Source organism: Cynocephalus volans, chromosome 2 (genome assembly GCF_027409185.1).
Source record: "Cynocephalus volans isolate mCynVol1 chromosome 2, mCynVol1.pri, whole genome shotgun sequence".
NCBI lineage: Eukaryota > Metazoa > Chordata > Mammalia > Dermoptera > Cynocephalidae > Cynocephalus > Cynocephalus volans.
In genome coordinates, this window is record NC_084461.1 from 220,489,814 (window position 1) to 220,561,902 (window position 72,089).

The 72,089-nt window shown below is 40.9% G+C and overlaps 1 protein-coding gene across 1 annotated transcript; it reads right to left on the bottom strand.

Annotated features, from left to right (window-relative positions):
• Window positions 1–31,495: 31,495 nt before the first annotated feature.
• On the bottom strand, window positions 31,496–38,359 carry SEC61G (SEC61 translocon subunit gamma). The gene is made up of 4 exons (XM_063087221.1): window positions 38,260–38,359; window positions 36,581–36,680; window positions 35,181–35,283; window positions 31,496–31,667 (listed from the first exon to the last, which is right to left on the bottom strand). Exons 2-4 carry the CDS (start codon window positions 36,672–36,674, stop codon window positions 31,658–31,660), a joined length of 207 nt encoding a protein of 68 aa, XP_062943291.1. The 5' UTR covers window positions 36,675–36,680; window positions 38,260–38,359; the 3' UTR covers window positions 31,496–31,657.
• Between the last annotated feature and the right edge of the window lie 33,730 nt (window positions 38,360–72,089).

Sequence of the window (72,089 nt, forward strand, 5' to 3'; positions counted from 1 at the left end):
ATAGACACTAATACCATAATAGCAGGGGACCGGAATACCCCACTCTCAATATTGGACAGGTCATCTAGGCAAAGAATCAGCAGAGAAACACAAGATCTAAACAGTACGCCAGACCTATTGGACTTGGCAGATATCTACAGAACATTACATCCAACAACCTCAGAATATTCATTCTTCTCATCAGCACATGGATCATTCTCCAGGATAGATCACATGTTAGGTCACAAATCAAGTATCAACAAATTCAGAAAAATTGGAATTATCCCATGTATTTTTTCAGATCACAATGGATTAAAATTAGAAATCAATAACAAATGAAATTCTGGAAACTATACAAACACATGGAAATTAAACAGCATTCTACTGAATGACATATGGGTCCAGGTAGAAAACAAACAGGAAATCAAAAAATTTCTTGAAACTAATGAAAACAATGACACATCGTACCAAAACCTGTAGGATACTGCAAAAGCAGTACTAAGGGGGAAATTTATCACATTAAATGCTTACTTCAGAAGAAGGGAAAGATGGCAAGTCAACAACCTAATACTTCACCTTAAAGAACTAGAAAAACAAGAACAATCCAAACCCATTAAGATCAGAGCAGAACTTAATGAAATTGAAACCCAAAAAATAATAGAAAAGATCAATGAATGAAAGGGTTGGTTTTTGAAAAGATAAACAAAATTGACAAAGCATTAGCATGGCTAACTAAAAAAAGAAGAGAGAAGACCCAAACTACAAAAATTAGAAATGAAAAAGGTGATATTACAACTGATACCTCTGAAATACAAGGAATCATTAGAGACTACTATAAACAACTATATGCCAACAAATTTGAAAATCTAGAGGAAATGGATAAATTTCTGGACACACACAAACTACCCAAACTGAGCCAAGAAGATGTAGAAAATCTGAACAGACCAATAACGATAAAAGTGATTGAAGCTGTTATCAGAAGGTTCCCAACAAAGAAAAGCCCAGGACCAGAAGGATTCACAGCAGAATTCTACCAAACATTCAAAGAGGAGTTGACACCAATTCTCTACAAACTATTCCAAAAGATTGAAACAGAGGCAATTCTCCCCCATTCATTCTATGAAGCAAACATCACCCTGATACCAAAACCAGGTAAAGATATAACCAAAAAAGAAAACTACAAGCCAATATCCTTGATGAATGTAGACACAAAAATCCTCAATAAAAAACTAGCTAACAGAATACAGCAACACATACACAAAATTATACACCATGATCAAGTGGGATTCATCCCAGGGATGCAAGGTTGGTTCAACATATGCAAATCAATAAATGTGATACACCATATCAATAAAATCAAACACAAGGACCATATGATCATCTCTATAGAAGCTAAAAAAGTATTTGATAAAATTCAACACTCGTTCATGATAAAGACTCTCTACAAGTTAGGTATAGATGGAAAGTATCTCAACATAATTAAAGCCATATATGATAAACCCACTGCCAATATCATCCTGAATGGGGAAAAGCTAAAAGCTTTTCCTTTAAGAACAGGAACTAGACAAGGATGCCCACTCTCACCACTCCTATTCAACATAGTCTTGGAAGTACTAGCCAGAGCAATCAGAGAAGAGAAGGAAATAAAGGGCATCCAGATTGGAAAAGAGGAAATCAAACTGTCCCTGTTTGCAGATGACATGATGCTATATATCGAACAGCCTAAAGCCTCTACAGAAAAACTCTTGGAGTTGATAAATGATTTCAGCAAAGTTGCAGGATACAAAGTTAACACACAAAAATCAGTAGCATTTCTATTCTCCAATAGTGAACATGCATAAAGAGAAATCAAGAAAGCTTGCCCATTTACAATAGACATCAAAAAAATAAAATACTTAGGAATAGAGTTAACCAAGGATGTGAAAAATCTCTATAATGAGAACTTCAAACCACTGCTGAGAGAAATTAAAGAGAACACAAGAAGATGGAAAGATATCCCATGTCTTGGATTGGAAGATAGAACATTGTGAAAATGTCCATACTACCCAAAGTGATATACAAATTCAATGCAATCCCCATCGAAATTCCAATGACATTTTTCTCAGAAATGGAAAAAACTATCCAGACATTTATATGGAATAACAAAAGACCAGGCATAACCAAAGCAATTCTGAGCAAAAAAAATAAAGCCAGAGGCATATCACTACCTGACTTTAAACTATACTACAAAGCTATAAATAACCAAAACAGCTTGGTGCCGGCATAAAAACAGACACACTGATCAATGGAATAGAATAGAGAATCCAGAAATCAACCCACACACCTATAGCCATCTGATCTTTGACAAAGGCACCAAGCCTATACACTGGGGAAGAGACTGACTCTTCAGCAAATGGTGCTGGGATAACTAGATATCCATATGCAGGAGAATGAAACTAGACCCAAACCTCTCACCATATACTAAAATCAACTCAAAACGAATTAAAGAATTAAATATACACCCTGAAACAATAAAACTTCTTAATTAAAACATAGGAGAAACACTTTAGGAAGTAAGACTGGGCACAGACTTCATGAATACAATCCCAAAAGCACAGGCAACCAAAGGAAAAATAAATAAATTTAATATCCAGAATATTCAAGGAACTGAAACAACTTTACAACAAAAAACAAGTAATCCAATTAAAAAATGGGAAAAAGAGCTAAACAGGCATTTCTCAAATGAAGACATACGAATGAATGACAGACACATGAAAAAACGCTCAACATCACTCAGCATTCGGGAAATGCAAATCAAAACAACACTGAGATACCATCTTGCCCCAGTTAGTATGGCTAATATCCAAAAGACTGTGAATGATAAATGCTGGCGAGGTTGCAGAGAAAAAGGAACTCTCATGCATTGTTGGTGGGACTGCAAAATGGTGCAGCCTCTATGGAAAATGGTTTGGAGGTTCCTCAAACAATTGCAGATAGATCTACCATATGACCCAGCTATCCCACTGCTGGGAATATACCCAGAGGAATGGAAATCATCAAGTCGAAGGTATACCTGTTCTCTAGTGTTCATTGCAGCACTCTTTACAATAGCCAAGAGTTGGAACCAGCCCAAATGTCCATCATCAGATGAGTGGATATGGAAACTGTGGTATATCTACACAATGGAATACTATTCTGCTATAAAAAAGAATGAAATACTGCCATTTGCAACAATATGGATGGACCTAGAGATAATTATATTAAGTGAAACGAGTCAGGCACAGAAAGAGAAATATCACATGTTCTCACTTATTTGTGGGAGCTAAAAATAAATAAATAAATACACAAATAAACTGGGGGGGGGAAGAAGACACAACAATTACAATTCCTTGAAATTGATATGACAAGCAAACCGGGAGGACATTGTCAGGAGGGAGGGGGGAGAGGGAGGAAGGAGGGAGGAAGGAGGGAGGTTTCGGTAATGGGCCACGATAATCAACCATATTGTATATTGACAAAATAAAATTAAATTAAAATAAAAGAATAGAAACATAGACAAAGGCTACAATCATGGAATATGCAAAATAAGAAATATAAGTGCAAATAATAAATGAAAATGAGTTCAGTCAATGAAAAGCAAATGATAGCAACCAAGATATATCATTTTTATCTATCAAAAAGTCATACTTTTTTTAAAGAATCATAATATACGGCAATAGACATTTCTTATACACTGCTCATATATGATAATTATGGACTTAAATTTAGGGAAGACAATTTGGAAAAATATATTAGCAGGCAAAAGTCTTAGATGTATGTCTATCTATGCATTTATGTGAAATAATAGCTAATTAGTAAAATAAATTACAGTGCATTCCTAAGATACAGTCAATAAAAATGGAGTCGAATTAAAATATATACAGCCTGATCAAGTAAATGCATATATACTCTATTCTAATTTTAAAATAAATATAGGTATATGTGTAGGAAAAGAAAAATATTGAAAGTATTCACACCAAGCTGAACTGTGTTTATCCCTCTCTAGTGGAATTCTGAGAGATTTGTTTTTCCTTTTTTTTTTTTTTTTTTTTTTGGTATGTTATTCATTTTCCATGAGCACTTGTATTATTTTAATAAAGAAAAAATGATGTGAAATAGAGGTTCATGAAAGTATTCTAACTTAATAAAAATTAAATTGGCAAGAAGTGGTAAAACAAAATTCCAACATAAATGTTTTTCCCCCTAAATTCCATGTTTCTATTACTTTGCCATATAACCTGCTAGTTAAAAAAATATTAGATTAAAACAGTGGAGCCAGAATATGGGCGGCCCTTGAGAGCACACAGGATGGCCTCTCTGGGAGGACGGATTAGAGAAATGACCTTTTCCCCCCCGCTGTTGAGACCCCCAAGGCTAGGCCCACTCAGGGGTCCTCTGCCAGCTCTCTACCACACCACCGTCAGTGGCTCCCCAGAGCATGAAATACCTTCCAGGTCATTCACTTGGTATTGTATTTAAGATTTCCAATCTCTTCAAGTTTCCTGTTCCCTCAGAAAACAGTAGCAACAAATATAAGCCAGAACTTGGTTGGCTGAGTGACCTGGCCCCATGTAAGACACTCCTGAGTTCTAGGGAGGAAGTCCTTTATTATACGAAATACTAATTATATGCCTCCAGCTGCATCGAGGGAAGCAAATCATGCTGAACAAGCAGGAGAGCAGACATTTATCAACCAAGGCAAAGAAGATGGATTATCACCTAATAAGCAATAGCAGACAGTTAATAAGACATGAACATCAATGTATTTCCCACAACAATGCCAGAGCAATTCAGGTTAAGAGAAAAAAATCTACAAACATGAGCGGTTTTTTTCTAAAGATGTGTGCAGCTCCATTCCAAGTGAGAAAAACTCACAGGAGAGATTCCATGAAGTAACCATGAACGTGGGGTTTAAGCACCATGTGCTTAACAAAACATAAAAGGAACCCAAGATATTGTATCTTAAATTAGGACTACACTTGATGTTCATTTTAGCAAAATCTTTCCAATGTTAGGTTGGTTATGCAGTATTCCATTACCAAGGTCATGATCCAATCATTTCAATCTATACCTCTGTCACTTTTAACGATACTGCCAGCATTAGTGAAAGCTGATTTTTAAATATGTTTAAGGACTTGGGTCCCTTTAGGAAAAGGTCCACCTTTCAGTGGCTGCCTGAGAGATTTCCACTGACCCTCTCGTGTGCCTTTCCTCCTTCGATTCCTGGACAGTGTTTTCTGTGGTCTGATGTTCAGGAGGGTGCCCTTGCTCACCCCACTATGCTCTGTGAGTAGTATAGGAAGTCCGCCTAAGGTAGCATCAGACAAAGGCTGACTATGTGGTCACCTCCAAATTTTTATCACTTATTCTCTCTGTGTTCAAAGATGATTAGAAAGAAAACACACACACACACACACACAATGAAGGTCACACGGGGATAGTACACAGCACCAAAAAGGTCCCACGGGGATGGTACACAGGCACACTGCACTGAGAATTCAGAAAAGCTACCTCTTAAAAAAACAGACAGGATGCTGGAAAAGTTCTGCATCTTGCTCTGGGTGGTGTTTACATGGGTGAATGTATATGTGACAATTAATCACACTTCAGAAGTGTGCCCTTCATTTATGTTATACATCTATTTTTAAAAAGGGGGAGGAGTATTAGAGAAAAAAAGATTCAATAGCTGAGATTGAGAAACTATAACCAACAATCCCCTATGTGTCAAAACAGAATTTAACGAAGGATGTGAGGCTGCCCCCTCCCCCCCCCCGCACCCAACCACCATTACCACTCATGAAGACGGAAGACGAGATGGGGGATTCAGAGGGCACACCACTCAGATCCAAATTGGAAATGCAGGTGAGAATCAGAAACAATTATCAAAGAAAAAGGAAAACCGCTGCTGATGTGCTAATCCTCTGTACTAAGATTATCAGCCCTTGGCAACTATGCTGTGTCAGTTATGTGTAAATAAGCAACTATGCTGTGTCAGTTATGTGTAAATAAAACACTCCTAACTCCTAATGACTTAAAACACCACCATTTATTTCCTAACAGCCCTAGTGTCAGTGATTTGGGTGGGGGAGGGGACTCATCTGGGACCCGGCTCACTCGTGCTTTGTCGTCAGTTGTGGGTCAGCTGGGGATCAGCTGGGCTGGCTGGTCCCAGATGGCCTCGCTCTCATGTGCCACCCAGCTAAGATGTCTGGAATGTCTGAGACAGCTGGGCTTCTCTCTCCACGTGGTCTCCCATCCTCAAGGAGCTAGCCTGAGCTTGCATGTCAGGGGCAGTGTTCCAAGTATTCCAATGCTGTCGTGCGAGTGCACAGCCTCTGGAGGTCCAGGCTCAGAAGAGACAAAGCATCACTGTCTCCATATCCTCTTGCTCAAAGCAAGTCCCAGAACAGCCCAGTTTAAGGAGAGGGAAAACAGAATCTGCCTTTGCCTGGGAGGGGCAGCAAAGTCACAAGCCGTGCACATAGGGTGAGAGGAATTGCAGCGCTCATCTCTGCAAACACGCTTTCCAGTTCTTCATTGACTTAGAACATTACTCATTCGTTGAATGAATTCATATGCCAGTACATACACCCTGTGTTTGTGGTTTCCTACTTAGCAGTATGCTGACAAACTCCTATTCCAAACCAAATAAACATTCAACTACATATTCTTTCAACAATTTTAATTAGTTTAGTTCAGGGTTCAGCAGACTTTTTTCATAAAAAGCCAGATAGTAATCATTTTAGGTTTTGTGAGCCATAGGGTGTCTGTGACAATACTGCCTGGGAGCGCAGCCATAGACAATACATAAACGAATGGGTTTGGCCATGTACCATAAAACTTTATTAACAAAACCAGGTAAAAGTCTGGATTTGAACCTTGGGTCATAAGAAGCTGCCTTAAGGTCTCATGTTTGTGTATTGTGGTGGGAAAAAATACAAACTCTTTCAAACAATTACCGCAAAATAATTATTAAATAAATAATCCTTTTTTTACTGCTTTGTTATGCTGTATTTATCATCTAGTGATTAGGATTGGTTTCCATGCGATCCATTTGCTTTCACAATCCTTTTACTTATGCACTTTAATATGTTTAATTATATTTGCTTTTAACGTGTGTTTTTTGCCCCAAAGTTCAAACATACCCTCATTGTTCTTGTTTTGCAAAATGTCTCTGCTTATCTTTCCAATGCAGTCTTGTAGGTGAACTTTAGGGTAATTTCTAAGTATCAAAATAAACTTAATTTTTTATTGGTATTTTTACCAGAATTGCCTTAAAATTTTATATTATTAGGGAGAAAATAATACATCTTTACAATATTAGGTCTTCTCATCCAAGATCATAGCATTTCTTGTTATTTAATCCTTATTTAATCTTCAGATGTCCAGTTTCATAGCTTTCTTCTAATTGGCCCACATATTTATTACCTTCTTACAAGATATTTGTGTCAGAGACTACTTATGCTCCTAATATCCGTGTTTTCTCTTCCTCCTGAGCACAGGAGAAGACGCTGCATTTCCAGCTTCCCTTGATGTAAGGTGGAACCGCAAGGCTGAATTTGGTCAGTAGGATGTGGATGAACGCCGTCTACAAACTTCCTGTCTTCAGTTGTCTCCTGGATGGATGCCAAGATCCCATGTAAAACTCAAGGCCTGGGAAAATGGCAAAGCTACAGGATGGAAGAAATTTATACCTCCACAAACCATTATGAGAAAGACTGCCTGCCAAAAACTCATTTGCATTATAATGTGAAAGATAAACCTTTCCTTGTTCACCAACTGAGATTGTTTGTTTTTGTTATATTAATTAGTCTTCTCTGATTTATACAGTATTCTATATTTATGTCCCTATTGTAACTGAGTTTTTATTTTGCTTTATATTTCCTAATTAACTATCCTGTATCTAGGGAAACTATTGATCTTGTTGTTTACTTCTTGAGAGATAATTTAATCTTGTAAATTTACTAATTTCTATTATTAGTGTTGTTTTTCACCTATTTCTCTTGTGATTGCAAGCTGAATATGAGCCAAATAATTTACTTATCTGTTCCTTTTGGAATAACTATAATTCTTATTTCTATTTCTTAATTTATCAAATTCCAGAAATTCTACAATAATTATAAAAGAATGGAGAGTACAAAAAAATTCCTAGACTTGATCTTGACTTAACTGAAAATATTATGGTACTTCCTACTTTTAAATATGCTGTTGTTAAAAAGATATATAATTTTTACTATGATAATTTTGTGCTGATAATTTTTTTCAAGAATGGGTATTGAATTTGAGAAAATTATGTACATTGTTTTCCATTGACCTATTTTTAATAAAACACATGTATTGATTTTTTAACATTAGAGCATTATTCTACTCTCTACTTGCTCACAGTAATTTCATTCTTGGAATACAATGTTGTCATAAGTTTATGGCTTAAGAAATTTGTGCATCTATTTTAAAGACATTTATGCAAATTTGTGGATTCAGTTTTAGGTTGCATATGATAAGTTACACTGTGAGTATTCGTTTTAGTTTTGTTGGACTTTGGAGTTTTCCATCTGTAACCTAGTTTGGAGTCAATATTGTTCCCTTCTGTGGCCCAGGCATAGTGAATAGTTGAACTAATATCACTGCTGATACTTGTATGAGGCAGCATGAGTAAAGGTTAACAAAGTCTTCTCCTTTCTGCATGGGAACTGGACCTTCAGTGAAGTTTCTATATCTGATTCCCTGGAGACATCACAAAGATAAAAGGTCAACTAGTTCCTAGGCAACACTGCTTATGGTGAAAATTAACTCCTAAATTGTAAAAATGCATCTTGACTATAAATGCATAAAAAACCACGTTTGGGCTTCCCTGAGCATAATGACTCCTATAACTGGGCATCTCTCTTGCAGATACCCTAGAAGCTATGCTGTGCAAATATTACAAAGGCTTTGGGCTACTGTGCTTCATGGGGCTTTCAAAACGGGAACTCCCCCATCTCAGCCAATAAATATCTCCACTCTTTGCTCCTGAGATGTTACCTGGGACCAAAACTAGTTTTACCAGACTTTCTGGACTATTGTAAGGAATACCACAAGTGAGAAATCACCTATTATTGCACCACTTATGTGCTGTGTTTCTTGTCCTGTATCTTTCCAGGTGATTATGTTGCCACGAGTGGTCTGTGTTAACCTGCGAATCTGAATGTTCCACTGAGTCTAAGGAGAAGACCTTTGGTGGATGTTGAAGCACTATCATGCGCACGATGCTCTTCTTCACCAGGATTTTAACGTAGCTCGCCATTGGAACTCATGCAGACCACACTGATGATTCGGTTTTGTAAGTCAGCACTGAGTGCTGCAGAACACGGTACTTGCTGCTTCCTTCCCCACGGTCAGTACGCAGTAGAGGCTGACTTTCATGCTGATCCGTGTTCCACACCAACTCACATTTCTACGTCCTGTCGTGGGGCTTCTACTGCTGCCTGGAGTGCTCATTCCAGCTGTTGCAAGAAATGTCCATCACTCCACGCTGACAGGAAACTAACCAAAGTTATCGTAAAGTCTTTATTTGGTACGTTCAATGTCTAAATGATTTGTTCTATTTCTATGACATTACTCTTGCTTATCAGTCATTTGGTTTTTTCTCCAGCCAAGTCTGGTTGATTTTGTGTGAATGTGCGAGTTTCCAATTTAAATAACTATGTTTTTGTATTTCTAAAAATTCTATTGGCTATTCCTAAAATCTGTCTATTTTATGTTGTCTTTTTCTTTCACTGTAATGCCTAGTCCTTCTTTTACATTTATAATTATTTAAAAATAATTAGTACTTTTAAATAAAATAGTTAATATTACTTGGTTGACACTTTTAGGTGGTCTTTATCTGAAGTTCTTTAAGTACTATACTTTGGCTAGTTTTGTTTATTAACTCTCCCTTAAAATGGTTCATTTCTTTCTGTGGTATATTAATTATGATATACTAAGTTATGCCATGGAACAAATGACCTCCAAATTTAAATGTTTTAATATCTCACATCTATTGGGCTGCAGGTCCAAATTACTCTCTATGGCAGTGTCCTCCACACGAAGGCTCAGAGCTGGATCTTAATTATGAACATATGCATCCACAACCTGTCACCATGGCAGAACAAGAGAAATATATAGAATAGCACATAAACTCTTAAATGCTTCCACCCAGAAGTCACGTGTCACTTCCAAGCATATTTCATTGTCGAAAGCAAGTCATGTGGCTTTCACACATTTGAGTCACACATTTGAGAGGATAGAGAAATGAATTATCACTTAGAGCCTAAGAGCGGAAAACCCAGAAACGTAGACAAGTAGCTTTAGGATCTGCCACCTATGGTGTCTCATTTTTTATTGTGAGCTCAACTTTGTTGGGAACTGTTTTTACTCTGGGCACTCTATGTGCCCTACATATTTAAGATGTCCTTACAAAGAAGATTTGTGTTAATTTCTGCCTTACACCCCAAGGACTTTACAAATATGATCAGTTCTTCTGTTCATTTTTCAGTTTTCATTCATCTACCTCACAAATTATTGTCTCTATGCCCAGGGGCTGCCTAGGTTTGGAATTTCAGTCTTTCACTGATGTTTTTTTTTAACACAAATAAACTTCCTTATTGATAACCTGGAAATTTTAGATTCATCACACGAAAGATGGAGCAATCCCAGTTTCCACTCTCTACCTTGCCTATCCTAGGTGCATATCCAAACCCCAGCCTCTAGCCTTTAAAGCATATATCTTGTCTGACATCTTCATGAGCCATGGCAGTATTACTTAGCATACTTAACATGCTTTATGTAAGTATCCTCCTTACTTATGTCACTTGAAATTTCCTGGCTATGCATTCAAAAATTTAATCAAAATTTATTGTGCATTTTATATTTTGTCTCTGTTATTTTATCTGCCATGTTGCCAGAAATGCAAATGCTATGTACTTGTTTGATTATTAATCATTTCTATGACATTGTAACCAGCACAAAAATAGGAACTATGTCAATTTACTGACTCTGTCTCTGTCATGTATTCTGGGGCTCAGTAAATGTTTTATAATTGATGAATAAATATTTCTACCCTAGGGTAGTAGATAGTGTCTAATGAAAGCAGCCATCAATTCTTTCTGTACAAGAATGCCTGTCTTCCCACCAAGAAATGGAATCTACTTCCCCTCCTTTGCACCTGGGCTGGTCACATGACTCACCTTGTCCAATAGAAATACTGGAAGTGACATTCTGGCATTTCCCATCCTCTGCCCTAAAAGAATGGCAATTTCCTCTTTCTTCTCTTGGTGCTTGGCCATTTCGACATAAGGAAGTCCAGACTACAGTACTAAATGATGGAGACACATGGAGAGAAGCCCTGCAGCATGAGAGGTCACCTTTGGTACTCCAGCCCTCACCAAGCTTTCAGCTGAAGGCATATGCATGGTGACCTCAACCATGACATCGGGAGAACCACCCAGCTGAGCCCCAGCCAACCCCTGAAATGATGAGAAATACACATTGTGCTGCTTGGGCCACCAAGTTTGGAGATGGTTTATTACATAACAATAAATAATTGTGACATTTAGCTAACAACCAGTAACTGAATGTGACATTGAAGGAGACAATGGAGAAGACCTGGACACAATCTTAAAATTAAATCACAATTTTAAGGGAAAAATTCTAGGAAGTAGAGTGACTATCTTTACAAGTCTTTACATGACTAAAAATTTATTATTTGAGCAATTTTGAATATTTTAAAAATAGATTCTGAAACTCAGATGCATTGGTATTTGGAGACTGGTCTCTCCTTGGGTAAAAAGTGTACAGTTAACCATTCTGACTCTGTCAACTAGTTGCTGAATTTGAGGTTAGTTTTCTCACATGTGCACCACATCTCGGTTTTATAAAGTGAAATTTCTTAGTAGAAAAAAATGCACTTCCAGTCAAGATGGCAGAATAGAAAGTCCCCAGCATCACTCTCTCCCACAGATCAACCAATTTACAACTACTAAAAAGCAACAACAGCCAAGCTGAGTCCACTACAGCTCAGGGGAAGAGGAGGAGAGACCTACAGAGTTCATGAAGGCAGGAGAAACCACGATGAGGGAAAGAAAGGATCACTTCCACCATTTTGAGCCCCAACCACTTCAAGTCTGGAGCTGGTGGGGACACAGAGCAAGAGCTGGCAAAAGCCACAGTTGTGCCCTTCCTATGAAGTTGCTTGGAGGCTGCAGGAGAGAAAAGTGCCTTGGTGGCCCACAGGCCAACAATACCACTAACAGGGTTCTTATGGACCCACATAGGAATGAGGAGCCACAGACAACTGAAAAAAGGAGCTACTCAGAGGCTGGTCTTCATTGCAAGGGACTGATGCATGGCCTGTCCTATGGGAAGTGTTTGGGGTGTGGGCAGTGGGGGAAATGGGCCCACCAGGGGAACACTGGGGCACAGCAAGGACAGCTGGTCTGCCCCCGAATCAATGCAGGACCACTCAGCAGAGACTGGTCAGGAATAAAGATCTGCAAGGGGTGCAGTTTGCTGAAAAGTGTCAGGCTCAGACCAGAGTTTCCACACAACCCAGGTGTACTGGATCTTACGAGATCCAGAAGTACCTACAAAGTCAACTATTAAAACCTGAACTGCACAAAAAGCCTTCCCCAAGGAATCAGCAGCAAAGCAGCAATTTAGCTCAACTACAGGGCTCAAGTGCTGGTCCCCACAGGAAGGTCCCCCATTTTAAAAGTAAGCAAAGGACAACAAATTAGTTCAAGTGCAGAGTGTAAGTGGTGGAAACAGCAAATAACCCAACACAGAACTGAAAGAAAAAACAAAATACCCATAGATCAGAGAGAAAGTTTGATATTAACTAGTAAAGGTCTAATACCACCAAAGAACTCCCCTGAAACCTAGAAGGATCAGAAGCCCCCTGGACTCCCAAGCCAGGAAAGGGGGAGCCTAAGCTATGTTCCCCAATACCCGCAACCAGCCCAGCAATGACCACCAAGCCACTGCAGGAAGTACCCTGGGCTCCCAAGCCAGGGCAGTGGGGGCCATAAGCCTCGGCCATGCCCCTCTCCTTCCTCCTTCTTCCACCCTATTTCCTCCCCGCATCTCCTCCTCCCCGGCAACTGCTCCACACCATCTTAGAATTTTAAAAAATAATAATATTAATAAATAAATAAACTTAAAAAAAAAAGACCTATGATTTCCAGCTGAGTAAACTCACCAAAGGCTTTCTTTTCACATTCAAATGAATTCAATTCTTTAACAATGGGTCTTTAATTCTTGCATCTTAAAAATAAAACAAATGAGGGCTGACCCCGTGGCTCACTCGGGAGAGTGCGGTGCTGGGAGCGCAGCAGCGCTCCCACCGCGGGTTCGGATCCTATATAGGGATGGCCGGTTCGCTCACTGGCTGAGCGCGGTCACAAAGAAGGACAAAAAAATAAATAAATAAATAATAAATAAATAAAATAAAATAAAATTTTTAAAAATGACACCACTCCAGCACTGATGCTAAACAAAGGCTTCAACAATGGTCACCATAAAGATTGTAACTCTGTGTTTTTAACATTTCATAAACTCTACATTGTAGAGAAAAATGGAACAAATTCTAAATTGTTTACCTATTTTGTTACAAATATAAAATAACACATTTTGTATTATAAAGCACATATAATTTTTATTTTTTGAATGTCCAAATCAAGGCAATAGAGCCATTTGCATGCATTTGAATAGAATTGTCCAAATGATGTGTTACATTGTATGGAAGAGAGCAGGCTGGGAGGAAGATCATGCTGAATTAAAGTGTTTCAGCTTTATTACTGGTGACTGCTGTATTTCTGCAAAGTTTCTGGAAAACAAGGATGAAACTTAACATTCTTTACTTGATTTTGTAGAAAAGTCTATTTGTCATCCATATCATTTATGTCAATGATTACTTAAGCATGAAATAAGAGAAAAGAGGGCTGCTGCTTACTGCTAAGCACAAGTTAATGAAATCCCTGCCTTCCATGTGTGCTTTTTGCATAAAACTGTCTTTTGGTCTTAAAATAGCTCTTGCAACAAAGTTCTTCTGACATTATTCTCCCATTAAATCATCACCTAGGTAATTGTATTCTATTGATGAAAGAATCTATTGATGCTCTATTTCCTTTTTATCAAGCAAAGGTCACATTAAGTGAAACTGGCTATTAAGTAAATAGCAAATAAAGTGAATCCCATAATAAATGTCTTCACCTGCATATACTACAGAGAGGAAAAAGTGAAACTAAAAATAAAGATTTAAAAGGAGTTTAAGATAAATGTAAAAATATTATAGCATCTTGAGAAAACACTGCATAAATAAAACTCAGATGGCTCTTAAGCAATGGGTTTCAAAGTGTGGACAATTTTTCATGACTATAGAAAACTTTCACTATTAGTACAATAAAACATTCATACTTTTCTGCTGTTTTGAACAGCAGATATATCATAATACTAAACAACTAGAAAAATAATGAAGGATTATACAACCTTTTTCCTTTATCCATACAATCTCAAAGTATTTGTTAGGAATTGTATCTGGACTTAATTATTAGCCAAGAATCTAACAGCTATATGGTAAATATGCACACATACATGTTTTAATTTGAAGCTCAAATTAAATAAAATAATTCCACTTTGTTTTTGGCACCTGGCCATTGCAGGGATCCGAACCCATAACTTTGGTGTTATAACACCATGTTCTAACCAACTGAACTAACTGGCCAGTCCCAATAATTAAACTTTCTACCAAACCATAAAAAGAAGTAATATATCTTTCTGTAAAACAAACCCATATTCAGTAAAGAAAAGCAAACCTAAATTTTGAATAAGTTTTGAGTATCAAAAGAGTCTTCTGAGCAAGTGTAAACCAAAGACGATTATTCCAATTCTCTGACATAGGCATAGTAACACGAAGACAATAGTACTTTCCACTAGATATTCACCAGTTCCTCATCACATGTGCAAACCTTAGAACCACAGCACATGCTTCACACAATATGGAGATGCTAGGAATGCTAAGGCAGGACTACAGGAAATGCTGCACTGGGGAGAGACTGAACTGACCAAAGTTGTGTTCGTGACCAGCAGACTGCAAGAAGGCATGATTTCTCTCTTGCCAGATGAGCAAGAGCCCCAGGATTGGTTTGGCACACATGACTGGGTAAAGACAATGTTAAATTCTCAGTGCTAACGGTGGGAAACTGACTTTACAGGACTTAGGAGGCCTGGAAACGCCTGAGTGATAAAACCACTTTTCCTCAAATGACAGTGTGGTCCTCATGACACTGGATTTGACTTGAGAACCAAAAACATCTAGATGTCTGAGTGTTTTCTATTGAGACCACACACTAATGGTTTCTGTCACATAGCTATAAATGCCCCCATTATAAAAAGGTGTGTGACACCATTTAAATTAAGATTCTCCATCTGCCACAACCCTTACCTTTCATGGACGTTGTCACCAGCAGCCAAGACCGCTATGGAAGCACTCAAGGCCCTCAATTAGCTGTACTGACATAGGATCTCCTGCTGGAGGTGGTGGCCCAGCATTATGTAAATCAAGAACATGCATTATGTAAATCAAGAACCTAATCTAAATGAGTTTGATGTGCAGTGTAGAGGGGGCTCTTTTCAAAAACGCTTAGGACTTGATTTAAAAATTTTTCCCATTGTAAATTTAAAGTATGCTTAAGGTTGGTATTAAGAGTTGTAGAGGGATTAAAATTAGTTCAAAACTTTAAAAATAAAGACAAAAATCTGTTAACAGAGGATGACAACATGGGTGGGTAACATCTTATGATAGAATGAGGGTAAAATCCAGGGTTTAGGAAGAACGGCTAAGTCACAGAGCTGAGGAGAAAGGAACACACCCACCCCAGCATATCTTCTGGGTCCCAGAGGAGGTGGGAGTAGACTGGGGTACAGGTGAAAGTGCAGTACACTTGCTGTGCAACTTATACTCACTGTAAGAAGTCAAATACTCTCAAAGTAGCATTTCACTCTGTTGATAGTGTCAGAATACTGGTGGAATAGACAGAAATTATGTAAATAAATATCCACAGATATTATCCATTTGCTAATCATGAATCGTCTTATCGGGGGCTCTTCAGCTACAGAGAAGAGAGACCCACTCATGTAAAGAGGTCTGTTGTAAGGATAGACCGTGAAATCACAGAGAAACCCAGCAAAAAGAACCAAACAGAGGTGGGCTCCATAGAAACTGGGATGCGAAGCCAACCCACTCTCTCGATGGCACCTACGTGTCCTGTTTCTCTGCATGTCCCCACAAAAGGCAGTGGGGACTCGGTAGGGAATGAGGTTTGGAAAGAGTGACAAAGGCCCTTCCCCTTGGAGCAGGAAAATCACACAAACACAACTGAACTTACATCTATTATCAATAAATTGTGTTGTGTGTTATGATAAAAGAAACACAGAGCTCCAGAGGTAGTACACAGTAAAGGACACAACTTAGTTCATTACTCAGGAAAGTTCTCTTGGGAGAAGTGACTTTTGAAACAAAACCAGAAAACAGCCAGGATCAAGGAAGAGAGGAGGAGGGGGGAAATGCTCCACACAGCAAAGAGACACTGAAGCAGAAGGAGGCTGAAGCCACGCGGAATGCCTGACGTCCAGCAGCCGAGACTCCCTGACATTTGTGCATCAGAGAATGCCCACGCCCTAGCGAGGTTTTCAGGACCCTCTTTGCAAAACCCCACGCACTGCATACGTACATCCATCTTCTGCAGGAAAACTTATCAAAACTGTCTCCACCTGAGTTCTCGGTGCCTTCTTTAAACTTTAAGTGTCACAAAGGACCTGAAGACTGTCTTCACTTGCATTACTCAGCCTCACTTAGCTCCCAGATGTTACGATCTTTGTGACTACCAGTGTCATATTGCTTACCATGGGAGTATGAAACTTATGGTAGGATGACTTTTACCCACTGTGGGGAAGCCTTCCTGGACTTTGCAGTCACTTACATTCCCTGACTTGCACCATGCCTACCCACAGGTTGATTTGTGGAAACTCAAACTAATGCAAGACTTCTGTCCCATATCCACTCTTACGGGGCACCTTCCCTTACTACAGGGACTGGCTGGAACTTAACTGAGGCATTTTTCAGTACTACTTTCTTGCCTTGGGTTGTCCCCCCAAAACTTAACCCCCACTGGGACTGTTAAGAGGGTGGGAAATCCTACTATGGTAAATGAAAAGTGGTGCCTTGAAGAGGTGATTGGATTGTAGGACCAAGCTGTGGTGAATAGATTAATAAGGTGGTCAGGGGTGCGGTTCTGAGGGCTTTAAAAGGAGAACACAAAGAATCTGCTCTTCTGCTCCACCATTTTGCAATGTGAGACCCTGCTGTCACTGAAATCTCCACCAGAGAAAGCCTTCGCCAGATGTGCTCCTGAACTTTGGAGTTACTAGCCTCAAAAACTGTAAATAATAAATTTTGTTTTCTTTCTAAATTACTGGGTTCTGGATATTTTGTTATAAGCAACAGAAACAGACTGATACACTTCTTTAACATGCAAGGGAGTTTAAGAGAATTAATACAGTAAACATTTTTACTCATTCAGCAATAAATATTTAAGTACCTCCTGTGGGTCAGGCACTGTTTTACGTTCTTGGGACGCATCAAGGAAAAAAACAAAGATCTCTACTATTATGGAACTTACAGTCTAAAACTGTCTCCTTAAAATATGATAATAGGGGCTGGTTTTATAACAACTGTCCAGTCCCACCCAAATGTCTGTGTGCCACCCTTCCCACATCCCCTCCAGGGCCAAGGCTCCCATCTTGGGCATGCTTACGCATGTTCCAGCTCCTTGCAAAAAGTGTTAAAGTTGTCCTCCTAGAGCAAATCACACAGGGACCAGCAGAGTGTTGGAGCACAAAGGTGCAAATGCCTGCGGGTAACATGTGGGCAGTTTGCTGGGAGCCCACAGCCCACAAGAGGAGGCAGAGCCATGCAGCTTCTCTTCCAGAACAGTTCGTTCTGCTCCCTCAACATTCATTGCCTGCAATGAAACGTCCACAGACGTAGGCTCAGCTCTCCCTAGGAGGTTCCCTGGTGAGGCCCAGGAAGTGCTGGTTGGCTCTGTCCAACTGGAACCTCCTGCCACTCCCCCACTTCGTACCAGGTCAAATCTCCTCCTCTCCTGTCCCCTCCCCAACCCAAGTGCAGGTGAGGATGGATGGTGACTTCCTTCTTCCTCTATTTTCCTACACTCCTTCTAGTTCTACTGTTACGCCGTATACTCTTGTGCCTGCCTTCCCTCTAGATTTAACTTTGATCTTCAAAATGCTTGTTTTATAAGTTAAAAAAAAAAAAATTAAACTTTGACTTTGCATAGGTCTTTTTATTTACTCTATACAAATCTGTTCTACAAGCAATGTGTTGCCTCTGACTGACTATGAGAAAAGTAACTTTCAAGTGATCTGGCATAAAAAGCACAAAGTTGAATGTTTCCAGAAATGATCTTATTATAATATCTTCCTTGGAAGCAATGTGTCAAATGCAGGAAACTTTGAGGAACAAAACATAAACAAATCCTTTAAGATACCCAGGTTACCTCCAGTATCTCCCTATTGAAACCCAATGCAACTTAAAAGGCTCATCTTCAATACAAGCTTCTCAATGAAACCCTTGTCATCCCCACCCAATATACACAAATGACCATAAAAGTTTTATTGTAAGTGCACTAATGAAGGTCTCCAGCACAGGAATCAATGAGCTCTAGACAAGACTAATGCTTCTCCATCCTGTACCCTCAAAGCAACATCAGCATCACCTAGGAGTCTACACAAATTCTATAGAAATGAAAAATTGTAATCTTTATCCCACACTTCCTGAATTAGAATCTGCAGCAAGGTCCTCAGGTAATTCATCTGCACCCTGCAGTTTGAGAAGCTCTGCTCTGTAATTCCCTTAGCAAGACTGAAGAGAGTCTGAGCTCTGTATGCTCTTTGCAAGCCTCCCCCACCCCCAACTTCCCTATTCCCTAATTCTCATTGCCTTACGAAACTTTCAAGAAAATAAGGGCAAAAATCCTTATGTCCTTTATCCCCACTTATTTTAGAAGACCAAGACTCTCTAATCATCCCTCATAATCTGCTCTTTAATCACCAGGAGGCTATTTCCCTTTTTCTTATTCTATCTGTCACCCTTCCTTAACTCCTAAAACTCTTCCACTCTGCCCTTTGGAGTCCATGGTCAGTCTCAGCAAATCCCAAACATTTCATCCTTACATCAGAACATTTCCTTCACCCTTAGGCTGTTCCAACACTGTTTAGCCTGTTAGCCCTGTCAGTGGAGATGTTCTTCTTTCCCTAACCACACTAGGACTGGAGGTGGGACAGGTGTCTTTCTTGTCCTCAGTGCAGCTTCAAGACCATCCTCTTCCCACAACACCACCCTCCGGCATTGAAACTCATGTCACCCATCAGTACTACCTTCCTAGCAGTGCTCAGCTACAAACAGTGTCATCCCTCCCTCCCTCATCAACTCAGGAAGACTTCAGTCCCTGGCTTGTTGTCACTCTCTCCAACTCGACTTCTATTAAAATTCTTGATGATTCTTAATATCACAAAGATAATTCTTTTCAATACGCTGGCTTCCCAGATTCTTGACTTTCTCACCTCCAAGACTTTTGATTTCCAATCTACTTTAGCTACTGATTGCATGGTCCTTCCAGTGTTACAACTGGTCATTATCAATAACTGCAACTCTTTCATATTTTGAATTCAAGCATTCTACTTTTCAACCAATGCCTATATTTCCAGTTCATTCCCCTCAGCACCCCAATTTCTGCAAACCTTTAACCCACTGGGACCCACAGTCTGTTGTACCTCACCCAACGCTTGCCCTCTCTTTATGTCCATGGTACATCATTATATCACATTCTGACATGTACTCTCAATATAATTACCTCTTTTCCCCACATTTCCTCACTTGAAAAAAGTTCAACTTTGTACACATATACTCTTCCTTTTTATTAGGAAGAATGAGATATTTCTGCCGCTTGAGCAGTAGATCCCAAAATTTCTCACCCCCTCTCTCGGACCATTCCCATCACCATAAAAAGTTACATCTCCCATGTAAAAAATAAACCTTTTCTTTGGTTAGAGCACAGCCTTATAACACTAAGGTCACAGGTTCGAATCCCCTTACCAGCCAGCAGCCAAAATAAATAAACCAGCCAACCTTCTCTTGACCCCCAACACCCCTTTAAACTACCACCCTTTACAAAAACCTCAAGAGCTGTCCTTAGTCCTCGTCTTGCATCCCTAGCTCCTCCCTGACCTCTGAGCCCACTCCATTCGGGCTTTATCAAGATTGCAGATCACCTCTACATTGCTGAACTGGTTGTCAGGTCTCACCTCCATCTTTGGTAAGCTGTCTGCAGCACCGGCTCCGCTGGTCACTCATGCCTGGGATTGCCGTCTTCACCTGCCATCTGTGGCTCGGTGCCCGTTTTCTCCCCATCTCACTGGTGGCCTGTCCAGTACCCCTGATGGCTTCTCCTTTTCTCCCTGACTTCTTAACAGGGCGGTTCCCCAGGACTCTGCCATGGAGCTCTTTTCTTCTCCTATCGTGCTCATCCCTTTGACAATCTCATGCCACCTCCAGACTTGAAAAAACATCTCTACTTTTATGATTCCCGAATTTCTATCTCGACCTCTATTCAACCACTTAACAGGCATTTCAAACAAACGTGCCGAAAACCAAACTCTTGATGATCCCCAGTACCCACCCCTCTCTTAATCTTCCTCCTTTTAGCAACTGCAACCTCACTGGGGCTGTATTTGTCTGTGATTCCCCACAATTTGTATATAGTTAGTCACAAAGGAGAAATATTTTGATGCAAGTCCTTCAGGACCAAAACACAATGTAGATTTTTTTTTTAAGTTGGCAGGTAAAGACCTATTGTCAGTTGGAATTAATTTCTCACAGAGATGGAAAAGGTTTTGAGTGGATAATGTATTGGTGGTTGCCTTAAAAAGGAATCAGAAATTCAAAGGTTTCAGATTCACTGACCTCCACCCCACTCTGCATGGTTACCTGAGCTGAGCATTTAATAAACTCAGCATGATAATCTTGAGATCATAATTACTTTAGAAGCTTTCTTATCTGGATGTGGCTGCCCATGTTACTCAGTAGTCACAATCACACATTTTACCTGCTACAAAAGCCATAATACAACAAGCCAGTGATCTCCAGCTCCGAGCTCTGGGCTTCATCTGGACAGATGAGCTGCGGGGGCTTGGCAATGTTTCTCATCCTTGACTGATGCTAAGAATCACCATTTAAGCATTTTTAGAAGTACAGAATCCCAGGCCCAACATCCACAGATTCTGATTCAGTAGATATAAGCTGTGTCCCCAGGATCCATATTTTTGACAAATGCCCAGGTGAGTCTTATATTTGGGAAAGTTTGGAAAGTATTGGTCTGTGAAGATGAGCCCCGGTAATACTGTAAGAATCCAACAATATTAATAATAATTATGGACAGAAAATTACAAATGTTAAATGAAAATACTGACATTAAGAATTTCTTTACCCGAAGATACCATAAAACAAATGAAAACACATGCCACAAACACAAGACAGGCATAACATAACAGCAGGAGAATGTAGAGCAAGTGGGGGTTGAGAGGGGCTGAAGGTTAAGCTGATTATCAGCGGTCAACGATTTAATCAATCATGCCAATGTAATGAAGCTTCCATAAAAACCCAAGAGCACCGGGTTCAGGGATCCCCTGGGTAGTTGAACACATGGAAATTCCTGGAGGGGGCGCACCAGGAGGGTATTAAATAAAAATTACTGAAGGCCATTGTTTTGGACTAAGTTTCCACACTAGCCCCCAACAGACTAAAAAACAAACAAAATGGAGTCACCTCTGCTAAGTTCCATGTCTGTTAGGTTGTGCTCTGACCTTCCAAGAAGTCAGGAGAAAGATAACAACTAGTTTCTTGAACAAGTCAGTTTAAATCTTCAACAGGCATGATAATGAAGTTCCCTCGGCTTTAATCCCCGCACAGAGAGCCTGAAGTAGCATGATGTTAACCAATCAGTCGTTTTCCTATTGTTCTAGCTACCGGTCCCCTCCTTACAAGGAAAGTAACTTTAAAATGACCAGTCTAGGCTGGCTGATTAGCTCAACTGGTTAGAGCATAGACTTGTAACCCCAAGATCAAGAGCTCAGATCCCCATACTGGCCAGCACCCCGCCCCCCAACAAAAAGATCAAATTTAAAAAATAAAATTGCCAATTTTCTTCATCAAACTGTTCTGTTTATGAAGCTATATTAACCAGTTTTGTGTTGCTATAACAGAATTACCTTAGACTGGGTAATTTATAAAGAGCAGAGGTTTATTTGGCTTACAATTCTGGGACAGTTGCATATGGCATGGGCCTCAGGCTGCTTCTAATCATGGCAGAAAGCGGCAGGCAGCCAGCAGGTACAAGCAGATCACATGGCCAGAGGGAGCAAGAGAGAGAGAAAGGAGGTGCCAGAGTCCTATAAACGACCAGCTCTCACAGGAACTAATAGAGTGAGAACTCACTCATTACTCCCCCCATCTAGGGACAGCACTAATCCATTCATGAGAGATCCGCCTCCATGACTCAATCAGTTTCCAACACTGCCACATTGGGGATCAAATTTCCACATGAGTTTTGGAGGGGACAACACCTTCAAACTCTACCAGAAGCCTTTGTTATTTGTAATACACTTTGGAGCATTTCTCTGACTCTTGTCGAATGGTATTTCCCTGGTCAATCCTCACATTTGACTCCCAGTAAACTTTACAAGATTATTTCTGCCTTGACAGTCTTAATTTCAGTTGACAAGGGTATGGAAGCTCTGTGCCCTTTCCCCCACGCCTTGCCCTATGCATCTTTTCCTCTGTATCCTTTGTAATAAACCAGTAAATATAAGTACATGTTTCCCTGAGTTCTGTGAGCCACTCAAGCAATTAATCAAACCCAATGAGTGGGCTGTAGGAACCCTGATGTATATAGCTGGTTGGTCAGAAGTTGCAGGGGCCTGTGCCTGCGACTGGCATTTGAAGTGGGGGCAGTCTTGGGGATTGACCCCTCACCCTGTGGCATCTGACACTATCTCCAGGTAGACAGCATCAGAACTGAATTGGAGGATACACAGCTGGTATCTGCTGGAGAACTGCTGGCTTGCTTGCTAATGCAGAGAAACCCCCACACACTTGGACATAGAAGTCAGAAGTTGGTCTTCTGTGTTGGTGTTGATTGTTGCTCAGTAAGAGCACAGAGGGAAAAACACTATAGTTTCCGTTCTTCCCACACCAATTCAGATTAGTGTCAGAGAAGTGGGGTTTGCTAGAGTAGCCCTGGCTCATGGAAACTCCCAGGAGTTGGTTCAATGAATGCATAAGGAAATGCAAACTAAAAAGAAACAGTCAAAATATCTGATCTCTTGGTTATTGTTATCTGTAATAGCTAAAATGAAAGTGTTGGAGTGAGCAGGACTGAAGCCATGTTGAGACTCACATGGGATGTAGGCAAATTTTTAAAGACAGTTTTGTTCTTGGCATGCATTTCTCTGAGTTCACTCTTTTTCCACGATTATTTGTTACTTTGAACCTTGGTTACGGGGCAAGATGGCATTGTTTACAAAAATGTAAAGTTGTTTTCCAGCCAGTCTGAAGCTGCAGACTTGCCACAAGACACGTACTATACAGACCCTGAGATAACATTAAGGATGAGAACAGAAGGCTCTGTTCAGAAGGGTGGGTCTCTCTGAAGCTCTAAGGCCAGACAGAGCCTTGGAGAGACCTTGCACCCGGCTCCTTGCAGAGTCCCCACAGCTCACACTTCCCTCCTTCCTGCTTTTCATTTCCCACATTCCATTCCCTCAGCCTCCTTTTTAAAAACCCCTCAGTAAATCTGAGTCTTTGAATGGCTTTAGTCTGGCCATTCTCCTTCAGGTTTACTGGAGAGATGGGTTAGCCTAACATCTCTCCTCAGGTAACCCGTACTCCTGAATAAAAGCTGATTTCCATTTTCACTGACATTTGACTTTTGAGTGGTTTGCTTTTGAAAGGGGGCAAGCAGCTGGACCTGAATTGAGTAACAAATTTTGGCAAGCCAAGCCAGGAGCTGAGTGGCCCTGGTATCAAAAGGAAAAGAAAATGCCCTGTCAGACCTTGATGCTCGACCAAGCTCAGATTTCAGTGAGTCTGAGCTTTGGCCACTAGCCTCTAAGCTTCTCCCCAAGGGAAAAATTATGCCACACAACAGAGAGTATCTTTAAGACCTGTGGTTACAGGGCCAGTCCATGGCTCACGTGGGAGAGTGTGGTGCTGATAACACCAAGGCCGTGGGTTCAGATCCCTACATAGGGATGGCCGGATTGCTCACTTGGGACAGTGTGGTGCTGACAACACCAGTCAAGGGTTAAGATCTCCTTACTGGTCATCTTTTAAAAAGAAAGAAAAAAAAAAAAAAGACCTGTGGTTACCAAGAAAGTAGTCAACATGGGGGAAGGGCAAAACCAAATAAACACTGAAACCAGAGGAATTGTTTCATTTGTATATCAGTATCATCAGCTCCCTGAGGAGCCTTTACTGAATGGATTATGAGAGTAACTTAGGGGCAGTATCTTTGGTTTTAAATGCTGCAGAGAGGAGAAGTATGTTTGGATTAATGAAAGGCCTGTGGCTAATTGTGGAATAATCACAAATGGCTATACATGGTCCAGACACATGGAAGATTATTCCCAACACAACAGCCACCCTGGTGAACTGTATAAAGGCCACTGAAAGATCTGTTTACCCTGAGGGGGACTGCCCAACTTCCCATGTAAACAGGAAGTGGACACCCTAATGAAGTAGCTGCTAGGCTCTGTGTGCAAGCCCTGTGGGACTGACTGTATGATGAACAGAGTGTTCACCTGCTGAAGATGCCCTTTACCCAGACCAGGGTAAATGCTGTGGTTAAGGGGGCCCCTTCAGCATGGGCACCCCATGTAACCTTACTGCTGCAAAACAGATACAATCAGGGAAGCACTATCAACTTTGCAGTCTTGGCTTCCCCTGGTGGGTCTTACAGATGCGAATAAAAACATGATGGTAATGAAGGGAATGAAGAAAGGCAGAGGGGAGAGTCAAAGGACTCATCCCAGGAAGGTGGAAATTTTAAAATGGTTATTAGGAAATAAAGTTAAAAAAAAAAAAACATTAGTAGGGGTGAAACCAAAAGGAAAAACAAAGGGAAGAATAGAATCATGGGACTCATCCCAGCAGGGTAAAAATCTTTGCATGGTTATTAAGAAATGGGATGAATAAAATGGAAATTGATGGGGTTAAAACAAAGGTCTTAGCTGACCAGTTAGCAGCCTTATAACACCAAGGTCATAGGTTCAGATCCCCATGATGGCTAGCCACCAAAACATTTTTTTTTTAATTTAAAAAAAATTTTTTGAAAAAGAATTAATACAACAGTATGTAATGTTGGGTAGACCAAAGGGAGCCCCTGATGGTCCCAGAACACTAAATGTTTCAAAAGAAGCTTGCTGTATTTCCACCAGTTTGGACAAACTTAAGAAGTCAGAAGGCAAAGTCTGCAGTGAGAAATCTGATCTAAAATTGCCTGGCACAGGAGTCAGGCAGGTTTATCAAGGCAAAGATTGACCAATTGGCAAGGCTCAAATCCTGCTGGGGACCCCAAAGCCTTTTGCACTAGACAGTATAAAAAGGTCAGGGGTGAAGAAACTTTGGGGCTCCTTGACACAGAAGCCCAATGATGTACTGTGATTCCAAAATCTGTTGATAAAGTCCTAACAGAGGATACAATCAGGAAAGTGAGGGATGGAATTAAATGTTCAAAGGAGAAGTGATATATTTAAACATGCTTCATGTGCAGTGGTTGCATCTCTGCTATCTGATTGTATTATGGGGATGGACATTACATTTGATTGGGGAATGTTTCCTCTGCCTAGTATTGTAAAACAAAAACCATGTAGATCTGCCCCTCAAGCAACATTAATTGGACATGCTAAATGGGAACTAGTAAAACTGCCCAAGCCCATACAGTGTGGAGTAGAAGCTGGAGTGCTTGCAGGGATGAATTCTCCATGCCATAGCCCTATATGAAGCCATTTACTTGGTTTTTGGCAAAAGCCTGTGAGCACCTCCCAGTGACAACTGCTGGGACTTTACACTAGAGAATTTCCACTTGAGGGCATTTCTTACCTTGCTATGAGACATTAATTGAAGCTATCCCTATGACTGAAGGACATAAAATAATCGAAGCCTGAAATACCCATGCTGTCTTGGGTGGTGTCAGAGAAACACTTTAATGGGGAAGGCAGTGCCCAGAAGAGCCCCCTAATGAAATAGAAAGGGTCTATACAGGACCACGCTACCTAGGGATTACAAGGAGATAAAAGCAGGGAGCCTCTTTTCCCCCAGGACTGACTCTGGAACTGTGAGAGAAGCTGCTGGATTCCACAGTGCCCTATAAAAAGCTCTCAACTGAACAAAAGGTGTTAGGTTTGTGGATGGCAGTTCCTAAGTGAACAGACAACATCCTGTTTGGAAGGGTGCCACTGATGGAAGAAGGTAAAAACAAATCAGCTTGGTGTGCTGGATTGCATGCTGAAGAACTGAATGATGGAAAGAGCCTCTGTGTTGGGGTTTTTACTGACTCACAGGCCATAGCCAGGCAGAATGGCAATGGACACCTGCCCTACTAAAGGGATGCCCATGTGGGGCACAACCTTACGGACATGTGAGGGCAGCATTAAATAGAACATGTCAATGCCCATCAGAAGACCTCCCTTCCAGGTTTGGAAGGTGATTGGAACCACCAAGTGAACCTTATGGTATGCTCCCTCAGTTGGCCACCAGGGCCCATGACATGAGTGGATGTGGGGTAAACTGTGGCAGTGCAGAGATGGCTGAATCAAGACATGTTCTTTTTGCACCCTCTTCCAGTAAGAACTGTTCTGTTTACCAGTAAGAGAGAGACTATCGATGGCTATGGGGGAGATTCCCCAGTGGAAGGCCCTGAACACAGCTGGCCAATGAGACTGATGCTGGTAGCCCTTGGGGCTACAAATGGGGTTTAGCAGGAACAGACACTATCTCTGGGCTGGGCTTTGCTTACCCAGTGGAAAATGCAAATGCTCAGATTCTACAGAAAAACCAGAACAGAAGATACTGTGCACATTTGGAAGGTGGGCCATCATTTCTTCAAATACACACACACATACATTGTACAGCCCAAAATGTCCAGCAACAGGCAGAGATTTCCTCCTCAGAGCAACCATTAGAGAAGTGAAACAGGCAATTAAAACATCAGTTGCTTGTGTGAGAGAGATACAAAGATTTACAGCTACAGAATATAGCAGGCATGAATTTCAGACCATAAAACTAGGATGCAAAAAATTCATTCTCTTGACTAATAAAAATTACATGGTTCCAATGCCCCACCCTTCAAGTTGTCAGAAACTCCACCTCGGCTATTTTCAAAGATTCTCCCACCAGGCCTTGGTCATGCAAAGGCCCGAAGGGCTTACGTGGTCCTGTCTGGTCTTCAATCCACTCTGCTTGCCAGGGATAAGGCTCATTTTCTAACTCCTTAGTCCTCTAAAAGCAGAAAGCAATAACCCTCTGAGCAATATACCTCATAAAGTATGTACAAGCCTTTGTTTTTTAGAAAATGAAATAGAACAGAAAATATTAGAGTATGCAATATAACTTCCATGTAAGTTGTTACATGAAACTGTTTCACATGTCATGTACAGGTACTCCTGTCTATACAGCTTTCGCTTCCAAAGCCCTTTCACTAGATGTTACATTCTTCTTACGATAGGATGGGGCAAGGCCTTATATTCCCATTACATTTGGAGAGAATAATGCCAGAAGAATTGAAGAAACGGGGCCAGTTTTTCTGATCCTTCAACCTAGGTTTCTTTTTTTCATAAGGCCTCAAAGACATTCTGGAAAAGGGAAGTATTATTCATTGGCACTCTGGCCAGTTTCAGAATCATCTTCTCCAAGTGTAAATGCTTTCTTTTAAGGTTAGCCAGTCCTAAGACATGACTGCAGGTGGTCCCCAGAACATCATGTGGCCCTTAAAAGAAGAGGAAGAACCGTACAAATTGTATTGATACCATGACTAAAAACAATCTCATCTGAAAAAACTAAATTTACATCATCATACATGAAGGAAAATATTTTCTATACAGGCCAATGGGAGGGAGAAGGCGGCATATCAAGTTAAAAACCCAGAACTGCCAGTCCCAAGTTGAAGAGCTGCAGAGTACGCAAACCAAGACCTTGATGCAGCAGAGAGAGAGAGAGAGAGAGAGAGAGAGAGAGAGAGAGTGTGTGTGTGTGTGTGTGTGTGTGTGTGTGTGTGTGTGTGTGTGTGTGTGTGTGTGTGTGTGTGTGTGTGTGTGTGTGTGTGTGTGTGTGTGTGTGTGTGTGTGTGTGTGTGTGTATAGATTAGTTTTCTGACACTAGATTACTATAGCCAGAGAAGTGGAGGATTTGCTTTGTACACTATACTAGTCCAGTGGTCTAAAGAATCATCTGCTCTATGTTGTACTTACAAAGGATTAAACCAGCAAACACTTCAATTTCATACATCTAAAAAATATAAAGTGGCTACTGTGTACAGACACTGTTCCAGGCATGTGAAATACAGCAGTAAATCAGGCAGACAAAAATGTCTGCCTTCTGTGGAACTCATATTCTAGTGGGGCAAAAAATAAAAAAGTAAAACATCCAGGTGAGATGGTGTGACAGCAGTGGAGGGAATGAATAAACTGTGGATATATTTTAAAGAATATATTCACATTACCAGTTATTGTGAGGATTAACTGAGAATAATTTGAAAACTATAAAAGCTTATCAAAGTAACCCTATAAATCATATGATCCAACCTCTACTAGTCAGTCAGCATTTGTAATAAATACTATTCATGCAGAAAATCAAGTGTTTTATGACTGCCTTGTAAAATAACAACCAAGTAAGGATTTTGGGGGAGGACAGAATGGAGGTTGGGAAGAGAATGCAAATACATTTCAATTAAATTTTAATTAGTAAATTGTATGATGCTCTATTTTAACAAACCCTAATCTAGGTGTCTTCTAAAAAGGCTACAAACAGTCCTAAAAGCAAGGTTAACAAGTGAAAAGAAAGTCTATTAGGAGCTCAAAAATTATGAAAGAAATGTATACACTAATGTACTAATGGCTATAGAGGTTATAGACAGGCCTGAAAAACATAAAACAACTGCATCCAAGGTGTGGGGAAATCCACCTAGAAGAGACTTTTTCTATAGCACAAAATTATGACCAGTGTGTAAAGTAAAACTGAGATCATTTTAAGCAGAAGCTTTCTGACAAAGGTGCCAGCTTTATGGTGCCTCCTACACTCAGGTTAAATTAAGTACCTTTCCCTATAAGCAGAACCTTTCTAACAAAGAATAGACAAAGGTCTCAAGAAGGACAGACTTTGGAGCAAGGCGACACCTCCCAGCAGTAACAAAGCAACTGAAGTAGGAACCAGACTTTCTCTCCTACCCTCCCCTATCAATCAAGGCTCTGCCCTTGTCTATATGATTACTGCCTCCCTCCTTGATGTGTCTTCCTGTTGTTGATTTTCTAGGTGTTAGATTTTTAGTCTGGTGGACCAGATGGCCAAGGACTTGCCTGTACAATACAGGGGATTGTGGGAATGGCAGGATTGTCACAAGAAGGGGATTAGTATGTTTTGCTATAGGTATTTAAAAAACAAAATTTTACAGAAATTCCCTTGGGTGATTCTTATGCCTGCTGAAGTTTAAGTACTGTTGTACAACACGAACATAGCAGCTCTTATATACACTAGGAGTATGATTAGTAAGAAAAATCTATTGATTCTTTCCTACTCAAGAAATTCAGTTGTTGCTTATGAAGGTTATTCTTCTCTATCACCAGAGCTCTTGGTCAGCCCTCATTTTATTTACATATATAAATACAAAATATTTATGTAATATTTTTTCTACCCTTGTGTCAAGAACCAGTTAAGTCATCAAAATAAATGAGCAGCCAAATAGGGATTTGTAATTATCTTACACAAAAAAGTTAACGTTCAGAATCATTTTATCTTGCAACAAAATACACGTTTGCCAGCAGCAAAGTCTACATTTTACAATTTCTATCACAAGTACTTAATAGATACACATATATGTTCATTCATGTTATATAAACATGCACACGTGTACACATTTTTGACACAGACATTTTAAGGGATATTTATCCACAAAATGTGGTCTCCTTAAGATTAGAGATGGCCAAAGCTTCATTGTATTTTTATTTCTCTAAAGACACCAATTGAAACACTGCCAACATTTCAAAATTAGGCAAAAAATGTGTTATTACTACTATGAAAACACTTTGTTCTCTGTACTATTGATCCCAAAACAGAAGTTCTGCCCAACCATACTAATTACACACTTGCTCACCTTAATCACTGAGGAGCAGAAAACACTTACCCACATGTGTGCTGCTAACCAAGTTTTATCAAAATATTAGAACCAAGGAAATAAAGTTCAGTAACTAAACACTGAACAAAGTAATGCAACAGCTATTTTTCAAAGGGAAATAAATTGTTCCACTTTTAAATTACTGTTTTTTAAAAGGAGAAAGAGGAAAAGCCCCTTTTTCATTTCAGATTCAATTATCAGTGAGCTCTTTATAAATTCAGAACTCCAGTGTTCATGACAGTGTGACTAATTAGTATATCTAAGAGAAGACCTTTCACTTTGAAGGTTTAACCACAATTCTCAGAAAGCTATTTCAAGTAGCACCTAAACTTCTTTAATAACTCTGACTACCTGTTACAATTTAGTAGGTACTTATGGACAAAACTCCTACCCTTCCCTCAAACTCTAGGAGTTCACTATCTTTACCATCTTTTACTGCTCTGTTCTTCTTCCATCATAGGAAAACATTTATCTGAAAGAAGATGCTTTGGTTTGAATTCATATAGAAACTTAATCTCCCCAATGCAATAATATTAAGAGATGGGACCTCTAGGAGGTGATTAGGTCACAAGGGCTCCTCCCTTGTGAATAGGATTAAGACTCTTATAAAAGAGGTTTCACACAGCCTTTGGCCCTTTTTGCCTTTGCATCCCTTCTGCCATGTGAGGACATAGCATTTACAGAGACTGGGCCCTCACCAGACACAAAAACCTCAAACCTGCTAGCAACTTGATCTTGGGCCTTCTCATTCTCCAGAACTGTGACTAAGAAAGAAGAGGTCTCAGAAGGTGCAATACTTCACCAGGCCCTTTAATTTTTCCTATAAACCAAAATAAGGAATGAAGGAAGGAAGGAAGGACAGAAGAGGGGAGGGAGGGAAGGAAAGACAAAAGGAAAGAAAGATGGAAGGAAGGAAATTCTATCATGAAAATGGGATAAATATCAGTGATGGAAAAAAAGAGAAGTTTGTTTATTTTGAAATTATTTTAATTTCGAAATAGAAAATATCTTGGAAGAAAAAAAGGAGGAGAAAAACAAAATACACAGGCAAATTTTTACTCCATGAGCTCTCAACCCCTCACTTGTTCATCAATCCCGAAGAGGAAAAACACTCTTCCAAAAATTATTCAGCCACCACTGTAAAAGAAAGGAAAATGGTCAGTTTTTAGCATATATAAGATCTTAACAATAATAATTATTTAAAATGTAAAATGCTATAATTTTCTGGAATTAAAATTAGTTATTTGAGAACCACACCTCACTTTACCCAAAGACAGCATAAAGAAAGGCACACTGAACTTTAAAATCTTGGAACCAAAAAGGTCCTTAGAGATGACACGGCTACTGCAAAAGGTGTATTTTAAAACTCACCATGTTCATTTGGGAAATGACATTTTGAAACAGTCTAGCATAATGTGTTTCTGAACACGGTGAAAACTATAAATTACATGACAGGATGGCTAGTAAGTTTTTCCATTTAATACACAGCTAACAAACCAGTTGGAAATAAAAACTGCAGATGAGTACAGTAGCTCTCAACCACTGTTATCTTACCACCATCACTCAAAATACTGGTTTACTCTTAATGAAAACAAAAATCACCTTTTCTAGAGAAGAACTAAGTTTTAAAAGCATAAACATTAAAACTGGACAGTCAGATATACATTTTAGTCCTATGATAAACAAAAGTAATTTCATTAGTAAATTAAAATCATAATACCCCAAATATATAATTTAATGCTAAGTATTTAAAGCTTATATCAATGAACTGTATTGCTGTTGACTAAAACACTAGCAAATGAATTATAATACTGTGGATATTAATTTTGAATGCTATAACAGTAAAGAAAAAAAATAAGGAAAAACATATGATAATAAGGAGAAGCCTGTGGTTATATTTCCCGAACTATTATCTCAAAATGACTTAAACTGTGATTTATGCTCTTTTTAAGTTAAGAAAAAGAAAAGATTTCTTTCAGTTTTACAGCTGTCATGGCATAACAGAATATGTTTTCTGTAGCTTTTCTTACAAAATGTTTTCTTTGGACTTCACTTTAAAGTAAAAAAAAAATCAAAAGACAGATTTTAAAATCCTTTAACACTGAAACAATTTTTTGTTCAACCAGAAGAAAAGTTTTCTAAGCCACTAGCTTCCAAAAGGTTTCCTATGCTGCTCTACACTTACTAGCCAAAAAACTCGAGTAAGTTAGTCTCTCCAGGCCTCACCTTCTTCATGAAGATTAAATGAGTTGACTCACATAAAGGAGGAACAGTTCCCTGGCACATGGTAAGTTCTCAATAAACATTAGTCATTATTATTCTTATTACCATCGCCACCATTAGAAAAAGGCATAGAGCCTGAAGCTGTTCACTTAATTCAACAAACCCTTATTCAGTGCTTTTAATAGATGCAAGAGGGGACTGAACTGGTTCTTTAGAAGAAATATGTAACATAAATAAAAAAACATGTTTGCCTCAGAACTCATTATCTAATGTGAAAGACAGACATATCTCAGTACGATCCAAGGCAGACAGTGATATCTGGCAAGAGAGATAAAAATGTAGTGCTATGTGAAGGTTAGGGAAAACATCTGGAAGGTGTTTATACCAAATATATGTTGTTCTGGAGAGTAAAAGTAAGAACAAGGAAGGGTGATTATCATCGGAAACAAACTCTGTATCAAAGAAATGCTTTGTATCAAGTAAACCAGTCTCATGATAGAATGGGAAGCAAGAAGAGCAAGAGTCTTCACAGGACTGTATTCCATTCCCCTTTTCACTGACTAGGCAAACTACAGCCCACAGACAGTCTTTGGGTTTCCTAATTCTACTTCAGTGTTCTCCCCAGGACTCCACAAATCCACAGTTAACATTTCTCACTAGAAAAATAAAAGGAATTTCTGAACTGATAAAGATTTGAGTAACTTGGTCCTTTCCAGCTCTAACTCTTCATGATCCTAAAATCTCGCTTTGTGGCACTTCTGCTTAATAACTATAGTAACCTACTTAAGAAATCCATCTACAATATGCAGTCAGTCACTCATCATTTAAAAGACAGCCTCCACCAGTATCAGAGATAAAATATCTAGTATTTAAAAGATTTACAGTTTAGGGCCGAGTCCGTGGCGCACTCGGGTGAGTGCTGCGCTGGGAGCGCAGCGACGCTCCCGCCACGGGTTTGGATCCTATATAGGAATGGCTGGTGCACTCACTGGCTGAGTGCCGGTCACGAAAAAGACAAAAAAAAAAAAAAAAAAAGATTTACAGTTTAGAAAGCTTTTCTAAATAATTGCATCAAATTTGCCCACCCCATAAAATAAGCCCAATAGGTATTACTAACCTCCAAATGGCAGATGAGGCTGAAATATTAAATGAATATAAAACCATAGTAAATAAGTATAGGTTGAGCATCCCTAATCCAAACATCTGAAATCCAAAATGCTCCAAAATCTGAAACTTTTGAATGCCAAAATAACGCTCAAAGGAGATGCTCGATGGAGCACTGTGGATTTCGGATTTCTGAATGAGAGATGCTCAACCAGTATGTACTCTGCAAATATTCCAAAGTCAGAAAAAATCTGAAATCTGAAGCAGTTCTGGTTCCAAGCACTTCAGATAAGAGACACTCAACCTGTACTGGAACGCATACTGTCCTTAGACTAAAATGAATTACCTAAAACTGACTATTGTCTAATTGCTCAATACCATAAGGTGTCCCAATGACTTGTAAGAATTTTAAAAGCAAAAGCATTTGGAAAAGAATAAAGTGATCTCAATGTTTCTCAGCCTTTTCTCCTCCTCTCTAATCTACCTAAAGGTTATGATGCCCTCCCATTCGTATCAATGGCTCATTACAATAACAACTTCCATTTAAGTTCCTTCCCAAATTGTTTTTCAGGGCCTTAAGTGACTTAAGTCATGAATCTTTACTATAACTCAAGTAAGAATTCTTATACTCATTGAATAAACTGGGCACAGAGAGGCTAAATAAACCAACTAAAGGTCGTGACAATTGTTAAGTAACAAGAAAGAGGATCTGAATCTAGGCAATTTGATTCTAACTCTGAAGTCTATCACAATAGTGATTTTCAGATGAAGAGCATTTCCTCTGCAACTTAAAAATCAAAAGATATAGCATAAAGAGGACTTGGGTTTGAACATTTGTTCTGTCACTGAATACTTGTCTTGTGACATACTGAGTATCTTTAAGTTATTTCCCTGACTCTATAAAATTTTATTTATTAAAGAAAATAGTGCCTAGGTCAGAGAGTTGCTATAAAGATTGTGTGTAAGATATAGAAGCACTTTGAATTTCTAGATAACAAATATTAGTACATTCTAATAGCATTAAAAAGTCAATAGATCTGGGCCGGCCCGTGGCTCACTCGGGAGAGTGTGGTGCTGAGAACACCAAGGCCCCGGGTTCGGATCCCATATACGGATGGCCGGTTCGCTCACTGGCTGAGCGTGGTGCTCACAACACCAAGTCAAGGGTTAAGATCCCCTTACCGGTCATCTTTTTAAAAAAAAAAAAAAAAAAAGTCAATAGATCTACCTGTGTATTAAAGAAATAGCAGGCTAACTGTCAACTCAAATGGCTTCAATTTTCATTCAATTCTAGGTACAGTCTATTTCAAAAAGTTTACTTACACAATGATGTTATTAATAGGAATATGGATCAATTTCACAAAGAAGCCAATGAATCCCATTATAGCAAATCCTATTGCTGTTGCCATGGCAATCTTCTGGAATTCTGCATTTAAGAACATAAATCTACATTATTTTTTCTGCGCTGTCACTGAAAGTAACATGAATGAACTTACTGGTGTACATTTCTCCTGATTAGTAAATACATAATTTTTTTAAAAAGAAAAAGTAAGACTATTAATAGTAAATAACTTGTTTAACAGGCTTTTTAATTTCCACATTTTGTTGATACTAGGTCTTCTTAGCGAATAACCAGAATATCCACCCCCTTCCCCCCACCACCAAAATCAAGGATGGAAGAAATACAAATTTCAAGAAAATTTTTTTCTTAAAAAAATTTCAAAGTAGTATTGTAATTTTTATTGTGACATATTGATTATAAAGGCAGAAACATAAATTTTTTGGTACATTATAAACAATGGGTCCAGTGTCTTTGATACTATAAAGCCAAAAATAAGGCTTGAAAAATCAAGTTGGTTGAGCACAATTTTACAATAAGGTTTCAGATTCAGCAATGTTCAGTTTTATGTTATTTCCTCAGGGAAGCTTTCCCGGACCTCCAGATTTGGTTAGTCTTCCTATTGTGTGTTGTCAGACCTCCTTCTAGTTATTTTTCATAATACTTACCAAGGCAGTAATCAAAAAATGTAAATTGCATTTACTTGTTTATGCCAGTCTCCCAGATAGATTCTAAGCTCCATCATGTTTTACATATTATATTACATCTACAATTCAATGTATTATATTCTCTATTATATTTGCTGCTCCTACCCCAGTCAGTGAATGAATAAAAGTAGACAAATCCTGGTGTACCTTTAAAACATGAATCGTGATGAAAAATAAAATTTCTAGGTTGGCAACAAATACATTGTTGGTTTCATGTTAAGGTTTTGTTTGTTGAGGTGGGGACAGGGCAGAGAAGACTCCAAATATTTGGGGGGTGGGGGCGGGGACAGGTCAGTACAGGGATCGAATCCTGGATGTTGGTGTTATCAGCACCATGCTCTAACCAACCGAGCTAACCAGCCAGCCCTCCAAAGATTTTTCAAGTGTAAATACTAAAATTCTAAAGTCATAAAATAAGATTAACTCAAATGCAAGTGGAAAATAAGCCTGTAATAAATAATCTTACATCACCTGTAAATATAAAAACCAGAAAAATTTAGACAACAAAGAGTGTACAAAATTTAGGAAAAAGTGACAACATTAAAAAACAATAAAGCAAAATAAATTAATAAAAATGTTGATGAAAGTATGCAATGGTTATTAATCAGGAAGACATTAATCAAATAAAAGCCTTAGAAAATGTAAAGAAACTTTTTCCCTCATGTTAAAGCTATTACCTTTTCTATCAGGTTTGGTGCATCTCTTAACCAGCCGAATAGAGTCTTTCACAAACTGCCGACTTGGCTCAACGAACTGCATTACCTGATCCATGACTGCCTGTTTAAAAAACCAAAGAATAAAGATACTCACAGGTATTACTTACCACATAGCAAGGACTTGCTCAGTTACATCAAGATATAAATAAGAGCAGCCATGAATTCGTGCCTGATATGGGTCAATTCTGTCTCATAAAACAAAACAAAAAAAAAGCAGACTCCAAAGCCTAGATTGATATTACATTTTGTAAATTCCAGCAAAGTATCAGATGAAAGGCAGCAAGAAAAGCACAGGTGTTAGTCCTATTATCCTCACTGACAAAGGACCACATACTCTTTTATTGAAGGGCTATCTTTATCAAAAGGTTAAGCAATTCACAACATATCCATTCCTTATCCACTTTGCAGTCCTCTCACTATTCCTGCTAAGGCGCTAACAATGTTGGGATCCAACAATTATTTTCTGTATTTTATTTTAAACTATCCAGAAACCAAATGTCTAGTGCAGTGAATGTCAACTGCGGGGCTGCAAGAGCCTAGAATGGAGGCAAATATGGATTTCAACCTGATTGTTCTAAAACATGCCCACCCATCATATTTAGAGAAGTGTGGGATGGACAGAGAGATAAGACTTTCCCCAAACCACAAAGACTAGCTAAAGCAAGATTCTGAGAAGGTGCTAGCTAAACTCCAAACCATTAGGTTTGAACACATCTTTCAAGGAAACAGGGCTGTACGTTTTAATATATAGGTTCTTTCGGGGAATCTCTTTTTCAATAGAAATGTCATGCCATCTTAGAGAGCTCTGAGAGCAGAGATATAATAGCTAATGAGGCCAGGGTTTTACCTGTATTTTACTCTTTTCACTAGCCAGACGGTGGTTCGAATCCCTGGCTACCAAACGTAAACCCTTCTACTACCCACTTTCCTCTCCTAGGGTAGGCGGTGGGCAATTAAATGGAATAATGCATATGAAACACTTAAAGTATACTGTACTAGGAATTCTGCAAAGGTTCTGGGACCAAAAAACAGTAATGCCTGTTTTCTCAGTATTTCGTTTAACTCTGTTTTTGAAATCTTTCATAAGTCATCACGGATATCGTGATGAAAGCTAAAAATTCTTACTCCAGCAAAAGGCACACTACACAAAACACTGCACTCAACGTCAGGCAGTAAGATTCAATAATCCACTACGATCTCTTGATCTAGAATCCAGACCATAGCTCCCACTTCACATCCCGGGAGCGGTGGCAGGGCCGGGGCCGAATACACCTCTTCCAGGACGAGGCTCCGCGCACACACAGCCACCCCGACGGGACGCCGGCGGCGGGCCACCTTCTCTGACTACGGCACAAAGGACACTGGAAGCTCCAAGAGAGGAACAGCCAGGCGGAGGGGTGGCAGAAGATGAGCAGCGACAAGGCCGAACCAGGGGCCGGAACTCGGCGCCGCAGGCCCGCGGGCCGCCCCAGGCTCTGCCCCGGGAGGCCGCGGTCCCGGGTCACTGCTTCTGCGAAGGCCGGGTGGGTGGGAGGGTAGGTCGGCGGCCGGCGGCCAAACCCGAGTCTCGGGCCTAAGCCTGGAACCCTAGCACCACCCGCCTCGCAACAGCCGCCCAGTGCCCGTTTAGGAAGACTTACCTGCCCCGCTGCGACCCAGAGCCAGCGACACGTCACACAGGAGCCCACTGACCGATGCCCGCCGGAATCGGAAACCGGGACTGCCGACGGCCCGCCCACCACTCCGTCCCATTGGTTCTTTCGTGGAGGCCTCGGTGCGCAGGCGCGGCGCGGCGGCTCCCGGAAGCGGCACTGGGACAAACGCGGCGTCGGGTCAGGGCGTCCTCCGCCTGCTGCTTCCGCAAGCGTGCTGTCCGCCCTTCTGCCCCCGCGGTTCGCGGTCTGTTCACAGCCGGAGCCACCACCCACGTACATCTCTGCGCTGTGGATCCCGTGTGGTGGGAACGGTGCTCTTGGGCCTCTGTGTCCTGACTGCACATGCTTTTTCTGTGTATGTGATGTCGACACGAGGCTTGTTGTCCCACCGATGGCATGACTGACCGGAATAGCTCCCCTCCCCAGAACGTGCTTCCTCCTGCCGCCGACCTTGCAGCGTCTCTGGGCTGGACGCCTGCGTTCCGCGCTCCCCAGGCTCGACTGGGAAGCGGCCACACTGCATAGGTGCTGTGTGACTTTGTGTGGTTTGCTGAGAATATGATGAACCCGGGCATTTAGTGACTGGTGAGCTTGCCAACACGTGATTTTATGCTTTCAGAATGAATCATCCTTTTGACCATTATTTATCGACACCTGCTTTGTATAACACTTTACTGTGTGCTGTGACCGAGCCACACATATCATATCCTTTTGGAGTTTATGGTCTAATAAGGGAATTTATGGTGTAGGAGGAAGATAGATGAGTAATTCCAAGTGAGATAAGGGCAGGATTATCTTGGATGGTCACTATAGGTCTCTAAGATCACACGTAGGCTAACATCCTGGAGATGAAGAATTAATTAGTGCATTAGACACTCCAGACTGTTCAGAATTTAAAAGTAACTCATGGACCACTTGCAGTGCACTGTATGGAGATGTGTTAAAAATGTAGGTTCATAACCTCTTAAACAGCCCCACTGAATCTGGAGGTTCAGGGATTCAACACTTAAATTAAAAAAAAAAAAAAAAAAAAACTTAGGAGATTTTAGGTACTGAGGTTTAAGAAGCACTGAGAGTTCTATCACCTCTTTGAACTCACTGCTGTCTCAGCTACTCCTGAGTTATATTTGTTCCAAGACTTAAGCTCCAGTGTTAGGATAAGAGAGGAGACACAATACACAGACCTCTGGGCTTTGAGTTTTTACTTTCCCTCATACCAGCACATCCTGCAGTCAGTATTCCTGTGAAACAAGTATTAACAGGCTCCAGTGTTTTACTTTGGAATAGTACCAAAACCATAATCATACCATCACATATTTGGAAAACCTATGATCTTATCTGGAAAAAACTTATGCCCATCGGGTAACACACATATACTGCAAGAATACTGAGTATTGTGGAGCACCACATTGAACGGTTATATACTTTGATATTTGAATAAGTTGTATTTATAGGTCCATACATAAGTGATTAAAGTTTCTCTTTGAATTCAGAGCTTACAGACCTTGATTTTGGAAATGCCAAATATCATACAGTCATAACAGCCTTTGGTTGTAGAAAGGGTAAATGGAACTATACTACTGCAACATTATTGTATTTCTAGTGAAGTGGTACAGTATTAAGACTATGTTAAGAAAGTAACCCCTGTCCCTCCCCCCCAAAATTAAATACTGCGAAGAAATATAGCTGAAAAATCCATCATATATTAGAATGGCATTCAAAGAAATATGCAATAACCCAAAAGAAGGCAGGAAAAGAAGAAGCAAGAAAAACAAAAATAAAGCAGTCAAAAAACAAATAATAAAATGGGAGAACTAAATATAACCACATGTATAATTTCAATACATTTAAATTTTATGTAGTTTTATGTTTAAAAATTTCCCTTGAAAAACAGAGATGCGAAAGTGGATTTAAAAAAAATAGTGAACTAAGATTTAGATATATGCTGATGGCATCTTAACTTAGAGGATGCACTTTAACTATAAAGATATACAAGTTGCAAGTAAGTCGATGGAAGTGCAAACAGTAAGAAGACTGTCAGAATTTGGTACCAGGGTTTGTTGATAATAGACAACAGTAGATGATGTAGACTAAGATAGGAAATTAGTGGAGATAAAAAGGGGCCTTTCATAATGATAAAAGGTCAATTTATCAGGAGGCTTAACATTTATAAATTTCCATGCCCCAATAACTGAGCTTCAAAATACATGAAACAAAAAGGTAAGTTAACAAAATTAACAAAAAGGTAAATCTGTAAGCTAGCAGGGAATTTTAATAATCTTTCAGCAATTGATAGAATTAGACCCCCCAAAAAATCAGTAAAGAAATGGAAGATCTGAACAACACTATCAGTCACCTTGACCTACCCCTTGTCCTAATTGCTCTGCAAATGGATCACTACCCCCACCCCCAAACTGCAAAATACACATACTTTTAAAGTGCACATGATAACTGCACTGAGACAGAACATATGCTGGGTCATAAAATAAGCCTTAATAAATAAACCTATAAAAAGATTCACATGGAAATGCAAAATGGCACAACCACTTTGGAAGACAGTGGCAGTTTGTTATAAAATTAAACATAGTCCACCACACTATCAAGCAATCACACTCCTTGGTATTTACCAAAAGGAATTGTGAACATGTCCACACAAAAGGTGACATGGAGGTTTATAGCAGCTTTATTCTTAATCGCCAAAACTTGAAGCAACCAAGATGTCCTTCAGCAGGTGAACAGATGAACTATATTGTACCTCCTGACAATGAGTAGTGTTCCGTACTAAAAGAGATCAGCTGTAATCCAATAAAAAGACATGGAGAAAACTGTATATTACTGCGTGAAAGAAACCAAGATGAAAAGGCTATATACTGTACTATTCCAATTATATGACATTCTAGAAAAGGCAAAACTATGGAAAAAGTAAAATAATCAGTGGTTGTCGGTGTTGAGGGGTGATGAATAGAAGGAGCACAGAGGATTTCTAGGGCAGTGAAAATGCTCTGCGTGATAGCATAATGATGGATCCTGCACAGGTTCCCAGGTCTGGTGGGAGGCTTTGTGTGAAACAGAACACTCACAACACATCAGGCAATGCGAATTTATTACTCACAGCCAGCCAGCGAGGATAAACAGAAGCCTAGGATCTGTGTCAAACTGGTCACCCAAGGCTCAGGAAAGCTGCCCAGAGTCTCATCTGCATGAGCCCCACATTGCACCGTAGCTGTGGGACCCCCCAAAGCACTTCTCTCTGCGTTTTACACCCCAGGAGCTACTAAGTTCACTATGTTCAAGTGTTGTAGGACATCCTGTTCTAGGGAAATGCAGACAGAGCCATGTTTTTCCATTTCCTCCTCATCTCAAGATGTTGCATTCTGCCAGCGTTACGAGCAAGGTCAGCTAAGGCCTTTGAATAATGTGTCCTCCTGGAGATACCTGCCATTGTACATTTGTCCAAAAACCATAGGATGTACCAAGAGTGAACCCTAATGTAAACTGTGGACTTTGGGTGATAATGATGTGTCAATGCAGGTTCATCATTGTAACAAATATACTACTCTGGTGGGGGATGTTGATAACGGAGAAGGTATGTATGTCAGTGGGCAGAGAGTGTATGGGAATTCTCTGTACTTTCTTAATTTTGCTGTGAAGCTATAACTTCTCTAAAAAAAAAAAAAAATCTTAAAGATTCAAAGGTACCCAAATATCACACTGTACTCCATAAATATATACAATTATCTTGGGTCAATTAAGAAAAAACAAATTTAAAAAGAAAGAAAAAAGAAATAGAGAGTGGAATAGTGGTTACCCGAGGCTGGGCAGGGAAGGGGAGAAGTTGGTAAATGGTACAAAGTTACAAAGTTAAAGTCACATACAAAGAATAACTTCTGATGCCCTATGGTGACTGTAGCTAATAATATTGTGGCTATCAAGATAGCCAGAAAAGAGAATCTTGAATGTTATAACCACAAAGAAATGATAAATGTTTAGGTGATAGATATGCTAACTATTCTGAGTGGGTCATTATATAATATATGCATGTATTGAAACAACAAACTGGGGCTGGCCGGTTAGCTCAGTTGCTTAGCAAGTACAGTGTCATAACACCAAGGTTAAGGGTTCAGATCTGCACGGGCCAACCGCCAAAAAAAAAAAAAAAAAAAACCAACAAACTGTACCCCATAAAAATGCACATGCACAAAAAAGAATCAAGTATACATTATTTTCTCTGACCATTGATAAATTAGAAATCTGTAACAATGGGTCAAATAAGAAATCACAAGGAAAAATAGCAATAATGAACTGAATGGTAATGAAAATATACTCTATCAGACCACCAGATACCACTACACACCCACAAGAATTGTTAGAATTAAAAAGGTTGACAGCACTAAATCTGCACAAAAATGTAAATCAACCAGAACTCTCATACCTGGTTGGTAGGAGTGTAAAAAGGGTGATCCTTTTGGAAAAGGTTTAGCAGTTTGTTACAAAACTAAGAACATACCTCCCTGTGACCCCACAATTTCAATTCTAGGTATTTACTGAAGACATATAAAAATAAATTTACAAAAAGACTTGTACAGGAATATTTATACAGCTTTATTTATAAGACAAAAAACTAAAAGCAGCAGGGTTCCATAAATGGAAGGGTCTTCAGAATGTTCATGGAAAGATTTGCATTGTGTTACTTCTATTTTTCCACGTGATTTTTGAAGTGTCCTTAGAATAGAATAGATAAACATACAGGTCTAGTCCCACAACGGAATACTGCTCCATAATTGGGGGGAGAAAAAACCTATTTGCAACATCAAAATGTTTTGATGAATATCAAAAACATCACGATAAGTGAGAGAAGCCTGTGCACACTGTACGTTTCCATTTACAAGAAGTTCTGGACAACACAAAGTTAATATATGGTGGGAAAAAAATCATAACTGTGTGCCTGTGGTACAGACCGAGGAGGAGGAGGAGGGAACTCGGGAGTGAAAGCAACATTCTGTAACTCAACAGGGTTTAGGGTTACAGAGATGTCTTAGTCTTTTTGGGGTGCTGTGACAGAATATCATAGACTGGATGGTTTATACAACAAATATTTATTTCCCACAGTTCTGGAGGCTGGAAATCGGAGATGGGGTACAGCGGGGTCAGGTTCTCCTTACATGGCTGACACAGAGAGAGAGGGAGAGAGAACTCTCTTCCTCTTCTTATAAGGGCACTAATCTCATCATGGGGTCTCCACCCTCCTGAACTGATTACCTCTCAAAGTCCCCACCTCCTAATACCAACACGTGAGGGCCTCAACATATGTCACACCGTTTCAGGCTATAGCAACAGGTGTGTACATTTGTCATAACTTGTCAAATAGCACTCGTAAGGTCTGTGCATTTTACCCCCAAAATCAAGCACTATAAGCAAATATCAAACTCTAGGTAAATGATATAACTGCCGACATATTTAAGAGTGAAGTATACAAACTTATTTTGACTAAAATGAACTGTGGATTTATCGTTGGATAAAGGAATGGACCAATGTGTGGTAAAGCAAACATACTAAAATGTTAAATGCAGCTTAGTTGTGGGAGTATGGGTGTTCCCTAAACAATTCTTCCAATTTTTTTGCATGTTTGAAAATTTTTATAATAAGATGGAAAAAAGTCTATACCCAGATAGCTAAATCAAGTTTTAAAATTTTGTTTTGACAGAAATAATGATGAATATAAATTAAATGCATACATAGCAGAAATTTTAAATTGCCCCTCACTTTACAAATATCAGTGAAATAGTAATAATGTCATTTGAGATAAGCTGAATTAATGTTCCATTTGGATTCTTAAATCCTTGCTCAAAGCAGGATAAGGTTTAAGAAGATCTGTGGAGGACCAAGGACCCCACAGCACCTGTCTTTTGGTTTGTGTTATTTCATTTTAGTATCATTACAAAGTAGGAAGGGTTACATTTTTTGAAAGGTGAAGCTGATGCTCAAACACTAAGTACAATAGACAAAAACAAAGAGTCTTTTAGATAATATTTTACAGTTAAACATGATCAGGTTAAAGTTTTCTTCTCCCCTCAAGTCCTTTTTGAAAAAAGACAAGTTTTTAAATACTGAAAAAAGTTATTCTATCTTATTTTGCCAAAAACACAGTAACTACAGTAGGTCAGTGAAGATGACTGAGAGATTTCGATGGCATACATTTAATTTCCAGTGACCCTACATTGTCCTTTCCAGTAAGTCACTGACTACTTCCTCTTGAAACTCTCTGCTCCCTTTACTTCATGATAATTTTCTTAAAAGTCAACAACAAACTTTTCCAACCACTTCTGAGTTTCTTTAATGTACTTCTTTTCCTGTACCAGTCCTGTATTAGTGAGAGTAGGCTGACTCTTCCAGCACACAAACCCAGCAGCTGGTTACCAGTGTTTATCAGGCCGCAGTCTAAGGTGGCTTGAGGAGGGGATGTGGTCCGTTCCACAGTCTTCCGGTGTCCCAGGCTCCCTTCATTGTGCAGTGCTGCTATTTTCTAGGACCTTAGAGTCCTTCAAAGCATCCTTTTCATCTAGACAACAGGTGAGGGAAGAAAAAGAGACAGTGTAGAAGGTCGTGTGAGATTTTAGAGGCCTGAAAACAGCATTCATCACTTTGACCTGCATCTCACTGGCTGAGACTCATTCACATGGCTTCACTGTAGAGGTGGTAGGAAATGCACTCACCATGTGCCAAAGGAGGAACGAGACACCGTGTGACTGAGCAGTCAGCCGTATTCAGCAGTTTCTTAAATACTTGTGTTCCTCAGGGTTTATTCCCATACTGCTTCTCTTCTCACATTTTAGACTTTCAATTAATTCTTGGGCTTCAACTATTGTGAGTAGATTATCCTCAAGTCTGTGTCTAAGACCAAGGTCTTTTTCCTTAGATTTATATCTGTGAATTAAACATAACCTTTGTGCTTCAAAACTTGAAACCCTCTTCCACATAATGGAGTACTATAAACTCTAATAAGGAACAAGTACTAGTACTAATCTGGAACACATACTGATTTGTTTGTTTGTTTTGCAGGCTGGGTAGTATGAGGATCCAAACCTGTGACCTCGGTGGTGTAACACCACACTCTAACCAACTGAGTAACCAGCCAGCCCTGGAGTACAGCCCTTGTTAAGTGAAGAAAAAAGAAAGAAGGTAGAGAAAAATGTCTACCAGCATGTTATAACTTATCTAAAAAATCTTTAAAATCTCTCTCTCTCTCCATATATATATACACACACATATATACACACACATACATAAACATACACTATATATGCTTAATTTTTAATGGAAAAATAAACATTTAAAATTATATAATTACCTGTATAATGGAGAGGACAGGGATAAAAGCTAAACTTATTTGAATACATTGCATTTGGTAGATTTGACTTCAGAGCCATGTACATATTTTGTATGATTATTTTAAAAATTATGTTTCAAAAGCAATTCCTAAAAATTGAAAGTAAGTAAAACATAGAACAAGGATCCAAATGCTTTTAAAACACAATAATTTGACTGCAGTATGAAGACAAAAAGAAAAGCATAATAATCTTGAATAGTTTTTAGTAATCATATTTTAGTAGATTGTTGTTATTGAGACTGTTATCTGTGCAATAATACTGAGTAATTAAGTTGGTGTTATTGAGAATCAGAATTTTAGAGTGGCTAAAAGGGAAAGCAGATAAAAGATTAATGAGTTAAATTAAAACCCTGTAATTCCTGGTTTGAACTGGAAATGTCATTATGAATTTATGAGATATTTTGTTTACAAACAAATAAAAAATAAGTTTTCCTAGTTCTGTCCACTAAAAAGGCCTAGAAACAATGATCAACCCCACAACAATGAGCTCCTAATCCCCAGATCATGGTCTCTAAATGCTATTTTCTGGTAAAAGAAACCAGAGCCTCCCTGGAGAAATGGAGGATTCCAAGTCTGGGAGAGGAAACAGACAAAATCAGTCGACTAATATTATATCAGAAGTCTACCAGAGTTATGTCAGAAAGACTCAGGAGCTAACCTGAAAAGCCAGAGTGCAGAAATTTTATGTTCTTTTGTTTGAACCCTCGAACAAAATTTCAACTTTCTTTTACTGGAGAACATTGAGAAGAGTTAAAAGAAACAGGTTTGCATGTTCTTATCAGAAGTATCTAGAAAAGACAGGAGATGGCAGTGTTACTCCAAGAAGGCATACACGTAAGGTCTCTTTCTAAACTGAGTTCCATTTCACCTGACACTCCATCAAATCCTCCGCGCTTTCTTTCCCAGGTCCTTTTGGGATTAGTTTTACCTATTATGCTTGATTATTGTTACATTCAATAACTGTGGCATTGATCCTATAAACATCTCAAGAGCTTTTGTTTTTCTGTTGTTGTTGCTAATAAAAGTCAAAAAGGCAAATAGTTCACAATCAGTAAGATATTTTGTTACTAGGGAGACTCATGTCTTCTGCAATTTGTTACTCACCAATTGAACTGAGAAGTTGCCTTCCCTCTAGAAAGAGTGCCTTACATTCCCAGAGCACTTCAATGTGCATTTCATACAGTCAGCCATTAGAGGGCAGTGCAGAGGCACGCGCAGCATCCGTGGCCTGTGACTGGGACGTGGGAGGTGATAGTGTAATTGGTTGTGGGTCTTGAGGCACTGCACCAACTAAGTCTTTCACAGGAGACTATGACAAGACTATTAGCACCAAGAAACATTCTATATATCAAAAGCAAAGGGTGAAAAGAACATGAATACATTTCCAGAAATTATCTATTTGATTCAGATTTCTTGTTTAGAACATTATTTCTCAGTAATGACAAAGTTGTTACCATCTAACTTTCCTGAAGATAGCCATAATCTCCGGGCTCAATATAGGAAACAACTGTATGTAGACAGGAGAGAGAAGAAAGCAGGCAGATTCTGGTGGGTAGTTGATAGTTGGCAGAAGAGAAGGCACTTGGTGAATTTCCCATTTTTATGACTTTACCCTCAGCGAAGACCCAGTTCGTGCAGGTGAATGGCTAAAGCTCCGATAGTAAACCTCCTCATACTGATGTGAAGAACCAGTGGACAGACAACCACAGCTGGAAAGTGGGGAGGGGGAACCAGAACCAGAGAGAGGGAACCACAGATCCTGTGTACGAAGTCTGACTTCCTAGCTGATCCTTAAACCATGCATGCACAGGGAGGCTGCAGAGCTGAGGCTGAGCACTGGAGCCACTTCCGAGTCTCCCTGTTGCTGGGCTCAGGGGCTCTGTGCTACGGGGAGACAAGTGTGGGGTTTGGAGTCACGTAGCCCTGGGCTGTGACCTGATTGTTCTGACTACCATTCGTGATGCCTCGAGTTTGTTACTAAATCTCTGAGCTTGAGTTGCTCATCCAGAGAATGGAGGAAAGCACACCTTTCTCACAGGGCCGCTCCTGAGGGTTAATGGAGATGACAGGTGTAAAGTGCCTGGCGCCCAGGACCTCACCGTGTGCTTGGTTTGCTTCCCACTCCTCTTCTGTGGTTTACCTGGAATCTTGAGATAAATTTTCAATTTCTGAGGTATGTCCTAGTGGCACACCTCCAAGTCAGCCTGGGACTCTGGTCCTTTCATAAATGGCTGTGAGTTTGCTTCTCACAAGCTTTGGTTATCTTCTCTGTTCCTCTTTTTAAGTCCAGGTGTGAAGAATATTCTGCTACACTTTTTCATTGAGACCTGGCTTGCTAGACCTCCCCGGAGGGAGCCCCAGATGGCTGCAACCGATAACAAACTGGAGAATTATCACTTCCCAAGAATATTTCAGAACCACCTGCCATTCTCAAACATCAGCCTTTCTGCTTTCCCATTACGTGAGACTCTCTAGTGTTTGTTAATCTTCATTTCCTATTGGCTCCTACTTTTTTCTCAATGTTACTTTTTCATGATTTTGTGTGATTGTGTACACTAGTTATTAAACCGGTGTCAACCTCTCTCCACCCAGGAGTCATGTATGATTCTTCTTTTTTTCCCCACCTCCCCATCCAATCCACACTCATCCGAAAGTCCTGTCAACTAACCAGTCTTTGCTCCTCAACCCTCCTAGCTGCACCAGCACGATAGCCTCCCAACTGGCTTCTCTGCATCCATTCATGACCCCCACATGCCATTCTCCTCCAGATTCAGAGTCCAGCTGTTAAGTGCTTTTATGAAATCATTTTAGTCCTTCACTTCACCTTCTCCCATAGATCCTTACTGTAGTTAGAGCTAATCTAATCTCCTAACAGATGGCCTGGTTCCCCCTCTGAAGCCATCCCCAACACTCTTCCTTCATTTACTGTGGTCCTGGCTTTCTGTCCCACACACAGGTCAGACTCATCCTTTGGCTGATCATGTGCTTAAGCCTGCTTTCTTTGCTTGGCTGCCTGCCTTTATCATTCCTGCTTTGGTTCTGCTATTGTCTTCCAGCTGCCCTAACTAAAGCAGCCCCTGCATCATCAGTGCCCTCTAAACCGTGGCACCATCTTGTTTCCTCCACAGTACTTAGCACTGTCAGAAATTGTCTTTATCTACTTGTTTGTGGCCGCACCATGAGGCTCACATATAAAATAGACTTTACTGGAGAAAAACATTCAGAGAAGTAGGGGAGTATATATAATTTTCCTAACTTTTGTTACTAGTTGAACTTAGACTAGACACAGATGGTCTGCACGCCCCATGGCCAAGGTTCCTGTCAAGAAGGACAATGCCCCACGATGTTCTACATATTTATGGTGTGCATTTTGGGGAAGGGATGGGATCAGGGAATATCCATGAGACTACATAAGTTCCCTGGTTGGGCAAGTTGCCTTGTTGAAAGGGAGATCCTCCAGCACGTGCAGTTTTTGTCTCTCCTCACTAAAATGTAAGCACCACTAGGCAGAGACTTTGTCTCATTTACCAGTAGAATAGTACCAGGCACATAGAAAGGTAATCAAAAATATCTGCTAAATGAATGAAAGAATAACAGAACGAGTAATTATGAAGTAAATGATTAAAAAGGAATGGAAATTTAGAAAGGAATACCATGTTTACCTGAAATTATGTCTTCATAGTAGATGGAAGCTCATGGATAAAGGGAGCACTGTAGCTGAGAGCAGAAGCTCCAGGTGGCAGGAGGCACCAATGTGACTCCAACCATCAGGGGTCTTCCATTGTTTGGAGACATGGACCCATGCTAACTTTCTGCTGTTCAAAGCTTCATTTATGGAATTACAACGATCAGGTTGGTATGTGCTATCTCTTGTATCACTCTTTGGTACTGGTAGCAAAGTTTCGTGGTCATTTTTGTCAGAGGAACAGACTGGGATTCTTCGCAACACATGTTCCAACTGCCCTTAATACCCAAGAAAATCCTTTTTCTCCTGACTGTTTTAAGTATCTCAAACCAAGACACAATCTATTCTGGATTGGTTTGGCAACAAGAGTGATAATGAGGTCATTTCCACTGACAGGGTCAATGTTGGTAATGCTCACTGCATCATGATCAGTTTTTAGAATGCCTCTAAATTAGAAAAGTAAAAAAAAAAAAAAATTGTTAAATGAAGAAAAAGTATGTGATGAGCTAAATCCCGAGGACCATGACTAATACTGCAACATGAAACACGCACCAAGCACTTGATCGAATTCATCTCTTGGGGATTTCCCATCATGGGAAACTTCCCTGGAGCTCCAGTCAGCGTTCTAGTTACCTTTAGCACACAAACATAAATCTTTGAGATAGGTATTATTGACTTGTAAAATTAATGGGATTAATTTTCAAAATGTCAGCAAAAAACCATAAAGTAAGCAAACATATCTTTAGTGGTCTCTACCGTGGCCCATTACTGGAATCATTCTTCTCCACTGATGTACTGTCTGTGCTTCAGGTCTCTTAGGAACTGAAAAATTACACATAATGGAGAAATTACACAAATTAATCCACTGTGCATTTCTACAAAACAAGTATTCTGTTGCAATAATTTTAAAACAATTTTCTTAAACTAATAATTAGTTTGACCATCTTAAACTCTGAATTTTACACTCTCGACTACTCTTTTCTTAAAATTCTCTTCAACATCATCTTTCCCCATTTTTATTTTGCTCTCTTGTTGCTCCTTATGGGCTCTTTAATGATTTTTTTTTTTATTCCTTTGATCACCTCCTAAACATTAGAGATACTCCACAGTCAATTCATCTGATCACATAGCTTTCAGTTTCACTTAAATATAGGCTTTAAGTCAAACTTTTGAGCAACCTTTGTTGCCACCTATAAAATGGGACATATCTCCACTTCACTGTCCCACAAGTTCGCCACACTCAGTTCTTCCTCATCCCCTCTGCCCCCACCACAAACCCTTTGTGTTTTCTTGATCTCAGTATGTGATGACATCTTCCTCTTTTCCAGTCTGTGAGCGTGGGGGCCTTCTGTATCCCACCCTCATGCACACCACCACTTTCCACGTGTAGTCATCAAGCCTAGTAGTACATATTCCCTTAAAATATTTTGGTTTTTTCTTCCTCTATATCTTCATTCCAACCAGAATAACCATAAGCTCACTCCTAGTCTCTCTAGAGCTCAATAGTTCACAGCAGCTGGAGGCAGGTCTCAACCATCAGATCCCTTCAGGATGTATTGCAAGGCCACTCCAGACCTCTGTTCAAGATGTGACCTCTACAGTACTAATAAGGCTCTAAATTCATTACACTTAAATTATAGGTGGCATATCAGGATTAAGTCATGCTAACAAATATTTCTTCTATATGAAAAATGATCCTTGTACCGGCCAGCTGCCAAACCTGCTCCCACCCCCAAAAATATAAAGAATAATATGAATTTGGAAATAAAAACCATGGAAGTGAGAGATATGTGTCCTGACCTCCAGAAGCAGGGGGAGGGAGTGGCCTGGGTTCAGACTTCAGTTCCACTATTTGTTTGACTCTGGGCAAGATATGCACATTATTCAGCTTTGGTTTCCTTCATTTCCTGTAAAATGAAGATAATAATACCTCACTTAAAAGGGCATTTTAACATTAATTAATATTGTATATAATGTTTCCAACCAAGAAACTTGCACATGATAGATTCTCATCAAATCATAACTATTATTACTTAAAAGCACAAGACTTTTATGCTTGAAATATCTTTAAATAACAGCTTAAGAAAATAATGGAAATGCCATGAGGAAATATACCCTGTCTGCCAAGGAACAGTGCTGACGGCCCTCTCACAGGAGCCATCTTGGAATGGAAAGACTTACCTAAATGCAGCAGAACCACATACAAAATATCTTACGACTTTACAGCTCCTGAAAAAGATCTTGCTGTGTAAAGTCTTGTAGATTTTTATGGTCTTTATATAAGTTCTGTCTAAGAGTCACGTCTCACCTATACCCAGTGACTTCTAGGTCTGAAAGCATGTCCAGCCTCAGGAAGCATCTGGAAACACAGGTGAATGCACCTTCCCTACAGGAACACGCCCTGGGCCACAGCCTCACAGGACGTGCGCTGGGTGAGGAGGGTGAAGATGGTAGGAACTGTCTTTGTGGCTTGGGACTTTAGAGGTCATTTAGTCCAACAATTCACTTACAAAAGAGGAAACCCCAGCCCAGACCAGCTGAGGGGGCCAAAGTCACAGAGCTGCTGAGAGGCAGAACCCGGCCCAGAGCCCAGATCTCTCAGCCCTTAATACAAAACTTTTCTTCTACCACACTACAGCTGTGTCTTTATAGTGCTGAGGTCTGGGGGTTGACTATTCAAATGCAGATGCCTTGTGTGCTTCTCCAATGGTCCGCTTTTGTTTCGGGCTGTCACCAGTACTGCCGCTCTGAGTGCAGCAGTGCGGGTTGGGGGTGTTGAAATCGCCAGCGCCTTTACAGTGCTGTTATCTTTCCTCTGTTTCTGTTTATAAAGTGGAGCACTTGCTGCTTCTTTCCTTGCAGCTCGACCTGGCACTGCAGCACACACGACTCACTTAACTTGGGCTGGTGGGGGATGCAAGCAGAGAGAACCAAGTTAACGAAATCAGTGGCTCACAGGAACCTTCACCCCATTCCCACCCCACCCCTGCTTTGGGATAGACTCCAGCAAACCCGTTGCTATGAGACAGCACTGCAGCTGGCCTCAATGGGGGTCTGGGGGGGTCTTACAAAGGCTAGAAATGTCTGCAGCTTTGAGAAGGGATTCACGGGCCATGCAAGCTCACAGCACTGGGAACAAGTCATGATCCACACATGTCTTCATGAAGCCTGTCATTCATCCTCATAATTATGCATTGAAATCATGCTGTATTCTAGGTATTTCGTTCAGCTCCGGGGATATGCTACCCTGTCTCTTAATCTAGAGGAGTAGACAGACAAGTAAACAGATCATTGTAGTGCAGCGTGATAGATGCTGTGATGGTGTGAGAGGAAGTTAAGACAGGAGTCTCTAACCTCATCTTCCAAGGTCAGTAAGCCTTTTAGGAAGTGGTGACATTTAAGCAGAGACCAGAAGAAGAAAAGAGATTGTACAGGTGGAGAGGCAGAGCCGGCAATGCTCCTGGCCAAGGAAACTGTGTGTCAAAGGCTCAGTGCATCAGAGACCCTGTGGAGTGCAGGGAAGGAAACGGGCAGCACTGGCGGGGGAGAAGGGCTGGGATGGAGTGGCAGCAGCCGGGTGCGTCTCCTCCTGTCTGCCCCAGGACTTTGCATGCAATAATTGCATCCCCAGGAAAGCAACATGCTGCCTCCCATCCTTGGAAGCCTGGCCTCATGATCATTGGAGGGCTGAGATGATTGAGAGAGTGGTGCAGGTAAGGGCAGAGAGCGGAGTATGTACCTGGACACTCAGAAAGAGGTTCTCAAGTGATGGAGGAAGCGTAGTTTTCTGACCAAGTCACAGCCTGCATCTTTGAGCAATGGCAAGCTGGCAACAGAGATAGGGTTAGCTCCAGTTAATAGAAAAAGAAAGATTTCAAATAACAATTGGTTAAACGAGGTGGAGGTTTATGATCCTCACTTGTGAAAGCACCTGCACACAGGCAGTCTAGGACTGGTGCGGCAGCTGCATGCGGTCATCTGAAAGGAGGTCCCACCTGCCTTGCTTCTGCAGCATCGTTCTCCACACTGGCTTCTACCTGTGGCCACTTAAGCTAAAGCCATAGTATCTGCATTTCAGCCTGAAGCTTGGCTGGACCACAAGCAGTCCTTTCCACGTAGATTAGGGCTTTTTCGTGTTTCTATCCAGGTCAGAGAAGCTATATGATTTTGGAGCACAGAGTTTCTACTGCTGGCGACTGTGGTTGACAGGAATTTCTACTACCACCCTCATTAAGTGGCTATTGTGTGCCTAGCAATTGCTTACTGTTATTTCCAGTGTTATTGTATGTTTTTGTCTTTTTAAAAATTATTCTTAATATTTTAACTTTTTATTTTTAAATAATTTCAGGCTTACAAAAAACTTGCAAAAACACTACAAAGAGTTTCTATAAACCCTTTTCCCATTTTTCCTAAATGTCACTATCCTAAATAACCATAATGTAATTATCAAAACCATGAACTTAAGTTGACTGAATACTAGGAATAGATCTCTACACCTTATTTGAATTTCAGTGTCCCATGAATGTCCTTTTCTTGGCTCAGGATCCAGCCCAGGAGTACAGGTTGCATTTGGTTGTCATGTCTCAATCTCCTCCAAGAACATCACTTCTGTGCCTTCTAAATCCATTATATCAGATATATGGCAGCTATGCTTCTCAATATGAGTAATTTAAACCTTAATCTCTTGGTTAAGATAGTGTCTGCCAGGTTTCTCCACCATAAAATTTACCACTTTTCCCTTTGCAATTATTATCTTGTAGGGAGATACATTCAAACTGTGTAAATATCCTGCTTTCCCCCAACTTGTTTTACCATGCATTGATGACTTTTGCCTGCAACAATTACTATTGTGGTGCTTGTCAAATGGTGACTTTTGTTTGGTCTTTTGAAGCACCATCGTGGGTACACGCTCTTGAGAATACCAGGTACTAACTCTTCTCAAACCTTATCCCCTTTAGTTGGTCCCTGGTCCTTCAAAGCCAGCTTTGTCAACTACAGACCACTCCAGGCTATCACATGAAAGTAAACCACAGAGGATCGCACCTGGTCTAGGTATTCACTCTGTGCTGATACTTGATCTGCTATGTTTTCTCTTCTTTTTCTTCTGGATCTAGTTCCCAGTCTTTATTCCTGAAATAAATCTGGATCTGAGGTTCTAGGCTGTTTGTATCTTTCTGGTTCAGCACCACGTTGTCTCTCCTCTTTGGTTAATTAAACTTGACCTCTGTCTTGATTCTCAACTTTATACAGTCCTCTGAATTTGGAGTCCATCACATTACAATTAAACATGAAATTCCTTCTTGTGGGTCCAGCTCTTCAAATCCCCACACATTGGCTGAGGTGTCCCCTAACATTTTCTCTCCATAAGAGTAGGAGCAAATATTGGACACATTATTCAAGTATTTGGGAATTTTGTGGACATAGTCAAGTCGAATAAGTGATACTTTTGTTGTTAAGAAATAGACTGTGCTCACCCCTGATTATCTGCATCAGGCAGGGATGGGGAGCTTAGGCAAGGGGAATCGGGACAGGTGCCGTGAAGGGGTATGTCCAAATCTCCTTGGAGAGCTGTGCACAACATTTGTACAATCATTGAAAGTACATATGGGTCAAAAAGCTGAGGAACAATGTCTTAGCACAAAGCAAGCGACTTTCAAAATCTGGATCTGAGCATAAGCGAGAAATGGAATTGGGGTAAAGGAGTCAAGCTGTTCTTAACAATTACAGCACAGGAAGAGAAGAAATGTGACAATAACAATGATAACATCTGACTCTTGGCTGAGCAGCAAGCACCAGGCTGGGCTCTAACAAATGCGTACTAACTCATCTCGTCTGCACAGTGATGCTGTGAGGTGGGAGCAATCACTGTCCTCATCTTAGAGCTGTTGACGCAGAGGGATGAAGTAACCGGGAGGCGCTCAGGCAGGATGTGGGGGAGCCGATGCTCCACTCCAAACAGTCTGACTCTGGAGCCCACATCCCGATCACTACACACCATGCCAGCCATGTGTGAAAGCAGAAGGACGTTGGCTTTGACACTTGGGCTGCCCGCCTGTGTCCCACCGTGTTGAGAGAAGTCAGTGATGGGTGTCCCTGTCGTTACTGCAGGACTAGAACTGGTGATGAGCCACGGCTGGCAGTCCAGGTAGGTAGCAGTTTATAAGGGAGCCCATCCTGGTGGCTGAACTCACACACCTGCAGTGGAAAACACGTCTCCTGTTTGGGATGTGCCTCTTGATGCTTTTCTGTGGGCGTGGGCACTCTGGCTTCCTGCCGTGACAGGAGCAGACCTGCTGCTGTGGAGATTGCATCTCTACCCACGTGTCCTCCTCTCACGTGACCAGTAAGTCTACCTGGGGGGTCCTGGTGACCGCCATGCACGAGCTCACCCGGGACCTGAAGCACGTGGAATGACTTGTGAAAAGAGCAAGAGGAAGTGATGCTCGGCGGAGAGGGCAAAGAAAAGACAAAAAAAGAGGCTGTAGCCAGCAAGGGGAAGGCTGGTACTCAGTGAATACTCTTATGAAGACAGTGAAACGTTTCTCACTGGTGGGTAAGCAGCCACCGCTCCAGGCCCATCCCTCCCCAACACCGTCACCCAGTCAGCTCCTTGCCTCCTTCCAGCAACAAAAGGCTTAGTGTCTATTTAGTTCGGAATGATTAGTCCCCACCCAGTTGATAAATGCCTTAAATATTACCCCCGAAGAGAACAAATACTGAAAATTTGGCAGAAGTGCTGGGTTTTATCTACCTTCCTTTCATTGTTTTACATCAGAGAGGAATTCCCATGAGGCGCAATCTCTCTCTCGGGAAATACTGTCCTCGAGGTGGCATCTTTTATCATGTCACTGTGATACTGAAGGTTGTGCTTTCACTCCCCTTTGGCAGAAACACCCAGCAGTGAGAAGAGAACTTTCAATGCAAATTCCCCTCCGCCCTTCAGCCTGGCTTGCTCTTTAAGAGCATCCTCTTCTCGGGGCGAGGGGCATAGAGGGCCCAGGCCTCTGCTCCGGGGTGGCGTTACAATGTCCCAGAGGCATCCTTTGGAAGACCAGGGAGGCACTCCTAAATTCTGCAGCCCTGGGTGCCTTCTTTTATGAAATCACTAGAGCATATATCAAACAAGCACAGTTGAGCCACCAAGCTCCAGAATGACAAGTTTCAGAATGACTAAAAGGCATTCCAGTCAAGATGTAGGATGTGCTGGTTTGATACACGTATATAATGTGTAATGATTACCGCAGTCAAACTAATTAACACTTCCATCACCACTCATGGGTGTGTGTGTGTGTGTGTGTGTGTGTGTGTGTGTGTGTGTGTGTGTGTGTGGTGACGGCTCTTAAAATCTGCTTTGTCGGATTCAAAACTAAGAACACTTCTCCAAAGTCCCTTCCTTCTGCCTCCAATTCCCTTGCCCTCTGGAGAGTTATGTGCAAACCCCATCACCAATGCCTTGTTTTGTTAGGCAAACAGCCTCTGATATTCCTCTTCTCTATTTCTCCTTCCTCTCAGGTCTAGCTTCTCCTCATTTCTCCCTTTTATGATGATCTGTTATCAGAAAAGATCCACAAATTGTGATGCGGGGTAAGTAAATTAAGATGGAGAACACACACACACATACGCATGCACCCACAGACCTGGCTCTGTCTGGTCTCGGAGAAAAAGATGTACTAACAGTGTTGGTCCTTAAGGGGGATACTTTATGATTCTGTCTTGTTCTGGGAAGATTCAAGAAATTTAAAGCATCTGAAAATATCACTTCTTATACATTTAAGCTCAGGGTTGACTCTCTTCAATGATGATTGCCTAGAAAATGCTGGTGGCATATAGTTACTAGGTGGGGCTGTGCATAAGGGAGGAGACACGGCTGGTGTAATTAATTCAGCCGTCTGAGCAAACCTGCTTCCTGTGAGTAACACACATGAACTTAGTGTTAGTTAGGGCAGCAAAGGTGATGAGGAAATGGTCTTTGGGCCTCGGGCCCAGCCTAGACATTTTTCAGTCTTCAGCCTGGGGGACTCACCACCTATTTCAGTCAGACCTGGAGACCGCCTCGTGCTTCATTCCTTCACTACTTCACACTTTTTTTTTTTATAAAACAGTATTTAAATCTCTTAAATGAAAGCGTAGGACAATAATCACCCATAATCCTAACATGCTAAAAGAGTTGCTTTAACTTTTCAGTGTACTATTTTAGTGTTTGTCCATAACCATACAAATAATTATAACCACAGCCTTAAAATATTATCTCAAATATTTTTTATATTATATAATATTCTAAATTACCATTTTAATAGCTAAATATGCCACTGACCTACTTTGTCTTAATTTCTTTTACTATTCCATCATTGCTACATATTTGATCTTTTAAAAAAGTTTTACAGTTACAGATCATCTTACAATTAATGCTTCCATGGACCTAGCTTTTTTTCATTTCTACTACTTTCTTAAGATGACTCCTTAGGGGTTAAAATACTGGTCCAAATTATATGAATATTTTCATAGCCATTTAACTTTCCATTAGGGCTGGACCAATTTCTACCACGTGCTTCATATACGTACGTATTCTATTTGTATGTGTTACCCAAACTTTTTTTGCACTTTTATTTTAATCCCTTTTTTTGCTTAGGAAAATTTTACACTTTTGTGTAATTGGATCTGTTATTTTTCTCTCCTATCTTATATTGCTTTAATTCTAAGAATATTGTCATCATTTTAGAATTCTGACAAATTCTGCCTTTCTGCTAGCTCATCTACCCCTAATACTTAGTTCTTTGATATATTTGGAGATTTTCATATGTGGTTTGTTTTCAAAAATTATAATTAACTCAATACCACTTGTTCAGTTTTTTGCTGTTGTAGCAACATTCCATTAATTCCACACTAACCTGGGTCAATGCTTTTCCAATCTTTTTTTTTTCTATTTTTCACCCATATTTCTTTGCTTTAAACATGATGCTTTATAACATGTTTGATGTCAGGTAGAGGCACTTATTTTTTGTTGTAATTTTTCTTAAAAGTTCTTCTCTTATACTCTGACAATCTTCACTTCCATGCTATTTGGGCAATCTCTTCCCTTGAACGTACCTTAAACCAAGGCAGCCTTGTGATGACTCCACCTCTGAAATAATAGACTCAGATCCCACCGAGCCTCACACTCTCTCCTTTTGCCTTCTCCACCTTTTATTCCAAGTACCACTGCTCTTTGTGACATTCATAGCTAACAGCCTAGTTCCCCACTTTACTCATCAGAGCAGAATGATTGATCATTTCAGAATAGTCCCATCAACATTTTACATTTCTCACTTCCTTGTCTTTCCTCTAAAGTTGTGCTGACCATTCTGAGAATTTCCATATTCTGTTTTTCCTCTGCAACTGCCTAGTGCAACTACATAGAAATAAGTGGCTGCTGATTGACATTGTGATAAATTGCTCTCATTGTGCACTTAGGATTTGTGTAAGGGTGGTGGAAGGTTGGAGTTAGCAGATATAGGTAAAGCCTTGACAAATGAAATACGATGCATTCTTCAATCTAGAACTTTCTTATTGTCAATGTTAAAAAGTTCTAGAACAGATTATAAAAGACCAACTAGGAGACCAAATAGATACAACTAGGAACATAGCATGTAAAAGCAAATTTCCTTTTTGACAATAACGTTAGTTAAAACAGGAAACTACAGAAGAAAAAATATATACGAGGGGCGGCGAGAACAGGACAGAGACAGAGACTTTAAGATTCCCATCTCAAAAAACCCGACCTGATGGAGTTTTTGCACATCATCTTTTTCCAAGCCTGATAAAAATACTTCACAGAAGTAATGACGCCAACTTGCAGAAGAGGGAGCTAAAGCTCAGAAAAGTTAAGTAAACTGCTTGAGGGAACTTCACCAGCAGTGGTGGAAGCAGGATCCCAACTCAGATCTGTGTGGCGTGCCTCCACCGTACCCTTGCAAACAAGTAGGAAAAAGATGAGTAAAACAGTACTGCAGCTATAAAAATTCATATTTTGTGGAATGAATGAATGCTGCTACTACTTCCTCATGTCTGCCCTCCAAATTCATAAATCTAAGTACCTGCCTGCCCTTTCTTCTGCCTGTGGATGTGCTGTCGGCAGCTCACTCTCGATGCGTTTGACCTAGACCGCTGCCCTGGTGCGGAGTTTCCTGTGCTGGTGAGCAGTGCACCCGCGCCCTCCGCGTCCGAGTCAGATACCTTCATGCTGGACCTGAGCTCCCCTGCTCGTGCTCGCGCTGCACGTGAGCTCCCCTGCTCGTGCTCGCGCTGGACGTGAGCTCCCCTGCTCGTGCTCGCGCTGCACGTGAGCTCCCCTGCTCGTGCTCGCGCTGCACGTGAGCTCCCCTGCTCGTGCTCGCGCTGCACGTGAGCTCCCCTGCTCGTGCTCGCGCTGCACGTGAGCTCCCCTCCTCATGCCCTCTGCTCCCGCAGCCGCTCTCCCGTCGAGCCGCGACGCCAGCCGCGACGCCAGCCGCTCTGCATGGTGGCTCCTGCCCTGCCAAGGCCCTCCCGCCTCCCTCTGGTCAATTCTCCTTTCAAAAGGCTCATCTCACCTCTGTTGTTCAGAACAACGGGATGGCATCCTACTTTGCAGAGAAGGAGGTGATAAAGTTTAAAACCCTTCCCTTAGCGTACCCAGCCCAGCACGATTGGCCCCCGGTGGTCCCTGTGGCCTCACCTCAGTCCCCGGTTCTCCGTGTTTCCATCGCAGAGCAGCCTTTTTGCAGCACCTCAAATTTGTCAGATGCCTCCCCGTCTCAGATCCCGGCCATTTGAATAATTGAGGGCTCCCCTCGCCTATTCCATTTTTCCTGTAACACTTACCGTTTCTAACCTACATCATAACTCATTTGTGATGTCACTGCTTTGTGTCTGCTGTCCCCCTGCACTAGAAGTTAAGTTCCACGAAGACAGAGTTATTGTGCATCTTGTTCACTGATAGCCAGAGCAATGCCTGGTTCTTCTAGTTACTTAGCAAACAGTTGTTGAATCAATTGTTTCATTCCCTTTTCTTTGTGGCATAGAGATGAAGAAAGAACATGCCCGTGGAATGTCTGGATAGCATTTACTCACGTAGCTGTAACAGACTAGGGCACATGTGAGTGACAGATCGGAGCCAGAAACTCTCAGACTAGAATCGTGAGGCAATAAACAAGCAATGCAGTCATTAGGTACTAAATAAAAAGCACGCCTCAGGTCCAAAAGGTAGTAGAAAAACAGGGTAATGAAATAAAACGACCTGGTAGGAGAGGTTATAAAAAGTACTTCAGGTTTTGTTGGCGTGTTGGTTTTACTGTTGTTTCTCGGCTATTTTTTAATTAACACCTTGTATTGCTGTAGTGAATTTGTTACAATCAATAAACCAGTACTGATACATTATTACTAACCAGCCTCTATAGTTTACATTAGGGTTCTCTCTGTGTGTTGTATGTTCTCTGGGTTCTGTCACATGCTTACCGTCCTGTACCCATTCTACAGAATAGTTTCACTGCCCTGAATATTCCATGTGCTTCATTTATTCAGGCTACTCCCCCCAGCTTCCAACCCCTGGCAACCACTGATCTTTTTACTATTTCTATAGCTTTTTGTTTGTTTTTCAGAATGCCATACAGTCGAAATCATTGTGTGAAGTCTTTTCAGATGGGCTTGTTTTACTTAGCAGCATGCCCTTAAGGTTCCTCTATGTCGGTTCATGGCTTGATAGCTCTTTTTTATCACTGAATTATATTCCATTGTCTGGATGTACTTCAGTTCACTTATTCATTCACCTACTGAAGAACATTTGGTTGCTCCTGATTTTTAACAGGTATGAATTAGGTTTTTAGTTAATAAAAGCACACAGGCATCAATATCTGTTAATATTGTTAATGTAGCTCTATAAATGCTAGCCCATCACAGACTGCAATAGTAGAGATGTCTGCACACCGTGGTCCTGCTCTTCTCTGCAGACCAGCTCTCTGATGTATTTAATGATTGATTATCGAGGAATATTATGTTAAATTCTGAGCCCAATATTTTCTGCTAAACTGGCACATTCAGGGGGAAAAAAAGCAACCAGGACAAAGGAACAGTTCAACACTCTCTCCTTTGAGGAAATACTTAAAGTATTAAGGGTATCACTGAAGAAGAGAGAACTCAGAGACCCTGACAACCATCCTCAATGACATTAAAGGCAAAAAGGAAAAAGGAAAGAGGGGTCGATATTGTTCTGTAGACCATGAAGAACAGAACCGGGAGCAATGGACAGATGCCAGGTTTTGAGAGAGTTCTGAGGATTCCCCCCCTTTTCGCTGGAGACATATCCCTATCTAATATCAAACAGCAGGGGACAGTTGCCCTTTGACAATAGAGTCTCAAAATATTGCAATCCTGGTAAATCTTTACGTTTACCCAACATGAAACCTGATTCCAAAATTTGTTCATCAAGAATGTATCATGAATGTACCATAAAGTGTAGGCTGTTTTCAATCTGTTGCTTTGATACAATGCTGCAATAAATACCCGTTTCATGTGTCATTTGGCCATAGACCAAATGTTTAGGATAAATATACGGAAGTAGAATTTCCATTCAAAGAGGATATGTGTTTTAACTTTGATTGAAATATTGGCAAATTGTCTTCTGAATCTTATAATTTTTTAAATTGTACTTTTAGTTGACACCTAGTAGGTGTGTGTGTGTGTGTGTGTGTGTGTGTGTGCGTGTGCGTGTGCGTGTGCGTGTGTATGGTATAAATATGTATACAATGTACAATGATCAAATCAATGATCAAATAAAGGTAATTGGCATATACCATCACCTTAAACATTAGTCATTCTTCATGTTAGGAACATTCAGCTTTCTCTCTTCTAGCTATTCAAAGTTATACAATAAATGGTTGTTAACTGTAGTAACCCTGCAGTACTATAGAACAGTAAAACTTATAACTCCTTTCTACTGCATTTTTGTATTCATTGGCCAACCTCTCTCTTCTTCCCCTATATCTTTCCCAGCCTCTAGTAACTATTATTCTGCTCTCTACTTCTATGAGATCAATTTTTCCTTTCTCTTTTCTCCTTTTTTAGCTTCCACATATAAGTGAGAATATGCAATATATTTTCTGTGCCTAGCTTATTTCACTTAACATAATATCCTCCAGGCTCTTCCATCCTGCTGCAAATGATAGGATTTCATTCTGTTTATGGCTGTATAGTATTCCATTGTGTATATTTACTGCATTTTCCTATCTATCATCAGTTGATGGATACTTAGGTTTATTCCATATTTTGGCTCTTGTGAGTAATGCTGAAATAAATATGGGGTGCAGGTGCCACTTCAACATTCCGATTTCCTTTCCTTTGGACATATATCCAGTAGTGGAATTGTTCAATCATCTGATGTTTCCATTTGTAGATTTTTGAGAAATCTCCATACTATTTTTCATAATGGCTGTGCTAATTTACATGTCCACCAACACTGTATAAATGTTCCCTTTCTCCACATTCTCTCCAGCATTTGTTATTTCTTGTCTTTTTGATAATAACCATACTAACTAGAGTGAGACGGTATCTCACCGTGGTTTTGATTTGCATTTCCCTGATGATTAGCGATATTGAGCATTTTTCATGTACTTGTCAGCCATTTGTATTTCTGAGTCAGAGCTCTCTAAAACACTTTCTTGAAATTGAGTTCAGTAGCAACATTCTGTATCTCAGATGTCACAAGACACCCTTGAAAGTGATTAAAGTTGATTTTTTAAAGTTCATTTTTAAAGCCCCTAAGTGCAAACAGTGACTCTAACGTGGGGTGTGGCCTCTCCTGGGAGAGGTGAGGGCAGGTGCTTCTTCCGTCTGCTGCTGGGAGCACTGGTGGTGTCCCCCCCGTGGTCTGTGTCCTCTCATCCTCCATTCAAAATGCTACCTGCAGTTTTCACCTAGAACAGCACACTTGGGGCCCCACAATGCTTCCACTCAGTGACCTGAGGACCCTCCCACCTTTCCCCGGAGCCCGTGGGCCCCCATGGTGTGCACACCAGCCCACCCCATCCCTGCCAGCCACACCAGTGGCTTCTTCAGCTGACCGTGGTGTCACGCTGACTCCCGGCCAGGCCCCGGTGCTTACAACCCCCGAGAAAGATTCCCAGCTCTTTTCTGAATCATGTTGCCGAGGGCTTTAGTTTCAGGCACAAATTTCCCTTCATTTTCTGACACCCAGTTATTTTCCCTAACCGGTATTCTTAAAATCATCTCAGTTCGTCACCATCTCCCTAGCCCCCACTAATTTCTCTGTTATTTCTGTAGAAACAGACATCCAGGCATTAAAAAGCCACAGCACTAGGGACAGATGCTGTCAGGTGGAGATGCCAGAGCCTCGGTCTCCACTCCCCGTCATCCCGGCACAACTGAGCATGGCTCTGGTGAGGAAAACGCCTCCATGGTTAAGAGCAAGTGCCTCAACGAACACGGCCTGGGCTCCTCCCGCCAGAGGCATGAGAGCAGTTTTGACTCAAATTCGTATTTCTTTTGGCTTCAGGGGAGAACTATATAAACTTTAATTTGGCTATGCAGGTCAGGAAAGTAAATGTCATTGCAGGCCTTCATTTAAGATCAGACTTTATATTTATAGACACCTCTTCTGTCACAGTAAAGTACATAGAAATAACACACCGTGCTTATAATGCAATCGATTTAGTTTCTACATTCTAACAAAATATCAAATTCTGGCATCTGACTCTGTGCTGCTGACACGCAGGCATTACAGTGTGACCCTTCTAGTATCATGTTAAAACATTATTTTGTCATTTCATAGTCCCAAGTCCTTTATTTGTTCAGTCATTTGTGCCAAAATCATTGAGAAAGAGCAAAGCAGACTACAGCACAAAGCTGCCTTTGTGTTCATACGGGACTGATGGCCATTTTAATCCTGCACGTTGCGGTATTTTTTTTTTTTTTTTTTTTTTTAGTTCCCTAAGTGGTAAAGTAGCCTGAGGAAAAGTTACTGTGTAAAGAACTTGATGAGACAGAGGGAATTCCAGAATTTCTCTTGAATGCTAAAGTCAAATCAGAGGTGGGGCTCTTCGTGTGCAGGAGAGCCCTGGATCCACTCAATTCAGTACACACTATTCAGCCACAATTCCAGAAAGTATGCTGAATGTCAGGACACCGGGGTGAGTGCCTCCTCATTCGGAAACCCAGCACACACGAATCCCAGCACAGCACGAGTAGACGGCACCACCGCAGAACCGCACCACGCTGCATGAGCAGAGGGCAGACCCATTCACTTGTCTGCTGAGGCTGGGGCGGATTTCAGCAAAAAGTCACTGGGAAGGACCCCCTGATGTACTGAGTCACGGAAGTGGGAAGAGGAGGTCCTCTCTATCTGGTCAAAGACACACAGGTTTAAGAGGTTATGATGGTTTGGAGCCATCACATAGGACACAGTGTTCATAACAAAATTCCCTTAAACAATGGCCTTCAAGTCACCCAACTCTTTCCTGTAAATGTGCGTACACAGAGATACTACATTTTGTAAACACTTTCTGGATGTCATGGATGTTGAAGAGACCCTGTTGGATGCCTCCAGGTCTATATCCTCAGGCCACCTATCGGGTAATAATACTGATGCAACGTGTCTGCTTTCAAGGAACCAGGGTTGGCACTTTGCAGGTCCCGATACTGACTACGCGAGGGCTTGCTCACACCCTTGGTAAGGTGTTTGTTACCATGGATAGCTACTTTAATAAAAATTGAATTAAAGAAGGAGTAAAGTCATTTTACCACTTGAGGAACCCGAAGAGATTAACAAGTTCAGCCTCTTTTCCTCTTCAGGAAGACATTTGTCCCCAGACCATCACAGATGGGTGTGCCCTTCTTCGTGAAGACACTCTGAGCCAGGAAGGCCATGCCGCAGTATCTTTCTCAAGGTGTATTTACTGAAAGACATATTTTTGGTTGTATTTGAGGCCACTGCTCTCCCTCGGTTCTCTGCAAACACTGAGGAATATTGGTTAGAACCTCCTTGAAAAAATTATATGTTTGTCCGTTGATCACTGGACTCTGATGTATGTTTTGTGACTGAAGACTAGAGTGACAGTGACGATGACTTGTCAGCACTCTGTAGCAGGGGTAAGTCACGTTTCCCCAGTGTCCACGCGCACAGCAGGACGAGGTGTCATCGACTCTGCCTCCCACCCTTTTCTTTTTCAGTGAGTCTGTCACACCGTCTGCATCTTGCATTGATGGTTTTGAGATTTTTGACTGTGAAGTGCCTTTCCATGTACATGCCCTTTACAAATGACGTGGCATGATTTCTAGAACCTTTATTTTAATTTTCTACAGCCAGAAAAACATTGATTTATATCTTCTGAAGCAGCAGCAAGCCTAATTCTTAACGGTTCTTTTTAAAACATAAATGGTTTAACTTGATAATTAATTCACAAATATTTACAGAGATTCTGCTATATACAAGGCAGCGTGATCTTGTAATAATGAAATATTAAAATATATTAAGTGCACCATGAAAATTCACTGTTTAGATAAATATTTAGGTAACCTGGATACTGTGTGATTAATCAATAATTCCCTGGGCTACTTCTGTGTAATACTTCTCTACAATAGAGGTAAAGGGTTATTTAATGGTGTAACCTGAGACTCACCAAGGCATTGAGAAAGCAGAGGTTTGCTTTTAGCCTTGTCTCCAAACAGAAAGTTCCTTTTCTCAACGGTCTTGGATTAACTAGCTTCTGGTGCTGTCCTTTGGGCCACACAACCACATGTGAGCAATAACACTTCCTCAAGGAAAGCTGGCATGTTGCTTGTGCAGAGCAATTATCAGAAGGCTTTCAGGACAGTTCTGACGTAGCTGGAAAAAACATGTTGACAGGCCACTGGGGTGAACGTGCTCAAGTAACGGCTGGTCACTAATCTGACCTCTGGGGACAGCTCTGATCCTCAGAGGCTTCCGTTTTGGAGAAAGGCAAGAGCTGTTGCCAGGGCACCCACGTCCTCTCTTTCTGAAGCAGCAGTCGGCCTTCTCCTCCGGAAAAGCCCTGGACAGAGACAGAATACCCATTTCAAGGGACACCGCATCACTGCTGTGCCATGTACTAGACCTGGAGCAGGCACCACTTTTAAGTTTTTTCATTGTCAGTAGCATGGGCAGGAGCTGACCCGCTGTGCAGGGAGAGTCTGTCTCAGACCATGCCGGGCCTGAGAATACCGCCTCTTACACATCTGGAAGAAGTCCAGTATTTGAATTGAAAGAGTAAAATTAGATTTTCCCTTAGAAGCAGTGTTGTAATATTAGGATATGTGCTTGGCCAATGGCATCACACACAATAGTATAGTAGACCTCTGTTCACTATTCTCTCCAGGCACTAGGCTGCATTTCACCTACTCTTCACAAACAAGGTTGAGTTATTAAGGAAATGTGCCAGAACACCGTTCTGGAAACTTTTTGTTTTGTTTTTCCACAATTATGCAAGCAGAGTAGCATTCCAAACCTCTGTTTAACATTTTTCCATCACTGATTATTAAAAGAAAACAAACGAAACTTCAGGCCTCCCTCTGTGCTCAACCGAGGCAGACACCCGACTTCTACTGTCCCACCTGGCATCCTGAGCGCCCAGCAAGTGGAGTTCACAGCAAGGTGGGAACGAGGACTCCCAATTTCCTTCTACTAACTCCCTCACCTCAGTCAATGTGCTGTCCCCCCAAAAAGTTGTGCTGGAGCATCAGGAAAAATACCAGCTGCCTCCTGCAGAGCCATCAGGCTGCTCTCTCAGTGCAATACGGGTTATTGTCACTACAACTTTCACCCCTAAAAGACCTTCCAAAGCAGAGACCATTGGCTCTGTGCCTTTCTATTGCCAAGCCTAGCACAGTTAAAAAAGTTGTTCCGTTGTGTCCAGGAATTTGAAATCTCGAGAATATTTCCTCAGTCTCCCTTTGAATTCTGAACTTGTCTTTCTCCCTTCTGTGGTGACTGCCGCTCTGAACTGTACTCAGACTTCGGCTTAAGAACTGAAAAGCAAGAGCAGTTGCCGACCTCAAAGAAATTTTTCTTGAATTTCTTTCACAGGAGGAGATAAGCCAAGTAGAGTGTTCCATGTTGTGTAACCACAGCTTATAAAACATGAAATGGCTTGAATTAAATTATAATGCAAGATAAATTGCTAAGAGACTTTTTAAGTTCTTAATCTGGTTCTGTCTGGCTGAACACATTAATCACTTCTTCAGAAAGGTTTCTGGTGAGCAAGATAGAATGGAATTGTTCATGATTCAGGCAACAGCATTTGGGAGATAACCCCAGATGAAAGAAAAATAATCGTAGATAAGAGTAATGAAATAAGTATTAGCAAGGTCTTAGCTATGAATCAACTATGGAAAATATACATAAATTAGAGACGTAAAAGTCAAGTGGGGAGAAAGGAAGGAAATATTTCCTATAAAGTCAGCCAGTTGAAAAGTGTACCAACACGAAGACAAGGGCTCCCTGATTCTAATCCTTAACACGTTCTTTTAGGTCTGGCCTGGCCTCTCCACCGTCTGTGTGAGACCCTACAGCACCTTGTCCCCCTATCACTCTTGTCTTTACTGAACACCAGCCCAGTAGAATTTAATCTTGTATCCATGCTCAAGTCTGCCTTCTCTGTTCCAGATCTGAGTGGCTGATTACTGACATGGGAAAAAGCAATCACACAGCATCACAGAACTGTGCCCCTGAAGATGTATGTTTTCAAGATTCAGTTGACCTCACCATTTTATTTCATTATTCTAATTGTCTTTGGTCAGAATGTTATTTATTTTCAATTTATGTTTCTCATTGACAAGTAAAAAGTGATATGTGTAATAATTCTCTCGTTCTCCTCAAGCCTCCTGCTCCCCACCCCTGTTGGCAGCAAGTTCCTCGCACCCACTTCTTCTAGGAGACAGAGAGCATCGGGCATGATCACCTCCAAGTGCCCACCCCTACCTTTAAGAGTATCTACATGTGTGCACATTTTCTGTTTATTTTCTTTAAGATCAGACAATGAAGTCCCTACGATAAAGCCTGTATCCTTCGCTAGTTCCCTGCCCACGTGGTCTGGCACTTCATTCCACAGTAACTCCTCTTTCTCCTGTTGTTTGATGTTCTTCTGGATCTTTCCCCAGCCCCGTCTCTCTAGCTTCTTTATGCATTCCTCTTTTTCTGGCTCAGAACTGAAATTCTTGGCTCTCTGCTCATCGTCTAGACACACTTCCCTCAATTAATGTCATGAACACTTCTTGGATTCAAATCACCTATTCCTGATGACTCTTAAATCTTTCTCTCTAGTTCCACCTTTCCCCACCCTTCGGACATATGTACCTAATTGTCTCCTGGGCACCAGACGTGGGTGCTACTGTGGAATCTCAAATGAAATCATCATCCACTTTTCAGCCACGTCTCTTCTGTATTTTTATGCAGCAGAGGCTACCACCAGTTCTCAAAGCTCAAAACCTAAAATCCTGTCATATCCATCACCTTCTCTACCCCCATCAAGCCACTATAAGTCCTGCCAATTTTACTTTGTACATGTTTTTCCAATCTGCTCCTCATTACTCTATCTACTCCCACAACTCTCATCCAGACCCTTGTTATCTTACCTGGAAGACTTAATAGCCTCAAAATAATTTCTAGATCTTAAGGCTTGTTCCTCTTAAATCTGTCATCACACTGGTGTTTGAGCATTCACTTTAAAAGGGAAATCTGACTGGCTTAGAACCATTTAGTACCTCGCCATTGCCTACACATGGAAGTCCCAGCACCCGTGTGCCAGCAGCGCATGCAGGAGTTCACCTGCCGCCCTTCCTCCAGCCTGCCACAGCCATCTGCGCCCCGCGTTTTATGACTCAGCAACACCAAACGACCCATGGTCCCCACACCTGCCATGCCATTTCCAACCACCTTACATTTCTCACCCTGCCCTCTGGCCATCACCTCTCTCCACTTCTCTGGCCAACTCTATAGACCATGTGAGGTCCCCTTCTTTGGTCGTGAACTTTTAAAATTTCCTCCTATTATTTTCCCTCCAGATGAGTGAGTTACTAAAGAGTTGGTTTCCTCCATATGTAGTCACTGTACAGCCCAGGCAGCACGCCCTCCTGCGTGTCAACAGCATGTGTGCTGGGCTTCACCACGAGGAGCACGCTGTCCTCACCGCACGCACTCACCTGTGCTGCAGCCACCTCCTCAGGTGTCTCCCTCAGCAGTCTCCAAGTCCCTGGAGAGGAGTGAACATGTGTCATTCGTTTACATAACTCTAGTAGCTGGCAGAGTGGCTCCTGCGGCATGCGTGCTCTGTGTGACTTGCTGAGCTAATGAAGTCTTAACACTTTCTCCTGGATCTCAAGGCAATATCTTCTGTCTTTACCCCAGACAGGGATTGCAGTTTTCGAGCTCTTAGCCTAAGTGTTTGGCAGTTCAGGGATACAAAAGTATGTTTCCTCATGGAAAAGAAATAATCCGTTACATTGGTGAAACCCCATTTTTCTGTCCAGCTCCCATATGCAAACCTAACATCACTGAAAAGGGATGGGGCGACGTGGGAAGTCTTCATCTGACACCAAGTCTCAGCGTTGGCATTCCTTGCTCTCTCAGGCTGTGTGCTGAATGCAAACACACCCAGCCCTTTTGAATCAGTTTACTATTTCTTAATACAGTTTGTAGTGGACTTCCTGGAGATACTCTGGAGCAGGAAATAGCATCTTATTTGTTCTTTTTAACTTTCCCTTTAACATATCCAAGAAGATCTAAAAAGCACAGAGATGAAACCCACAGCTGCTCTGGCACTAACAACAGGAACTGTCATAGGCCAGAATCCAGGAAGTCTGTGCGAACTACAAAACCCTGCATCAAAGCAGGCTTCTTGTCCACCAGCGGGGTGGCGCTGGCCCAGGCAGCTGGGAGCCAGCATGGGGCAGAGGCCCTGGGCACATCTTCTCCAGCACCATGTCTGCACAGGTACATTTTGCTCCAGTCCCTCACTGCACCTTTCCTGTGCACATAAACAAAACTCCTTTTTTTTTTTTTTTTTCCAGAATAAGTTTGGACCATTCTCTCAGATATGACTTGGTATGTAGAGATTTCTTCCAGGAATAAAATTTCTTGAATAATGACCCTAACTCTGTGCCCTTCGCCGTGTCTCAGATGTGCGTCTTTCTTGCTCAGATAATTACACTACATCTTCCTCTGGGTCTTCAGGCCCAGGACTCTTCTCGAGCTCATATTGTCTGTAAACCGATTTCATTCTCTCCCTCATGTTATTGGCTGCAGCTTTCCTCTGAGTATTGGCTTCTTGATGCCTGGGTCTATTTGTCCAAGCTAATTTCTGAGGTGAGTGGAAAAAACTCCTACATGTGCTCTTGTGTCCAGATTTTCTCTCCATGTGAAGTCACACTTTGCCCTCAGCACCTTGGGACGTTACCAAAGAGCACCGTGGTGAGTCAGAGGGAGCTGATTCGCTGACTCACGTCTCAGCTGGGAAGCCACTAGCCAGGCTTGTCCTTCCCCTGATCGCCTGGCCTGGCCTCCCAGTGTCTGTGGTCAGTGCGCTCCCACTCCACTTGATGAGCCTGCACTGGAAGGAAGGTGACCAGTGCTTCCTGCAAGGCTGCTGACAGACGTTCTGCTGACACAGCTGAGCACGTTCTGGCTGGCTTCTTTCTGGTGCTTCTCCACTAGAGGTACTTTGAAAGCACGTGAAGCAGTCATGGGAAGTTTTTCTGAAACATAGGAAGCCAAATGTTGGCTACTTAACCCTTATTCTGAAATTATAACCATGATTTGAAATAAAAATTAAGAAAATATGCAGAATGTGGATCTTTCATAACCAATTCAACTTTAAGAATTGAATCCTCAGATTTGTAGACTGAAACATGTCACCAGGCAGCTTTCCAAAATGTTCATGGCATCCTGCTGGATGCTAAATAACTTCTCTCTCCCTCCCGAGAAGTGTGAACATCCTGTGATAATTCTCTGACTTTGTCCCTCTTCTTGAAATGTTGCACAGCGGTGCAAACAGGCTTTCTGAATTTAAAAAGTGACAACTCTGACTTATAGCATTTGCAGATATCTGTAAATACTCCAAACATGGCTGATTCCAAGCTATGAAAGTTTTAAAAACCTGCTCACAAAATTCCTGTGTATTTGACAGCTGGTATTTACAGGCCTGTAGGAGTACGTTCCAGCATGACCCTGGATGTAGCGTCTGACCCAAGGTGTCTGTGACCTCTCTTTTGTCCAGCTGAGGGTCCACCACTGTACAAGGGGACTTCACAAAGTTTCTGGAAAGAGTGTATTATCTTTAAATTCTATTTTTTCACAAACTTTTTGAAGTACATTTGTACATGGTCATTCCAGAGATAAAGTGATCTCAGCAGTGAGCACTTCTAATAAACTTCTCTCTATAATTTGAATATTACAACACAAACAGGCTTTCTAACTTATGCGATAGACTTTATATTTTCTGTATTATTTTTCTACATTTACACAATTGTCAAAGAGACAAGCCTGTATCTTCCACAGACTCCCACAATCAACAGGAATCTTGCTCATTTCCACACCTTTTGTATCCATGCTGCAGGGAATATTCCACTTTCATTGAAATGGCTGTTTTTTGGCACTGTGTTATGGTATGTGGCACACCCAGGCTAAATAGCTCAGTAATGACAACAATTCTTTAAGCACTGCTGCTTACCTGGCCTGCTTGCTGGGATCTCCAAAGCTGTGGG

Bases quoted from the DNA above. Each gene is read 5' to 3' on its own strand.
- SEC61G (XM_063087221.1), bottom strand. From the start codon at position 36,674: ATGGATCAGGTAATGCAGTTCGTTGAGCCAAGTCGGCAGTTTGTGAAA. The intron at 35,284-36,580 runs GTAATAGCTTTA...TCTTAAATGCAG, and splicing joins CACCAAACCTGATAGAAAAG to AATTCCAGAAGATTGCCATG.